The sequence below is a fragment of the Tamandua tetradactyla genome, chromosome 3 (assembly GCF_023851605.1).
Source record: "Tamandua tetradactyla isolate mTamTet1 chromosome 3, mTamTet1.pri, whole genome shotgun sequence".
In the NCBI taxonomy this organism is placed as follows: Eukaryota; Metazoa; Chordata; class Mammalia; order Pilosa; family Myrmecophagidae; genus Tamandua; species Tamandua tetradactyla.
Window position 1 is genome coordinate 214,849,745 of NC_135329.1, and position 59,719 is coordinate 214,909,463.

At 55.1% G+C, this 59,719-nt stretch overlaps 3 protein-coding genes and 1 long non-coding RNA gene across 4 annotated transcripts; 2 read left to right on the forward strand and 2 right to left on the reverse strand.

Annotated features, from left to right (window-relative positions):
- The first annotated feature begins 1,800 nt into the window (after positions 1 to 1,800).
- Positions 1,801 to 37,578, forward strand: PER2 (period circadian regulator 2). The gene is made up of 23 exons (XM_077155551.1): positions 1,801 to 1,900; positions 5,822 to 6,083; positions 6,574 to 6,636; positions 7,651 to 7,805; positions 11,777 to 11,898; positions 12,591 to 12,792; positions 13,732 to 13,783; positions 15,424 to 15,566; positions 17,124 to 17,202; positions 19,149 to 19,255; positions 19,778 to 19,931; positions 20,190 to 20,298; positions 20,762 to 20,893; positions 21,323 to 21,407; positions 22,735 to 22,897; positions 22,984 to 23,108; positions 23,841 to 24,029; positions 25,143 to 25,397; positions 27,936 to 28,564; positions 29,670 to 29,860; positions 30,277 to 30,465; positions 32,081 to 32,231; positions 35,187 to 37,578. The coding sequence occupies exons 2-23, from the start codon at positions 5,875 to 5,877 to the stop codon at positions 35,415 to 35,417; spliced, it is 3,735 nt and encodes a 1,244-aa protein (XP_077011666.1). The 5' UTR covers positions 1,801 to 1,900; positions 5,822 to 5,874; the 3' UTR covers positions 35,418 to 37,578.
- On the reverse strand, positions 21,131 to 33,485 carry LOC143678305 (uncharacterized). Its single transcript, XR_013173143.1, has 3 exons — positions 32,910 to 33,485; positions 22,424 to 22,487; positions 21,131 to 21,377 (listed from the first exon to the last, which is right to left on the reverse strand). It is a non-coding gene; the product is annotated as an uncharacterized LOC143678305 (long non-coding RNA).
- On the reverse strand, positions 35,472 to 40,455 carry LOC143678302 (uncharacterized). The gene is made up of 2 exons (XM_077155550.1): positions 40,046 to 40,455; positions 35,472 to 36,020 (listed from the first exon to the last, which is right to left on the reverse strand). The coding sequence occupies exons 1-2, from the start codon at positions 40,406 to 40,408 to the stop codon at positions 35,940 to 35,942; spliced, it is 444 nt and encodes a 147-aa protein (XP_077011665.1). The 5' UTR covers positions 40,409 to 40,455; the 3' UTR covers positions 35,472 to 35,939.
- Positions 40,456 to 41,171: 716 nt separating this feature from the next.
- HES6 (hes family bHLH transcription factor 6) lies at positions 41,172 to 42,857 on the forward strand. Its single transcript, XM_077155549.1, has 4 exons — positions 41,172 to 41,313; positions 41,389 to 41,475; positions 41,568 to 41,649; positions 41,889 to 42,857. Exons 1-4 carry the CDS (start codon positions 41,233 to 41,235, stop codon positions 42,314 to 42,316), a joined length of 678 nt encoding a protein of 225 aa, XP_077011664.1. The 5' UTR covers positions 41,172 to 41,232; the 3' UTR covers positions 42,317 to 42,857.
- Positions 42,858 to 59,719: the final 16,862 nt, after the last annotated feature.

Here is a 59,719-nt window from a genome sequence, read left to right on the forward strand (position 1 = left end):
GGCCTCCAAACCTGCCTTATCACCCCTCCCACATCACAAACTCCTTACAGGCGGGGATCCCAGGAGATGCTGATTTGCGTGCCCTGCCCCCCCCCAACACTCGCTCATCAACAAATATTTGTGGAGCAAAGGAAAGTTTCCAAAAACCAGAAAGAAGAAACTAGCTGTGTGTCCCTGCAAATAGATTAATTCTAAAGAGCCCTGGAACCCCATATGTTTGATAGTTTCCAAAATAAATGGTTTCACTAGCTTTCTACCAGATTTATTGGTGGAAAAAGAAAAGGCTAAATTTAGGAAAGAGGTATTTAGGAAATTATTAGGCCGCAGGCCAAAGAAGAGCAGGACCAAGGAAAAGCTGAGCATGCAGGCGAATCCGGGAACGTTCCAGCTGTCTCTTCTTCCCAGAACAACGGTCACCACCATTGACGTCAGTGCCTGTGCAGAGACAAAAGGGCCTTTGGGTGTGTGCAGGGTGCAGCTGGGCCTGGATTTGCTTGGCATTTGCCTGTGCGTGTGTGTGTTAGGGAGAGCGGGCGTGGAGAGTGTTGAGGTGTCAGTGTCAGAGAAACGGGGGAGGGGCCACTCTACTGCAGGGAGCCACAAAGCAGGCGTCTGGGGGTTTACCTTGGCAGGATGGACCTATGACCTACATCTCTACCCTGTTGTGCATCTGTGTCCAGAGAAGTTGCACACACACCTTGTCAAGGAGAGGAAGAGAAGTGGCTCACTCGGTTTCTGAATGTGGGTTAGTGAGCTTTGAGACTTGTAGCTCAGTTGCCTGCAGGTTACCGGGTCAGTTTCCTTCCCTGGTCCCCAGGAGGGGCAGGAACAGGAAGGGCGGAGGGAAGTTGCGGGGAGGCTCCTTGGCAATCCCCAGAAGCCTGGCCTCCCCCATCAGACCCCCGCTGCCACTGATTTCCCAGGTGCCTTGGAGCCTATAGGCTGTGCCTCATCCCACTCACCCTCAGAGCTGCCGCCTCCATCACGTCTCTGGGGATGAGGCTGGCTCGCCTTAAGATACAGCCCCTGCGCCCAGTTAATCGAGTATGTGTATAGAAGTGCCCTTTTCCAGAGCAGTCCCTGTCCCCCTGATGGTACTGTTTGGGGCAGGCAAGGGCATCCCCCTCTATTTCTCTCTCCAATAGGTAACAGCGGCCCTATTTCCTGAGCCAAAAATTGCGACATGTTTTCAAACACAAGGAGAGTCCTTGGAAGCAGAGTGGCCTGGGGCCTGGGGCCTGGGGTCAGCCCCAGGGCGTCCAGCGGGGCGTGCGGGGGCCCTGGCGCCTTCCCTGGGCGGTCTGCGCGCGGGTCCTGAACGAGTGAGAATATGAATGAGTGGGAAGGAGCGGCTGAAGGCTCTCGGTCCCCGAATGCGGTCGCGCCCCTGGGCTGGGCTCCCGCGCAGTATCCGCTTCCCGGGGAGAGGCGCGCAGACACCCGCCGCGGCGCAGCCCCGCGGCCATCAGCCCCCACCCCCGCCCCGCAGTGGTACGCGCCACTCCGCGCTCCCCGAGCCGGCCGACGCGCCGAGTCCTGAATGGAAAACGCCGAGGCCGGAAGTGGAGGGGACCACTCGAGAGGAGGCGGAGGGGGGCCGCGTTTTCATTGACAAACCGACGCGGTGAACATGGAGTTCCATGTGCAGCTTATGTAAAGAGAGCGACACGCGCCGTAGCCAATGCGCTAGCGCGGCTTGCCGGCCCGGCCCCCCAATATGCAAATGAGGCCGCGTGACGGCCAATGGTGGGCGTCGGGGGCGGGCCCGGCACGCGCCGTCACGTTTTCCACTATGTGACAGCCGCGGGCCCGCGAGTTGGCTGCGGAGGCGCGGGAAGGCGCGGGCCGGTGCGGGCAGGCGCTCGGGGGGGCGGCGGGCGGCGGACGACGCACCTGGGCGGTGAGTGGGGCCGCGGCCGCGCGCGGGCTCGGCGGGCGCTGGAGCCGGCTGGGCCGACGCTGTCTTGCAGCCAGCCCGGAGCTTACGTAACCGCGGCCGGAGCCGGGCGGGCCGGGCAAGTCTGGGGTCCGTGCTGTGGGCGGGGCGGGTCCGCGCCGGACGAAGATCTGGACTCCGGGCTCCGGCGGGTCTGGGGTCCGCTCTGGGTCCGGGCGGCCGGGGGCATCGGGCTCCTCCTGACCGCGGAGACGGGAACCTAGAGTTCTCTGACCCCTCTCGGTTTGAAATGGGGCGTGGGGGTCGGGGCGCACAGAAGCGGAATGTGTTATCAGCAGGCATGGGGGGAGACCCCTCGTTTGCAGATCAGGAAACTGAAGTCCAGAGAGTTGAGGCAGCCTGGCCGAGGGCACACAGCTACTGAGTCAGCACCATACTGGACTGTCCTTCTTTAGATGATTTTTTTAAGGAAGACCTCTCCCCTGTCCCTGTGGAGACATGCGTGGGCAGGCCAAGGCCTCTGAGGGCAGGTTCCCCTGTCCCTGGAGCATGGAGGGCCCGTGGGGGGCGGTTTCCTGCTCTGGGGCCAGAGAACCAAGTCTTGGACTGGGAAGGGCCCCCCGGGAGAAGAGCCAAGGCCACTGATGGGGGCTTTGGCTGTGCCCCAGGCACTGGCCTACGGGCTTGACCTGGACAGCCCCTGGGGCCCTAGAATTGGTGAGCGGAGTGAAGAAAGGCCCTGTGCCAAGTGCCAAGCCAGGCCTGGGGACTCTCAGGGCAGGGCCTCCGCTGATGTTCACCCCCGCTGCCCCCCCCCCCGGCTTTCCCCCTGTATTCGTTCCCTCTCCCCACAGTGAGCTGGCAGCAGGGCCTGTCCCCAGGAGGGGTCTCTACTTGATGGTGGAGCAGCACCCCTCTGGGAGGGATACAGAGCGGGGGCCACAGCCTCCCTCCGCTCCAGGGTGACAGGGTGACGGATGGTGACTTGGTTGCCAGGGTTTCTGTAACCCACACAGCCAGGCTGGGGAAAGCTGATTCATACTCCCCGAACGACGGAGCCAGGAGGGGGCTGAAAACCATCCAGGGCTTGACGGAAGGGGAAAACGAGAAAGACCCGATATGTGCTGACATCAGGCCCAGGGCCGTGTCTTCAGGGTCTTTCTCTCCTGAGGGTCTCCATGTGGGTCAGCATGGGCTTCAGAGCTCCCGTGAACCCCGGAAATTGGGTGCGGACTCCCAAGTGGACTGGCATTTGGGAGGAGGGGCCTCCGGGCCCCCCGATGTTGAAAGCCTGGCAGGGTGGCAGAGCCCTTGCTGTGAGCACCGCTCACCGCTGCATCCCGCGCGGCAGGGCTACTCGCTGCTCCCCGGTTCCTGGTCCAGCGCGGGGCTCGAGGACTGGACTCTGCCTGCTCTCCAGACGAAGGCTTTAATTGGAAACTGAGTTTTTAAATCCAGGGCTAATCACTTTGTGGAAGGTGAATGAGTGAAACAAGGAAAATAAATCCACTTGTTGTTTGTAGAGTGAAAGCTCTATGATGTGCCCTGGGGTGGGGCGGGGGTCTGCTGGGCTGTCCTGCAGGCCACCTGGTAACTGTCACCCCCACCTCCCAGCTGTTCCAGGGCGCAAGAGTGGAGGGGGGACGCATGGCCTGCTGCCAGCCTGCTGCATCGGCTCCCCCGCCCGCCCTCGGTTTCCTCGCAGGCCCCGTGGGTCCTGGGGTGGCGGCAGCAGCCCCAAAGAGCACCCCGCTTCCGAGCAAGCGTAACCCTTTCAAAAATACTATATTTGGCAGAACTAACTGGAAACACAGTGCTGCAGCTGTTCCGACACTCTGCCCTTGCCCTGGCGGAAGCTTGCCCGCCTTCGGACCCAACAGAAAACCAGAAGGTGTGGATGTGGCCTCTAGTGGGCCCTTTCAGGGTGCTGGGGCCACCCCCTGAGCGCCTGCGCTTTCCTCCAGGGACTTGGGCCCTCACTGCCACAATGTGTGCTCTTCTGTACATTTGCTGTCGGGTCTGCTATATTGTTTCCAAGTCTAGAGCAAATTAGAAGCAGGGCCGGGGGCAGGGTCAAGGCCACGGCGGGGCCATCTGAGCTCCTCCTGGGGGTGGCCACACAGGGAGATCTGGTTCGGGTCCACTGCGTTCAGAGATGCTCCTGAAGAAACAGCCCTTCCTAGAGCGGGTCAGGTCAGGAAGCCTTGGTTATGTAAGGCGCGAACCCCAGCTCCCTAGAAACGCCATTGCCAGAGCAACCTCTCCCTAAGCAAGCCAGGAAGCTGACTTCTCTGCATTTTTGCTGGTTTGCAGCCTTTGTGTTGTACAGGCTTACGGTTTTCAGGGGCAGAGCCCAGAGTGCTTGAAGGGGCCTCAGTGTGGCTGAGACACCGCCCCGCCCCCGCCCGGGGCGCTCCTTCCCTCCGCTGCTCCCCTCTCCCAGCTCCCGCCGTCACCATGGAAGCACCGTGTTGTGTCGCAGGACAAACATTTTCTCCAGATTCTGGCAGGCTGGCCTCAGGGAATTGGCCTTCCTACCAGGAAGCAGCAAACTGCTTTCAGGTTGGGGATCAGAAGATGCCCCTGGGCTGGCAGGTGGGGGACAAGCTGTCTGATTGTGCTTGAGGCAGGCCAGGCGGGGCTTCCTGGGGACAGGGTGACCGGGCGCAGGGCTGTGCTGAATGACGCGCGACATTTCCGCATGGATCCAGCTGGCGAGGCTGTGGGCCCTGCTCTCTGATCTCCTCCTTAGGCCCCGAAGTGCAGGAGCCTTTGCCAGACCCGGTGGACAGACATGGTGGAGGGAGGCGCTGGGGCCCAGAATGAGCTTTTATTCCTAAATGTTTCTTTTTGCTACTTATTTTGGGAAGCACTGACTTACATGAAAGTAGAGAGGCTAGTGTAATGGGCCCTGAACCCATCAGCCAGTGGCCGCTAGCGTTGGCCATCTGGCCGCCCTCTTTCCATGCCTCCCCCATATTCCCCGATGACGAGCTCACCAGGGGTGGCACTTTCTCAATGGCCCTCTGTCCAGTTGAGGTGTGGCCAGGTGGACGGCTCAGGGTATTGAGCTTCAGCCCCTTTCCTTGGGGCTGAGTGTTCTCCCCAAGCAGACAGAGTGGACGGGCCTCTGCGAGGGGCCACCAGGGGGACTCAGGAGGCACAGGAGGTACAGGCTCATGCCAGCGGCTTCCAGGCCACCCTTTCCCCTCTTGGGGCCCCCCGGGTGGTGGAAGCCCAGGTAAGCCTCTGCAGAGGCAGGGGGCAAAGTCCGCTCTGACTGGCCTCTTGGCTTTGCTGACTTGGCAAAAGGAGGTTGGTCCATTAGAGCTGCTGGTGCTAAGAGCCACCTTTTTCTAGAACCCTTGAAGTTCCTAATGAGTTTGGTTCCATTTGTGCTTGCCTGATGCCCTTTGCAAAAAGAGTTCTCTTTTACCTAAGGTAGCTTCGTGGCCCCGAGGAACCAGATTCCAGCAGGTGTCAGGGTGAGAACCAGGCAATCAGGGAACCCGAGGGCACATGTGAAGGCCGAGGGCCCTTTGGGGTGCTGCCCCCTTGATGAAGCAGTCTTTACTGCTGGAGTGGGGTTACTGTGCTGAGCTCTGAGCCCTCCAAATGCAGGCCAGTGACAGCTCCTGTGGTGATGGAACCTCTTCCCCTTTATTACCTCCCTTGTGCCCCGAGTTTTCCTGGAGTGGTTCGCAGTGACCCTGCACGACGCGCTGTGGCCGTCTGCTGGCCGGGCAGTGGGAACACACGGCTGCCGCGTCCCCCACCTTCCCCTCCTGCCACGTGAGGCTCAGTAACCGAGAACCAAGGAAGTGATGTCCTCACAACTGATCGCTGACCACTGCCTCTTTGTTTAGTGAAATGTGGAGGCGTATTCAGTGGGGTACCTTACTTGACCCCCCTGTAATCTTGCAGGAAGTGAGGCCTGAAGACCTTTCTCTCCCCGCCAGCCAAGTTGCACAGCCACCATGAAGGGCTTCGCAGACTTAGCTCCCCGCCCCGGTGGCCCCCCTCAGGAGCCTGGGGAGGCCCAGCCCGGCTGGATGCCGCTGCAGGGAGACGTCGATATGGGCAGCAGCGCGAGCAGGAGCGACACCCACGAAAGCGGCTCTGCAGGGCAGACCTCGCAGGGCAGTGACAGCGGTGAGAGCGCAAAGGAGCTGTGCGGCTGCCAGAGGTAGGGCCAGTGGGCATGACGGGGTCCACGGGCAGTTTGGGCTTTTTTGGTAGTTTGATTGCTTCTGTAACCTTTACATCATGAGTATCAAGTTTTTCAAGAGTTTTGAAAATCATATTAACTCAGGACAGCCAATTGGCTGGGCTTCGTGCTTCATCAGCGATGCCGCTGTCTGTCTGGAGTGACACATACACGCTCGGCCAGTGTAGAGAGGTGGGTCGGCTGACCCGGCGGACATCCACTCACACCCACCCCAGGTGGTTTATAGGGAAAGATTTTGTTCCTTCAGACTTGAGTTTCCAACTCCCTCTACTTAGGTTTTCTGATACATGAATGTTTTACCTTCCAGCTTTCTCTTAACCTTGTGTTTTTTATAAAAATTGTCCTAACCTGGTATGAACTTTCCTGTCATCTCTGTTGGGTAGAGGGGTGGGGAGAATAGGATGAGATGTGTCCTTCTGAGTTTTGCTGTTACATTTTATGCCTGCAGTCCAGATGCCTTCAGCCTGATGATGGGAAAGTCTGGACACAATCCATCTACAAGTGGCTGCAGGTAGGGCCCACCGGAGAGCTCCCTTAGATCTGTAGGGGAATGGGAGGTTTGTCATTGGAGGGGAGTTTGAGGGGCACTGTGACTCTCCTCAGGCGTCTACTGGAGCACGTTAGTCCACACAGCTGTCCCTTTCGGTCCCAGACCAGGTCCTCCACTGACCACATCCCACGTCCTGTGCAGTGGCCCCTGCTGTGGCTCCAGCCTCCAGCACCCCCCTGCCCAGCCCCTTTTCCCCCGGCTCAGCTCTCGGTAGACCTAGTTGAACTCTTAGACATGTCCATCAGGAGCACTCCTCACCCTTCGGGGGTCTGTAACAAACTTGCCCCACACCCACAGACATTTTCTGGAGCAAAACCCAGCTCTTGATCCTGGGTATCCGAGCACTCGGGTGTCGCCTCAGAGACCTCATTTCCCTTTCCTCTGCACCCGTCCACCCAGCGAGCCCCCTCCCCACCAGCACGCAACCACCCGCCCTGTCTTCCTTCAGCGCTCGCTATCCTTGAGCTGGAAGGTGCTTCCCAAACACCCCTTTGTTCTCTGAGGCCCCCCGGGCTCCCTGTTCCCTGATTGCCCCTGGCACTGGGCAGCCGGCTCGCTGTCCCTATCCGAGCTCACCCAGCCCTTTCCGTCCGGGCTGGGAAGGAAGGCCCAGCCCAGCCAGGCAGCCTGTGCAGCGGCCGCCACCAGCACGTGCCTGGCAGAGGCCCGCTCCGACTGCAGGGGAAGGACAGAGCCCTGTTGGTAGGATTTCTCCTCGGTTAGAGCTGTGGTTCACAACCAGGACCCTTTTGCCCCGCAGGAGACACTTGGCCGAGCGTGGAGACATTTTTGGTCGTTACAGCAGTGGGGGGGGCAGATAGGGACGTGGCCAGGCATCCACACTGCAGCACAAGGGTCCACCCAGCTCCCAGGGCCACTGTGCCGAGGACACGGCACCCAAATCAGGGACAGGCGCCTTCAGAAAAGGCCCTTCCTTAGCAAGCCGAGGTTTGACCACCTCTTTTTAACCCACAGCAGTGAGCAGTCTGCCAAAGCGGACACGCACAGAGAACTTGTCAAAACACTGAAGGAGCTGAAAGTCCACCTGCCTGCGGACAGGAAGGCCACGGGCAGAGTCAGCACGCTGGCGGCCTTGAAGTACGCCCTGAGGAGTGTGAGGCAGGTGAAAGGTAGGGGCGCTCTGCCCTTCCCTGGGCCGCGGAGCTGGGCCGCAGCCCCCCAACTGCGCCCTGATGGTGGTGACTTTTTAATGCTCAATCCAGAAAGAGCCAGAGGAAATTATAAGCCGCCATGGGTTGGAAACCCCAATTAATTAAAGTTTACCGTTGCCCTTGGTTTTTAGAGGAGGAGGAAAGAACAGGTAGAAGACAAGCTGCTGGAACCCATCTGTTGACAACCTAAAACGCGTCCTGGGGCTGGGGTTGGGTCCCATCAGGAGACGGCACATCTCCCAGGCTCTCTGCAGGAGAGGGGGCTTTGGGACGGCGACCCTGAGGCCGGTGTCACCACAAACTGCTCCGTTCCCTGCGGCGTGCCGAGCGGCCTGGACAGCACAGGTGGAACCAGAGCAAAATGTCCAGCATTTGGCTGAGGACTTGCCCCACATTTAAAAACAACAGAGGAAACGAGACTGAGAGCTGCAGCCATGACCGGGCTGCTGTCACCCCAAAAGCCTGTCCCCTCGCAGAGCCCACCTCACCAGTTCAGCAGTCATGTCACCACACGCAGCTTCATAAGGAGCCAGTGAGGCCCCCAAACCCTCATCAGGGGCATGTCTGAGTTCATTGTGAGGGCTGCAGGCGCTGAGCCCTGGGGGACATTCATCCTTTCCTAAGCGCCTGTGCGTCCAGGCAGGCCCTGGGGTGGGCCTGTGGGGTCCCAGGCCTGCACTGCTGCTGTCGCCATCAGAGAAGCACGTGGTGAAGCAGAGATCCGGTCCGCTGCGAGGCCCAGGGCAGGTCTGTGGTCGCTCTGCCACATGCTCCAGCTGGCCGCTCCCCTGGGAAGTCTGTCACACAGTGTTTTACTGGCATCCGGTGTTTCCAGCTACTTTCTACTGATACAAAGTGTGGTCCTGAATGGTTTCTAGATTGTTGGACTGTTTTTGTTTCACTTTACAGGATTTTTACTCTGCCCTCCCCAACCTTTTTATTCTCTCTTTTGAAAATGGGCCGGTACCCACTAGAAGCAGGAGCGCAGTGGCCACGTTCACAGGCAGGCAGAGCCAGGACAGAGCTCTGGTCCCAGCTGTCATCCTGACTCCTGGAGACCTGCTGTGTGCTAGCATACGAGAGGGCCTGGTGGCAGGAAACGCTGTCTGCTTTGTGTCTCTCTGCCTGGTGTGCAGAATTACTCCAGAATGTTAAAACAGTCAAGGGGTTTCCGTTGTGCTCTAGGGGATTTTGGCCGTTTGGAGAGGCAGCATGTGTCATGTGAGGTTCTTAGGTGTATGTCCAGGCATCGGTTACTAACAGCCCCGCTGTGGCTTCTAGTCATGCGATGTTATGTTCTCTCACCAACCCGTCGGGTGCCGTGGGGGTGGCGGTGCAGGAGAGTGCCACAGAGCTGCGCCATCAGATTCCTGTGGCAGTCTTGCGAGGGGGCAGCTGGCCTAGGCCTCGATGGAGCCAAGTGACAAAGGAGAGGAGGGTCAGCTGGCATTGGAACGAAGGATTCTGTGAAGGTCGTGGTGCCCCGGCTGGAGCACACAACAGATGTAACTGAGTTGGAGGCAGCATCCTGTCCTCGGCGGATGAGGAGGTCGTCAGTGGACACTGAAGCTCGGAGATCCCTCCCCTGCGCACTCCGCCGCCGTGTGGGGCAGGTGCATACTTGATCCCGTGAAAGGACAACGCTAATGTCTTCCTTCATTCCTGTGAGCCTTCTCATATTCTAATTAAAAGTAATAACAGAGGAGTCTATGAAGTCACTGAGGGCGTCACCGTCTCTTACCCTTAAAGCGTCATCATCTCACAGCTTCCCCAGCTGAGCCTGCAGGCAGTTCTTTTCTCATCACTCTGACCACGCATGAATTCCCGTCGTGGTCGTGGTGGACGTTGGAGGGGTAGGGGGGGCGCCTTCCTTCTCGGGGTGCAGTCGGGGGGCCGCCCCTGTTCAGACTCTGCCTCCCCACATGCAGGTGTTTGGGTTTTATCACGAGACGAGATGGCAAAGTAGGACGCGGCTGCTAGGGGTGGTCAGCAGATACGGTTGAGGCTTTGATGTGCAAATGCCCATGCAGAGTTCCCCACAGACACAGGGCAGGGGTCCCCGAACTCAGGCCTGATGGTCACGTCATGACGATCAGACACGGGACTTCCCAGCAAAGCACACAGCCCTCATACCCCGTCCCAGAGAAGCCCGGCTCCCCTGCATGGCTCCTGCGGCCGGGCCCCCCACCCTGGGCAGGCGCCGCCTCCTGGGCCTTGGGTACTGCCTGCCCGGCATCCAGGCCGGCCTGGGAGCCACTGAGCCGCTGCCAGGCCTGACACCCTGAAGGCGATGGGTGGCCCCTGCCTTCCCATCCATCTCTGGGAACAGAAACAGGAGCCCCAGTTTTCCAGGCAAATAGCAGAAATCCTGGAGGACATACAGGCACGAGTGTGGCCGCTGGCGCGCCCTCTCTTCATTGCAGTGAAACTGCAGCTGCCAAGCTCTGAACCAATCCACACGGTGCAGGGAAGCCGGGCGCCGTGGGCAGCAGCGGGTTTGCGTGTGTGTCCGTGTGCTGGGCCCCTATGGGCGGATGGATGGATAGACGGATGGATGGTGAACCAGTGGGCTGCACCCATCACACACGGGGAGGCCTGGCAGGCCCACCTGAAGACCACACAGTGGCCTCACCCTCGCCTTGTGGCTGCCATCTCGAGACCCAGTGTGTGCTCAGGCCGAGGTGCATCGCCAGCAGCCAGGGACGAAGTCCATTTCAATGTTTTTAAAAACGTTGGGACAGGGCAGGCCACCGTGGCTCAGTGGCAGAGTTCTCGCCTGTCACACCAGAGACCCAAGTTTGATTCCCGGTGCTTGCCCATGCAAAAAAGAAAACAAAAAATGTCTGGACAGCTCTGTGCTGGGGCAGCTGGGCCTGGGTCTGGCCCTCGGGGTCCACAGTGCCCGGGGCACCGCCACCCCCAGAGCCTCTCCAGCTGCGCCTTCTCTGCAGGCGCCGAGGGCAGCGATGCACAAGGGAAGGGTGGTAGAAACGGGACCCCCGCGTGTGGGCCACCCGCCCACCCTGCCCAGTGGACCGTGGGTTGTCTAAAGGCCGAGCGGGGGTCTGCCCGGTGGAGTGGCCCCCTGACACTTGCACAGGGGCAACGTCTCTAGCCCCTGCAGCCCAGGCGTGGGTACAGAGGTCTTGGCGGCGCAGGAGGGACGCGCTGGCAGGCTCCCAGGTCAGAGGCAGTGCTCGGCCCCGGCCTGCTCTGTTGAGGCCCTGCTGGACACGCACTGGGGGCAGCGTGCTCGTCGGGGGCCTGGAAGTGGCCCTCGGAGCCTGGCCCCACTGGGCACTGTCCCACCAGGCCCGGACTCAGGGGCTCTGACCCAGCGGGCCCGGCCGCAGCCTGTTCCACACCGTGTATCCTGAGTCCACTGGACAGGAGCGTGTCCGGGAGGCACTGAGCTGTCCTGGGTGATATCTTCACCCCTCCACCCTTAGGAGTCCTTTAGTGCAAGTCTGGGTCAGATGGAGCCCTGCGCTGCATCATTCCAAGTCCTTTGTCATTAAAAACAAAAAATCTGTCATCGGGGCTCGGGTAGTTCAATGGTGGAATCCTCACCTGGTGTGCAGGAGACCCGGCTTCCATTCATGGCTCGCGCACTCCACCCCCCCCCAAAAAAATTCAACAGATGGTGCTGCAGTACGGAATCCTCACATGGAAAAAGGATGGCAGGTGACCCCGCCATACAGCATACAAAAAAATATCTGCAGTAAAATCTCCTGACATTTCAGTGACGAACAGCCCTGCTTCCTGTCTGCCCTGCCTCCGCGCTTCTCTGCGCCCTGGCCGCGGTGTCCCGGGAGCAGAGGCTCTGTGCCCCACTTTTCATTTGAGAAGTGAATTACGCTTTACCACCATCAACAGTCTTGCGTCGTCCGCGGGCTCCGCGAGCTGAGTCTGCCCTGTCTCTCCTGCAGCCAGTGAGGAATATTATCAGCTGCTGCTGTCCAGCGAACCCTGCCCCTGCAGCCCGGACGTGCCCGCCTGCACGGTGGAGGACATGGAGAGGGCGGCCTCTGCGTACATCGTGAAGAATGGGGTGAGTGTCGCACGGCCCGCGTCTGCCCTCCCCACCCGCCCCTGCAGGCCGCTGCATCTGGGAATCGCGCCCCCGCCCTGGCGGGCTCTGTCCCAGGCCTGAGGTCAGGCCCAGGCTGGGGCTGTGGGGGCGGCATGTAGGCCCCGGGCTCGTGCATCTGTCACCCCTCCTGCTGGCCGAAGGTGCAGGCAGGGGGCAGGCGGCCTCGGGAGCACAGCTCTGAGCCTGAGCCCGGGGCTTCCGAGTCCTCTCCCGTCCCCTCCCCCCAGCACCCCACCGCCCTCAGAGGCCTTCCCCCGGGAACCTCTCAGCCCCCCACCCAGGGGATGGCCCGAGGCACCCGTCCCCAGCCCCCTGCAGCCCCGGGAGAGAGGCTGGCAGAGGTCAGGGGTAGGGGCCTGGGGAGTAGAGCGAGGTCTCCTCCCGCCTCCAGGGTTGCCCCAACCAGAAGCAGGGGGTTGCCCCGTGGCCAAGGAGCCAGGCCTCCGGGCTTTCATTTTGGCCGTGGGACAGTTTTTTCAAGTAATATTTCTCAGTTATCCCGGAGGCAGGTGAGGAGAGGGGCCCTCGGATCCCCAGGCCCCCTGTGACCCCCCTCCAGGGTGTGCCGCCCTGCGCCCGCCTGCCCCAGCCTGGCCTCAGGGGGGCCTGGGACAGTCCCGTCGCCTCCTGATCTCTGTCCTCGCCTCTAGGACATGTTCGCCGTGGCCGTGGCCGTGACCACCGGGAGGGTCCTGTACGTCTCCAGCCAAGGGGCGTCTGTCCTGCGCTGTAGGAGTGACGCCCTCAGCAACGCCAGGTTCGTGGAGCTCCTGGCGCCGCACGACGTGAGCGTGTTCCTCAGCTGCACCACCCCGGGCCGCCTGCCGCCCTGGAGCGCCCGCCCCGGCGTGGGTAAGGCCGGCCCCTGCCCTCCCGGCCCCCAGGGCACCTCCCGGGAACAGCGTCGAGAGGAAAGCAAAGCCTCTCTCAGAGGGGCGCGTGGCAGCGGCTTCGGGAGGTGTCAGAAGTAGAGTTTGTTCGAATGTCGGGCTTGTGGGAAGAGTGGGAAGGGGCGTGTCAGGGCGTGGCCGGGAGCCCTGCTCTCTGGCAGGCGGTGTCCCCTGCCATGGTCTTAGGCCGTTGTGAACAGCCCGCCGTGTTTCAGAGAGCCTTCTGGAAGGTTCTAGGCTTGGCCGAGGACTGCCTTTCAACTCCTGCGTCCTCCCAGGCTCCTCCAGTTAGGGACTGGCCACGTGCTGTCTGGCAGCAGGGGTTGGGCGCCCCACCCAGCCGAGCCCGTCCAGTGGGGCGGGCGCTCTCCTCTCTATGCCCAGCTTCTCCCCTGGCCCAGCCTTCCCTGCCCTGGGCCCCTTTGCTCGTGCCTCCCACTGAAGTCAAGTTGGGAGTTGACATTTGGGGACCAAAACCTGGCCCCCCCCCGTTCCCCATCCCAGCCATGGCCCCTCTCCCCCGCCCCCCCGCAGCAGGGCTCAGGCACCTTTGGCTCGTGCACTAACCACTGCACATCCCTGTCCTGCTTCTCCAGCTGGACAGGGAGGGTTTCAAGTCAAACACAGCCAGTGAGATAAGCAGTTGTAGGGAGCAGAAGAGGTGAGCGCCCAAACACGTCCCAGCCAAAACATGGCTGGGGTCCCTGCCCAAGGCACTGCAGCCACTCCTGCCCTCAGAGACCAGGGCCAGCCAGCACAGCCCCTTCCAGTGCGGCCACGTCATTAGGGGGTTCTCACCCGGGGCCGCCCTGTGCTTGAGAAACCTGCAGCTCACCCTCAGCCAAGTTTTGCTTCCCTTTGGCACGTTGGGAAGGAAATGATGTCAGTCTCTGTCCTTTAGGTTCCTTCACACAAGAGTGCATGCAGGAGAAATCTTTCTTTTGTCGTGTCAGGTAAGCTCTGGGATCAGTTTATCTGTTTCCCATCCAAGGCGCTGCTGCATGGGCCCAGGAAGCACATGTGGGTTCCTCTCCAGCTGCTCATACGAGGGATGGTGCACTGGGCCGGGGGCTGCCTGCTGCCTCAGCCCTGGTGGGGACAGGCCATGGGGGCGCAGGAGCACAGGTACCCCAGGTGCAGTCAGCAGGGCTTGGGCTCGCCTTGGGGAGGCCCTGGCTGGGTGGCCCATTACAGGGCACCCGCTGGGAACCCCTCTGGAAATCCCAGACCCCAGGCTGCGAGGGGGGCCCCAGAATTACACACAACCTTTTGTCTGCATGTGAGAGGCCCACAGCTTTTCAGCAGACCCTTGACCTGAGATGAGCTATGGGGTCAGGAGTGACTCCTGGCAGACGGGGCCTCAGCGGCCGGGCTTGAGTCCCACTATGGGAGAAGTGTCCCTCCTGCGTGGAGCTTCCCCAGGTGACATGCAGACCCCTCGGGGTGTGGGGGGGCTGGTGCCTCCCACGGCCAGGAAGGCTAGTGCCTCGGCGCAGGCTTTAATGTGGGTGAAAACCCACAGGATGCGGCTGCCGTGGAAATGCTCGGCCTGTTGTGCAGGGGACCTGCCTGTCCTAGTGCTGGGATGTGCCCAAAAGACCTGAAAGCAGGGGCTCAGGCAGATGTTTGTACCCCAGTGCTCCCAGCGGCCTTTTCACAATTGCAAAAGAAGGAAGCAGCCATGTGTCCTTGAGCAGACAAATGGATGAGCAAAGGGGGGTGCACCCTCTCGGAGAGCAGAGTGGGGTGCACACCCCTCCAGGAGAGCAGTGGGGTGCACACCCCGCCAGGAGAGCAGAGTGGGGTGCACCTGCCAGCAGAGAGGGGGGGTGCCCACCCTGCCGGGAGAGCAGTGCAGCCCGGGTGCATGCGGCTACGTGGTGAACTCATGTTGACTGAAATAAGCCCGACACTGAAGGATGATGTTAAGTGACCTCACGGATAGGAAGTCATCAGAACAAGAAAATGTGTAGAGTTGGGAACCGGAGTGCAGGCTCCCGGGGCCGGCGTGGGATGGACACCTCGTCGGTGCATTGCCTACCTGGGTGCTGGAAGGGTTTTGGTGGTGGTTGTGGTGGCAGCTGCACAAGCTGTCAGCGTCACTGACACCACCAGGCCGTCCATTTGGATGTGGCTAAGGGGAAGTTTAGGTTGCATGTAGTCTACTAGGATAAAAAGTTTAAAAACCCTAGAACTGTGCAACCACGCTGTGCGCCCTCAGGCGCGCCGCGGGCTATGGTTAATAGGGTAACCATGATACTGTTCTTTCATCAGCTGTGACAGTGGGGCCACACTTACGCAAAGTGTTAATACTAGGGAAATTATTAACACGGGCGCTCTACTTTCTGCATGAATTTTCTGTAAACCTACAACTTCTCTTAAAAAGAAATAAGAAGAGAAAACCTGAAGGAGAGGAGAGGCGGGGTGGTGGGTGCAGCTGGGAGGGCAAGGGAGGGGCTGCCCAGGCAGGGCCCTGGGGCCACACACCGAGGGAGTGCCAGGAGCACCCAGGTGCTGCCTGGGAGGCCGGGGAGCACTTAGAGGGCTGCTCCCTCTTTCCTAATCCCACACCCTCGTGTCGCCCCTTGCTCAGCATCGGCAGGAGCCCCGGGACCGAGGCCCGCTACCAGCCGTTCCGCATGACCCCCTTCCTGGTGCGTGTATGCGGCCCCCCCGGCGCCCAGAGTCAGCTGGGCTGCTTGCTGCTGGCCGAGCGGGTGCACTCAGGCTATGAAGGTAACAGCCACCACACCTAGGCTCTCCGTCCTCCCTATCCATCCTCCCCACGCCTGGGACAGGCCCTGTCCTCTCCACCCCATGCTCCCCTCCTGGGACAGGCCTCATCCACCCCACTCCATCCTCTGCTCCTGGAACAGGCTCCGTCCTCCCCATCCATCCTCCCCACGCCTGGGACAGGCTCCGTCCTCCCCATCCATCCTCCCCACGCCTGGGACAGGCCCTGTCCTCTCCACCCCATGCTCCCCTCCTGGGACAGGCCTCATCCACCCCACTCCATCCTCTGCTCCTGGATGGGCTCCGTCCTCTCCATTCTGTCCTCCCCTCCTGGAACAGGCTCCGTCCTCCCCATCCATCCTCCCCATGCCTGGGACAGGCCCTGTCCTCTCCACCCCATGCTCCCCTCCTGGGACAGGCCTCATCCACCCCACTCCATCCTCTGCTCCTGGATGGGCTCCGTCCTCCCCATCCATCCTCCCCACGCCTGGGACAGGCTCCGTCCTCCCCATCCATCCTCCCCATGCCTGGGACAGGCCCTGTCCTCTCCACCCCATGCTCCCCTCCTGGGACAGGCCTCATCCACCCCGCTCCATCCTCTGCTCCTGGATGGGCTCCGTCCTCCCCATTCTGTCCTCCCCTCCTGGAACAGGCTCTGTCCTCCCCATCCATCCTCCCCACTCCTGGGACAGGCCCTGTCCTCTCCACCCCATGCTCCCCTCCTGGGACAGGCCTCATCCACCCCACTCCATCCTCTGCTCCTGGAACAGGCTCCGTCCTCCCCATCCATCCTCCCCACGCCTGGGACAGGCTCTGTCCTCCCCATCCATCCTCCCCACTCCTGGGACAGGCCCTGTCCTCTCCACCCCATGCTCCCCTCCTGGGACAGGCCTCATCCACCCCACTCCATCCTCTGCTCCTGGATGGGCTCCGTCCTCCCCATCCATCCTCCCCACGCCTGGGACAGGCTCTGTCCTCCCCATCCATCCTCCCCACTCCTGGGACAGGCCTCATCCACCCCACTCCATCCTCTGCTCCTGGATGGGCTCCGTCCTCTCCATTCTGTCCTCCCCTCCTGGAACAAGCTCCGTCCTCCCCATCCATCCTCCCCATGCCTGGGACAGGCTCCATCCTCCCCCAGGGCTCAGTGGTCATGTCTGTCACCTGGGTCCCTGACCACCTGCCACCTGGGCTCTTCATCCACCATCTGCCACTGTTAGGGTCCCTTCCCCTCTCACTCGGGTGCAGCAACCCCACTGCCTACTCCAGAACCTCACACCCGGCCTCACCCCCAAGAAACAAAGTGGGGGCTCTCCGTCCTGACCTGCACCCAGGCTCCCACCCTCCCCCGCGGGGGCTGCCTCCTCCAGACAGAGCAGCCTGCTTAGGCCACGCCCCTGTCCCTGCTTGTCCCCTCCCCCGCCTCTGCCCACCCCTCCCCTCCTCGACCTCCCCACTACTGCCTGTGGGATTCTTCACGGTATTTCCTTGTTGTAACATAATGCCATTAAAAATGTATATCTTTAGACTCAGAAATTAGTGCAAAATTCTTTCTTTCAGCCCCCAGAATTCCACCTGAAAAGAGGATTTTTACCACCACACACACCCCCAATTGTTTGTTCCAGGACGTGGATGATAGGTAAGTGGGCCCCACTGCCCACTCCCCACTGTCACCGTCTCCCTCCAAGGACCCGTGTCCCATCCTTCCCCCTCAGTGGCATGGGCAGGTTCTGGTTACCTTGTGGCTAATCACAACAAAAAACAGCCCAGTGAATTTTCATGCTTTTACATTAAAGCGCTTGAGAGACAGCTGAGGCGGCATGTGGGTTTTGCGTATGTAATTGGCATCTGTGCTTAACGACAGAGAGGCAATATGATAAGTGTGGCATTATAAAAGGACAGCCCCTAAGACCTCAGCCCTGGTAAGTGGGCATCCTGGAGAGGTGGCCGCGGCCCTCACTGAACCTGGCTTTCCTGTCCCATCTGAGGTTCTTACAAAACTGAGCCGCAGACCCCGTGGAAACGGTGATTACAGGACGCTGGACCCGGCCATGCCACGGGGAAGGGCCCAGCAGAGGCGCCTTCCCACCCTGGGGGCACCTGCCCACCGCTTGGCTCGGACCCCTCCCCAGCACCCCGCCACCCCCAGGTGCTGTGGCAGTACAGGCGGCCCCCAGGGGATTCTGAGCACTTGGCATCCCTAGTGGTCTTCAGGTTGGCTGGTGTGGCCACCCCTTTTGCTGTCCCCAGCTGCTCCCCAGCAGGTGCAGGGAGGTATCAATGGGAAATGCGACAGGCTATGCTGCTGCATGGTCAGAGACAGCGCTCCCGGGGAGCCCTCTAAGCCCCAAGAGCTGGTTCAAGATGCAGTTTCCCGCCCGCATAAAAACAGCAGCCCTGGGTTTTTATGCACCCAAAAAGCTAAGAACTCCTGCACTGCAACCTTCCACCCCACCCAGGTGTCTGTTACGCTTGTGCAGGAGGATTAGTGGACAGCTGCATGTGGCGTTCTGGAACCTTCCTTAATAAAGCCCAAGCTCACAAAGCTGGAAGACCAGCTCTGCCAGGCAGGGCTCCTCCCCTTCCTCCTCCTCTCTTATCCTCCTCTTCCACCCCACCCTCTTTCTCCTCCTCCTCCTCCTCCCCCCTTCCCCTCCTCTTTTCCCTCCTCCTCCCTTCTCCTTTTCCCCTCCTGCCCTGGCCAGACCTTGCTTGATCTGGAAGTATGCCAGGGACATTCTGTGCCTTCTGTCTAAAGTAAACAGAGAGGCCAGAGAGGGTGTGCCTCAAACAAGGAGAGAACCAGAGATCAGCGCCAGGCCCGCGAGAAGGTTCCAGACCTCAGGCAGGGACAGGCTTGACTGGGGAGACAGTGTCCTTCCACATGATCCGTCCTTCTGAAAAGCTCCGGTGTAAGGAGACCGGACCTCCAAGAGGAGGCTGAGAGCCTGCTCAGAAGACCAGGAGGCCCGGCTGACAGCCAACACGGACGTGCTCCCAGGAGGCAGAATTAAAGCTCCCGGAGCAGATGGAGCAGTGATGAGCTACGCAGCACACGCTGGGGACAGAGTCACCGCCCCTCCCAGCCAGTAACAGCGATTCCTAAAGAGAAGGCCACAGTCAACGGACTGGACGCCACGGCCAAGGTCATGAGAGAAGGAAAGCCTCCTGAGCCACAGGGAGCTCCGAGGCTGTGGTCCGAAGGGGCTTCCCATAGTCCAGGGAAAACGTTTTGTAAAAGCCCTCACCTGGACACACCTGGGCAAACTCACACCATAAGAAAAAGAGCCAAGCTCTGAAAAGCACCCAAGAAGGAGAAACAAAAACATGTTTCTTACTTGTATGAAAGAGACAACCCAGAAGCAATGATAAGAGCCATGTTGGGTAATTTTGTTTCAGGGCCCAGCCTCAAGGGGAATCTGTCACTGTAACGTCCTAACTCATGCACAGCCCTGCGGTCTCTTCGCTAGGCTGACTCAGATTTGTCTGTCTCTTTGACAAGGAGTGTGATGCTCTCGGAGGTGAGCGGCCCCGCCATCCGGGCTGTGTTCTAGAACGTGCCCCGTGTGTCTGCTCCCCTTCCAGGGCCGTGCCCCTCCTGGGCTATCTGCCGCAGGACCTGAGGGAGACCCCCATGCTCATGCAGCTGCACCCCAGCGACAGGCCCCTGATGCTCACCATCCACAGAAAGAGTAGGTCCCCTCGGTCCCGAGGCACCCCAGAAACCCGCGCTGTACCCGAGCTCTCAGGTCACACTGCTAATGGAGGTGCTGTCTGGCCATTCCCAGAGTCCAGGAGTGGTGGCCTCGCCTGAGTTCCTTTGTGCCTGGTTGTCCCTTGGCCTGGCGTCTGCGTCCTCGGCATCTCCTTTCACTGTTGGCTTCTGCTGGGGTTGGGGGGGGGGGGTGGGCATCTGTGTGCAGTGCCTTCCAGGTTCCACTCTGGCCAGCTGCCTGGACTGGGTGGCCCTGTCCCCTCCCGGATAAGCCCAGGGGTTCCTCAGTTAAATCCAGCCTAGGACGTGTGCACCTTGAAATGTATCTGACCCCAGAAAGCAATCTCCATGTCATAATCGGGAGCAAAAGGAGCCTTGGGAGCTGTGGGTCTGAGAGGGGTTAAGAGCTCTACTTTTCAAGTGGCGGGGACAGCATGCAGGTGGCCGTGTCCTCTGGCCGCTGCCAACCTGTCCTCCTCCTGCCCTACCTGTCTCCTAGTCCTGCAGTCGGGCGGGCAGCCTTTCGACTCCTCACCCCTTCGCTTCCGTGCCCACAACGGCGAGTATGTCACGTTGGACACCAGCTGGTCCAGCTTCACCAACCCCTGGAGCCGGAGGGTCTCCTTCATCATCGGGCGGCACCGAGTCAGGGTGTGAGTGCTGCGGGGTGTCCGCGGCCGCCCCCCACCCGCCAGCGGGCCAGCCCAAGGGGGCATGGAGCCGGGTCACCTCCTGCCCGCACCGCTGCCCAAGGGGCCTCATTTTCCGAAATTCCCTGGCGGGGGGTCCTGGGGAAGGTGGGGAGCAGGCGGCCCGGGGCCTGGGGGGGTGGAGAGAGGCGCCGGGGCCGCAGTGTGGGGCTCGCTGGAGCCGCGTGGGTGACCTAATGTCCAGGAAACTCCCGCGTGCAGGGGCCCTTTAAATGAAGACGTGTTCGCGGCTCCCAGGGGCGCGGAAGAGACGGCCCCGCAGCCCGGCGTTCAGGAGCTCACCGAGCAGATCTACAGGCTGCTGCTGCAGGTGGGGTTACCTGCACCACGGCCCTGGCGGCTCATCCCTTCCCCGAGTGCTCCTGTTCCATCCCCTCAGGCTCTCCCCGAGACGCCACGCGCGCCCCGCTCTGGGTGGCCCGGCCTGGCACTCTTGGGGCGACCGTAGCTGGGCGTCCCCGGAGTGGGCGGCTGTGGGCCCCGCCCAGACCCCATGCTCAGACTCGTCTCCCCAACCCTGGGGGCCCCCGGCCTCGTGCACGGTCTGCGCGCAGGGTGTGCGCCCCGTCCAGGGAGGGTCCAGAAGTGGCCCAAGAAAGCGCGTCCTGTCCTTGGGGCAGAACGCCCGAGAGACCAGCGTCACCAGCCTGGTGCCCGGCTTGGGGGGGTCAGTAGCGTGGGGGGCGGCAGGGCCTCGGCAGCTCCATCGAGCTGGGTCCCGTCCCCCCCGCGGCCCCCACCCGTCCCCTGAGCGCCCCCTCCTCCCTCCACAGCCCGTCCCGCACAGCGGCTCCAGCGGCTACGGGAGCCTGGGCAGCAACGGGTCCCACGAGCACCTCATGAGCCAGACCTCGTCCAGCGACAGCACCGGCCATGGCCGCAAGGACACGCGCCGCCGGAGACCCGTACGTGCCCGCGCGCCCCTCCCGCCCCACGCCCCGGCTTCCCCTGCCGGGGAAAGGGCCCCGAGCCTCGGCCCTCCTCGCTGCTGCTTAACAGTTGTCCACTTGGGACTGACTTTTAAACCTCCTAAGAGCTGAAGCAGCCAAAAGCCATAGAGGTTTGGATGAAGATTCTTTAAAGCTGGTAAATCCAGTAAAATCAAAGCTTTAACTATAGGACAGAAGGAAGGAAATGCAACGTGTCATTTCGTTTTATTTTTATTCTTTAGGGTTATCCTAAAGAATAAGCTTTACGTAGCTCTGCATCTCTCGGATTTCTTATTCAGAATTTACTTCTAGGTGGCTGGAATTGTTTCAGCTTTTCTCTAGGATCTATTAGTATGTAGAGCATGTCTTAAGGTGAATAATGTATTGATTTTGTTTTTCTTCAAGGAAATGTGTAAAAATGGTAACAAGGCCAAAAGCAAAAGTCATTATTCTCGTGAATCTGGAGAACAAAAGAAAAAAATTGTTACAGGTAAAAAAAAATACATTCAACATTTACTTAATAAAATGTAGGGCAAGGTGGAAAGAGGGGCCAGGGACAGTTTTGCTCTGGATGGTGCAGGATCTGCTTGCTGATTTTTAAACAGTGCACACTGCTTTCCTCTTCCATCTTCCTTGGCGATGGAAGGCTACATGGACATTTGTTTGTTTGGTGCTGTAGGCATCCATTATGGCACAGTGGGCACCTGAGCCCTGCAGGCTGGTAAAGGGGGATTTGGGGGTGCATTTCTGCCAGGGTCCCAGCTTGCTGCTGGGCCTCCCAGCTGTGGCCCAGGCTCCTCGCTCTCCTGGAACATTCACCACGGACACACATGTGCATGCATATACATGTATACGCGTGCACAGCCATGCTCACATACATTCACACACACACACGTGCACACAACCTTCTCCAGGAGAGTTCTGCCCCGCCGTCCTGCATCCCAGCTAACGGGGAAAAGGCCAGCTTTGCTATTAGGCCATCCTCTCATCCCCTCTTGGGGACCCCAGCAGCACAGGGAGATTGTCCACAAGAAGCCACGGCCCACCCCTCCCTTCTAGCCTCACCCACCTCACCCTGTTGCTGGCACTTCCCATGCAGCTTCACACCATGCTTTGCCTTGCGTGGGCCCTCCATATACTTGTGCACATGCACACACACATGTATACACACACTTTCCAGCTCTCTTTCCCTGGTGAGCTCTTACTCATCCTTGGGCTCAGGCCTGACCTCCTCCAGAAAGTTCTGGGGCTTGTTGAGGAAGAGGGACTCATTGGCCACTCGGCATCTCCTCCTGCCCAGATGTGGCTGAAACTTTTGGCCTTGGGGGTATGCGGGTGTGCGTGTGCCCTCGGCGGGCGTGCTGCATGCTCAGCTTTGTGCTGGGTGCTGGGGACACACAGGTGAGCTGGACTTGGGGAGGCAGGCCTGGGGAGCTGGTCATGTGGACAGGAATAGAAGGCTGCATGGTGAGACACGGAGGACATAATTGTCACCACTGTCCTCACCTCGGGGTCCTGTTGGAAGCAGCTCATCCTTTATTGAAAATAAAGCACCAGGATCTTCTGAGTCCTAAAATATTAAGGGGCTCAAGTAAGACCTGCCCCAGCTCCTGCTTCCTCCTAGCTCCCCAGGTGACCACCCACCAGGCTGGCCACCTGGGGATCAGGCTGTCACTGGGTCTCTATGTCTGCAAAGCACATGCTGGATCCCCGGTCTTATCTTTACGTGCAGTTAAAATACTTTGTAAAGATAGATTGTGCCCTTTGCGGGGAGAAGGGGAGGATTAAATGAAGGAACGATTTGGTCATTCTTCCAGAAATGCTCAGCAGTTCCCCCGTTCAGCTGACAGCCGCCTTAGCTGCAGAAAGGGACAGTGGCAGTGCCAGCCCGTCCAAGGCTGGCTTTACAGAGGAGCTGGCCTGCAGAGAGCAGCCTGCCTGCTCCTACCAGCAGATCAGCTGCCTGGACGGAGTCCTCAGGTATGCCCGCCTTCCCGGCCCCCCTCGCCCCTGCCCCCTACGTCCCAGCCTGTGGCGCTGGATAAAGCTTTGCCCGCACCCTGCAGGTACCTGGAGAGCTGCAGTGAGGTGGCCCCACTGAAGAGGAAGTGCGAGTCCCCGGCGCCCACCCCACCGCTGAGCTCCAGCGACAAACGCCAGGCAACGGGTGGCGTGGGGCTGCGGCCCGCAGGTAGCTTATTGTTTCCAGCTGTTTGATGGGGAACCCCTCATTCCCGGTGCGTGGCACCAGGTGTCATTTTGAGAACAGAAGTGCCCCTTCTCTGGGCACTCCAGAGTATGGCTCCAGCCGGTAAAAGTGGGTGTCAGCTGCTTTAAAGGGGCTCCAGGGAGTTCAGATCAGCACCCTTACTCCAAACTAGAGGTACAGGGGTCCCAGAGGACAGGGACCCGGGAGGGCCATGGGAGGCCTGGGGACATCCCTGAGTTCCTGCCTGTCTCACACCGTCTTTCCAGGACAGGCCCATTTCAGGCACGTCCCAGAGGGGCAGTGCCCCGGGAATACCAGCCACCCCGCACCTCAGATTAGGCTTTGGGCTGGCTGGACACCATGAGTGTCGCTGTCTGCCTGGCGGGGATGGAGAATGGGGTGTCCCCTTGTTGAATAAGGCAGAAGGTCAGTGGGCCTCACTGCGCCAGTCCCTGCCCCCGGCCCAGGAATGCGGGCGCCCTCCGCTCAGGCCTGGGGGCTGCGGAGGGGACCCCCCTGTAGGGCTGCACCAGCGCTGCCGGCCCTAGGCCGGGACCCGCCCAGAAAGGTCAGAGGGGTGGGGATTTCAGAGCCCTGCCTGCCCCCTTTTCCCCTGGAGGGGCTTCCGACACCCCCTGGGCCGCCTTCGGGGCCGGCGGGCTCCGCGGTGAGGGCTCCGCGTCTTCACGCCCGCCCCCCTTTCCTCCCGCGCAGCGGCGGCGTCGCTGGTGCCCGCGGCCCTGCTGCAGCGCCCCGAGGCGGAGAGGCGCGCGGAGGCCGGCGCCCGCTTCGCGCCCCTGGCGCTGCCGGGCAAAGCCGAGAGCGTGGCGTCGCTCACCAGCCAGTGCAGCTACAGCAGCACCATCGTCCACGTTGGCGACAAGAAGCCGCAGCCCGACCTAGGTGCGCGCGCCTCGGGGACGCGAGGGGGCAGCAGCGGGATCTCGGCCCGGACGCGGCGGGCGGGCAATCCCCAGCTCCCGGGGCCTCCAGCCCCCTCCTGGCCTCTGCCCGTTGCGCGCCGGCGCCGCCTCCTGGTGGTGGGCAGGGGCGCCGCCGGAAGGGGTGGGAGGGTCCTGGGGCACTAGGGCTCCCCCCACTTCCCTAAATGGGTTGCTTTTCCCTGCCCAGTCTTGCACTCCCAGCAGAAGCGAAGGCCTTCAGCCACTCTGTTCCAGGTCAGGCGTGCGTCCCACTTCCCCGTTCCAGGATAGGTGTGAGCCCCCTCCTCCATTCTAGGTCAGGTGTGCATCTCCCTCCCCCATTCCAGGACAGGTGTGTGCCCCTCCCCCATCCCAGGACAGGTGTGTGCCCCCCTACCCCATTCCAGGACAGGTGTGTGCCCCCCTCCCCCATTCTAGGACAGGTGAACCAGTACAGGTTGTAACAAGAGCTCCAACCAAGGGCATTTGTTGCTGGGTTTTCTCCTTCAGTGATGATTCCTAGGAAGAAGGAAATGAGGGGTGGAAGAGTCCATCAGAGATTCAGCCCCAAGCCCTCCCATTCCCAAGAGTCTGGGCGCCCCTCCCACGGCCTCCTGTCCTGTGTGGTCACAGCTACATGAAGCCCACCTCGGGGTCTTGAGCCAGGAGAGACATATCCTGTCAAGCCTGTTGTGTCTTGAAAGCTAAGGACGCCTTGGAAATATCTTGAGCAAGAGAGGTTGAAACCCCAGGGTACCCCACATTTCTGCTTGCTTAGAACACTGATTCCTGAGCCCACCGGGTTATCTGGGCTCCTGATGACACGTTGTCTTTCACTGGTAACTTTGTCAGAAAGCTGATAGAATTCGTCCATCTCTCCCCCAAGAGCATCATGCAGTAATTTATATGTAGATGATGTCTCTTGTTCATAGACGTAGTGCTTGCTTTTTAATTTTAAAATGAAAGGGGTAGACTCGCCTGCCATGCCAGAGACCCAGGTTCGATGCCTGGAACCTCCCCATGCCAAAAAAAAAAAAAAAACAGAAGGAAAGGGATGTGCACAGCTCAATCGGTCTTTGATCTTCTGTTCCAGAAGCGGTGGACGACTTGGCGAGTGGGGCTGAGTCCCTGGATGGCCGGGAAGGCCCCGCCCTGGGTTGCAGCCTCGGGCCGACACAGGAGCCCTTTAAGAAGCTGGGCCTCACCAAGGAGGTGCTGGCCGCACACACCCTGAAGCAGGAGCAGGGCTTCCTGCACCAGTTTAAAGAAATAAGGAAGCTCGACGTCTTCCAGTCTCGTTGCCACTATTACTTACAAGAAAGATCCAAGGGGCACCTGAGCGAGCGAAGTGAGTGACTATTAACTCCTGGATTACATGTGGATTTTCAAAAAACTCCTCTCAATGGCAGTGGACCCAGTGCTACTTTCGAAATGTGCGTGTCCCCACTTTAGGATACGCTGACTGGTCAGGGAGCTATTTGAGCCTCACTGACCATGTGGTCCAGTGCTGTGGAGTGTCCCAGCTTAGGGGACACTCTCAGGGACACCCTCTCGTGCTCCCGAGCATAGCCCTCCACTCGTCCCTGAGGAAGGACCCTGTCCCCATGGAGTACGGGTTGCGGCAGGTGGAACGGGAAGGCCATTCCTTGCCTGGTGACTGCCCAGGGCGGAGACCCCTCCCCCAGGCCTGTCTGCCCAGGCAGGGCCCTCGGAGGACACGTCAGGCCACAGACTAGTTCACCCCAGGAGATGGAGCACTGCTGTGAGCAGTTGGTACCAGGCTCCTGGGGCAGGGGGGGGCGGATATCCCAGGCTGGCGCTGCTGGGGGTCCTGCATGGCTCCCCAGGGCACACCCTCCTGACTGGGCTGTCCACAGGGCCTGGCTATGGCCTCCAAAGCCAGGCAGTGCCCCGGGCACATTAAGCTGCCCTTTAGGCCAAGTGCCACCAGGAAGTCAAAGGTCAAGAATGCAGAGGAACAGACTAGCTGCTTTGCCCCCTTTCCTGGGCCAGGTCCTGACCCCAGCTGCCTCCCGGGCCCTGCACACACCGCCCTGCTGGGCCCTGGCAGGGGGGTCCCCAGAGACCCAGAGACGTCCACACCACCAAGGACCCAGCTCCTCCTGGGCACTGGGTAGACGCCCACAGGGAATGTCTGAGAAATGGAAGAGGCCATCAGCCCCTGAAGGAGGGGTCATGTTGCCCTTTCCTTTTCTGCATCTTCCCAGACTCAGAGTTCCTGCCAGCACATAGGGAGCCTCTGCGGAAGTTAGAAAATGCTGCCCTTCCGCGGCCTGGGGAGACCACCCCCCCACCTGCCCCCGTCCACAGCAGCCCAGCCCACATCTGCTGGGTATCCCAAGGGCCCAGGGCCTCAGCCACGGGAGTCCCCAGGGGACAGCTTTCCTGTGGGAAGAGGACCAGAAAACAAAACTTCCACCCGCTTCGGCAGTTTTTCAGGACTGGCTTCTGCGCCTGCAGCTTGTCGTGGAGCCGCAGGGACGCACGGTACCTGGCAGTTCCCGGGATGCTTCGTGTTGTCCCGAGGTCCCCACCCAGGAAGGCGTGACTGAGCGCCAGCCTGTCCCCACCAAGGGCGCCAGGGACGTGCCGTGGCATCCGGTCCAGTGTGGGCAGAGTGCCCGCTGGGGAAGAATTTAGTTCCGAGCATAGAGCAGGTGTTCCTTCCCCTTTGGCCCTTTCACTCCCACTCCGGGTAGAATCACTGCCTTTTTACGTAACAGTTGTGCCAGGAAGCATCTCTTTTTAGGGTATATGTTAAGTTTGCAAGCTGCCAGAATGCAATATACCAAAACTGGAACGGCTTTTAAAAAGGGGAATTTAATGAGTTACAGGTTTACAGTTCTAAGGAAGTAAAAGTGTCCAAATTAAGGCACCAGCAAGAGGTTACTTTCATTTAAGGAAGGCCAATGGGTCAAGGACCCTCTGCCCACTGGGTAGTCACGTGGCTGGTATCTACTGGTCCCTTGCTCCTGGGCTCCATCGCTTTCACTGTCTGTTCTTGTGGGATTCCTCACTTTGCTTCTCCAGGGCTGGCTTTCCTCTCTTGGCTTCACTTGGCTCTCTCCAGGCTCTGGCTTGCTTAACATCTCATGGTGACATCGCTGGGTTCCAGGCATCTCCAGACATCCATGTCTCTGTTCTCCACGTGTCAGCATCTATGTCAGCTCAGCTATGAAGTTTCTGTCGGCTCTTTCTGTGTTAGCTCTGTTGCTTGATTCTCTCCAAAATGTTTCCTTTTTTAAAAGATTCGAGTAAACTCATCAAGACCAACCTGAAAATGATGAAGTCACCTGTCCATCTAATCAAATAACCACACCCACAGTTGGGCATGCCGCATCTCCGTGGAGATATTCTAATCAAACGTTTCTAACCCATGGTATTGAATCAAGCCATTTAAAACATGGCTTTTCTGGGGTCTATAATACTTTCAAACAGGCACAGGGTACAATAGTGAAAAAGATCAAAACAGCACTCCACCTTGGCTTGTAACATTGGAAGAGAAGGTTGGTTGAAATCAGTGGTTCTTTTGGATTTCACAAACCAATATTTCCCCCAAATATTGGGGAACAACATCCCCGGAGCTGCCAGCTTTCTACTTAGACAAATAAAACCTTTTTACTGCCACTATTATCACTGTCATTCCAGCCTTTTAAATGCAATGAATTTAATTGTTTGAAAACTGCCGGGTTTTTTGCCCTGACTTCTGCCCTCGCAGAAGAGCAGAGAAAAGCTTTTGGTGGACCCATGGAGACGGCAGGGCTGGAGCTCAAACGAGCCTTCAGGCTTCTGAAATTCCACAAGACATAATAGGAACCGCATCCACCTTTCTGCCCTAACTCTGGTTCTTTTCTCATGGTTGTAGCTGCTCCTGGAGGAAGAAATACTTTCAGCATTGAATCATCGTCTTGGAAAAAAACTGGAAAGAACAGAAAGTCAAAGTCCAAACGGGCGAGGCCGAGCGAGTCCTTCGAGAGCTCCGCGTCTGGGGGGCCTGCGTCCCCGCTCGCTGGCCCCCACGCCACGGCCTGGTCCCCCCCCGCCGCGCCCCTCCCCATGCCAGCGTTCCCGGAGCGCGTCCCCGTGGCGCCGGTGCGCGCGGACGACCTGGCGGTGCCCTGGGCCCCGGTCATGGCCTTCGTGGTCCCGGGCTACCCCTTCGCCGCTGCGCCCCCGAGCCTGCCCCCGCCGTTCTTCCCCGGCACGGCCCCCCTCGCCCCCGAGATGCCCCCGGCCGCCCAGCCCGGGGACCGGACCTCGCTCCTCACGCCACCATGCACCTCTCCCTGGGCGGAGCGCGGGCCGCCGCCCGCCACGCCGCAGTCCGCCGGGGCAGCTGGCCGGGCCTCACCGCTCTTCCAGTCCCGCGGCAGCTCGCCCCTGCAGCTCAACCTGCTGCAGCTCGAGGAGGCCCCCGACAGCGGCGCGGGGACCGCGGGGACCGGCGATGGCAAAGCCGGCGTGTCCCGGGGCCACCGGCCTCAGGTGCCGCCCGTGGTAAGGACCTCAGGCACACACCCTCTGGGGCAGGGGGCAGGGATCCCAGGCCGCGAGGTTTAAAATGCCCACATGAGTCCACGTGACAGACATGACCCTTTTCCAGTTGTGGAGTCTGAGTAGACTGTGAGGAGCTCCTCATTTTTGGGGTTTCTGGACAAAGCACAAGGAGACCTCAGTGGCCATGATGCCCGGGAGAAGTGAGGGGGCCCAGAGGTGGGAACTGAGGTCCACCCCTTTCTGCAGCCCAGGGTCAGCCCGGTACCACCTTAGGAAGCCCTGGGGGACACTGGCATGTACTCACATTGAGCTACTGGGATTGTCACTTTGCCTGCAGCTAAACCCTCTGTTTCCCAGCGAGTTCTGTTGGAGAGGGGCAGCTGGTAGGCTCTCAGAAGGAGGGGTCCAGTGCCTTTGGGGTCCTCTGCCTTTGCTGCGGGGATGCCCCCAGGCAGAGCTGCCCCCAACCCCTCCCTCCCGTCTGCAGTCTGGCACTGCTGAGTGCTGGGAACCTCCACCCCGGTTGGAGGTGGCCTTTGAGTGTGAATGAAGGCATTTTACTGATTCTGTGTGAAGAAGGGGGCACAGCAGCAGATTCCCTGCTCGAATCCAAGAACTGATCCTGCGGTGTGACCCCTCTGGCATCAGATTTCATTGGATGGACTTTGTAGACCATCAGCAAAACTTCTTTCATCCCCATGACCGATCTCTTGGTCTTCTGTTTGATCTTCTTGGTTGGCAGAGGAGGCGGTTAGCGTCCTCGCGTGGATGCACTTGACTGTGCCTCTAAGGGCATGGTTTCTGGAGGGAAGTCCCTCAAACTGTAGAGCTGTGTTCCAGTAGCCTTGATTCTTAAGAATGATTGCATAAAGGCATAGCTTTTACAGTATGACCACAGGATTGTGAAAACGTTGTGTCTGATGGTCCTTTTATCAAAGGACGTGGCTTGGATCAGCTGCCTGCACACATACATACACATGTGCACATGCCGCCACACCTACACACTCGTATGCATGCCCATCCCGTCCTCTGTGGCCTGCCCTATGCTATCACTCAGGCTGTCTCCCATGATAACCGCAACTTCTCCTCCCTCTGCCTGCAGCTGAGCCAGCCCGCCGATGCCCATCACAGCGATGCCCTCTCCACGTCCAGCGACCTGCTTGACCTCTTGCTGAATGAAGACCTCTGCTCAGCTGCAGGGTCAGCCCTGTCCGGAAGTGGGGCCTCCGCCGCCTCTGATTCTGTGGGCTCTGGGTCGCTGGGCTGTGATGCAACCAGAAGTGGGACAGGCAGGTCTCGGGGTCCACGTCCGAGTCCCAGGGGAGGGCCGGCAGGCTGCAGATCTACAGCTGGGTGAGGCCACTGCTAAGCTCTGCGGCCTTCACTTATTCAAAGCTATTGTTTTGTATTTTGGGTAAAAAACCACAAGATTTTCAAGGCGTGTATGCACTTGAACTCACTTAACCTGCCCTGGTTTTTCAATGCCTTCTCAGTGGAGAACTCACTTATAGCACTAGCTGAAGTTCTGTGTTTTAACTACACAGATCATCCCAGAATTGGCAAAGGAAGGGAAAGATCCACCCACACACCCATCACCTAAGAAAACCCTTCAGCTTCCTGGAGTTGTAATTGCTTTTCCTAACCATATGATGTAAAGTTTAATTGAGTGTCACAGTTTTGACCTGCATGTTTTGTGCTTCTAAAGGCAGCAGTGATACAAGCCGCAGCAGCCGGTATTTTGGCAGCATCGACTCCTCCGAGAATAACCAAGAGGCGAGGATGAGCCCTGCCCTGGAAGAAAGCCAGCGGTTCCTGAAGTGCGCGGTGCAGGACCCCTCCTGGCTGCTGATGGCCGAAGCGGACGGCAGCGTCATGATGACCTACCAGCTGCCCTCCCGGTAACCCTGCACTTTGACCCCCGAGTCCACCTAGGGCCACACTTAAGGGTTTTCCAGGTGCGAGGATGAGACTTCCCCTGGAGGCTTGATCTTAGTCTAGGGGAAGGAACGTTGCAGGTGGAGAGGCGGGGCCCTGCCTTGCAGCCCAGGACAGCTCCCCCCAACCCCCCCAACCCCCATCCGGGACCCACAGAGGTCTTCGGGCTGCGAGGGAGCTGGCACTTCCAGGGGGCGGCCTCGGCATTTACAGTTTGTTCCTGTGCTTTGTTGCCTAGTAAACCCATTCGATAAACAGGGAGGGTGCGTGTAGAGGGGTGTGAGTGCATGTGCGTGTGCATATGTTGGTGTGTGTGTGTGCATATGGGGTGTGGGCATGTGTGCATGCATGTGTGTGTACAGGCATGGGTGTGCATGTGTGTGTGTGTGCATGGGGGGAGTGCATGCATGTGTACATGGGTGTGAGTGTGCCTGTGTGTATGGGGTGCAAATGTGGACATACAGGTGTGCATGGGGTGGGTGTGCATGTGTGTGGGCATGTGAGTGTTTTAGAGATGGAGAAGCCAAGGGTCACAGTAGGTGACAGCCCAAGGTACCAGCCTGTCCCTGCCCCTGACTGCACATCCATCCCCTTTAACAGACGTGGTCCGTCTGTAGGGGAAGCTGGGGGGAAAGGCGGGAGGGAGGGTTCCGCCCTGCAGCTGAGGACAGTCCACTGTGCCCACAGCAGCCCTGCGGCGGGGAAGGCTGATCTACCTGCCGTGTCCGGGGGAAGCTTCTCCCAGCTTAGACACCTGCGCTGGGCCAGGGGTGCAGGCGGCATCTATACGTGCCCCATTCACACGACTAAAAGAAAAGCTAAAAGCATGACAGTTATGTTAGTAGAAAAGGTATGGGTGATTTATCAAGGAGATTAAGTTTCCTTAAGTAGGTATTACTATGTAAATAAAATCATTTATTTTAAAGGAAAAGGAGCAAAATCATCTAAAACTACATGATTAACATATTTTTAATTATTTAATTTATTTTGTATTATCAGACCAAAACAACATACAAACAAGGACATTCTTAACATACTAACATTCCATGTATGGTATACAATCAGTAGCTCACATTATCATCATATAGTTGGGTATTCATTACCATGATCATTTTTTAGAACATCTGCATCACTCCAGAAAAAGAAAGAAAAAGAAAAAAGAAAGAACTCACACATACCATACCTCTCACCCCTCCCTCTCATTGACCGCTAGTACTTCCATCTACCCAGTAGATTTTAACCTTTGTTCCCGTTTTTTTTTTCTATACCCCTTACCACTCCCTTTCATTGCTCACTGGCATTTCAATCTACTCAATTTGTTCCCCCTCTTATTTATTTAGTTTTAGTTATTTAGTTTTACTCATCTATCCATACCATAGATAAAAGGAGCATCAGACAGAAGGTTTTCACAGTCACACGGTCACATTGTGACAGCTGTATCATTATACGAGAAACATGGCTACTGGAACACAGCCCTACAGTAAAACCATATGATTAATATTGATACAGTAGAAAATGAATTCTAAAACAAAATCCTCCTACATCCTGAAAATTACCTATTTCTAAATTTTTTTTAAGAAACGTAGAAACAGTTCTGAAGGAGGACAGAGAGAAGCTGAAACTACTGCAGAAGTTCCAGCCCCGCTTCACAGAGAGCCAAAAGCAGGAGCTCCGAGACGCCCACCCGTGGGTGCGGGTGGGTGGGCTGCCCGCGGCTGTGGACGTGGCGGTGAGTTCACCTGCACCCTTTGCTGCCCTGGATGGAAAGGCCCTGCGACAGGCACACCCAGTACTGTCTCTGCACCTCTGCTGTACATCTGAACTATTCTAAATTTTAAAATGCATTAGAAGAGAAAGCCCTGTGGCCTGACCTGCCTGCCAGACTCTCTTCCAACGGCTTTTCAGTCGTGTTTGCGAAGAGGTCCTCTAAATATCTGCAGTCTCAATGGCGTGCTGAATGTTGGATTTTTTTTCTTTCTTCCAATTCTATTCTCTATTAAAAACAACAACAAACACCTACAAACACACATAACTTTTATCACAAAACCTCAGAACGCAGGCAGACAATTAAGTAATGGTGAGAATAGTAAATGATAGCTCTTCGGTCCTCACACGTGCCCAGGGATGCTGCTCCCCCCTCCCCAGCTCCCACCCCCACCCCCCACTCCAGCCTTCCCCCCAGCTCCCCCCCCAACCCCCACTCCAGCCTTCCCCCCAGCTCCCACCCCCACCCCCCACTCCAGCCTTCCCCCCAGCTCCCCCCCCCAACCCCCACTCCAGCCTTCCCCCCAGCTCCCCCCCCAACCCCCACTCCAGCCTTCCCCCCGCCCCCAGCTCCCCCTCTTTCTCTGTTCCCTCCTGCCTGTTTGGGTGACTTCCTCTCCTGAGCCCGACCCGGCAGCCTTACCCCCGCCATGCCATGGAAACTTCTGGTCAAGGCCCGGGTGTCTTCCCGTAGCTGAATCCGACACGGTTTCTTAGTCCTTGCTCTGGAGGACCTGTTAGCAGCGTTTTCTGCTCGCTCCATGGAGTTCCGCCTCACTTGGCCTCCGCAGCCGCTCCCCTGGCCCGCTCCCCTGCCCGGTGCCACCCCTCTGGCCTCAGGCCTCAGGCCTGGGCCCCTTGCTGGCACTGCCTCTCCTCCCCACCCTCGAGGGTGGAAGAGCCCACTCCGTGCGCTGAGATTCCCTAACGGTGCCTCCAGCCCAGACCCCTCTGAGCTGCATGTGTCCAGAGCTGAACTCTTGGTTGCTTCGGAGAAAACCTGCTCCACCTCCTCGCCCCGCCTCAGTTAAGGGTGACTCCACTCTGGTCTCTCAGGCCAAAAGCCTGGCCGTGTCCTGGCTCTCCTCCTCTCCTGCCCCGTCCAGTCTGTTAGCAGACCTACCTGCCCAACCTTCCAGGTGATGGGAGCCAGCGCTTCCCCTCCCACTCCGTGTGCCCGCCCTGGACAGGCACCACGAAAGGGGCCCCGCCCGGTTCATTGCAGTCACCTCCCGGCTGCACTTTTCCCCCTTGTCCCTGGTGCAACGGATCATGTTCCCCTGGCCCCAGACCCCTCATGAGGGCTGCGAAGCCATAACACCTACCCCTTAGAGCTCCCCTCTCACCTCCTATCGCTCTGCCCCTCTCTCTCCACCGGCACCAGCCTTTTGGCTGTTCTTGGAACTCACCAGGCAGGCTCCTGCCCCAGTACTTTTGCACTGGCCTTTCCCTCTGCTTGGAATCCCCTTCCCTCAGATACACACGCACACTCCAAGCCTTTTTTCACACCCCACTGTGTTAGCTACCTACCACTGCATAGCAAATTCTCCCACCACTTTGCGGGTAAAAACAATAGGCATTTGCTAGTGCAGTTTCTCTGGGTCAGGAGTTGGAGAACAGCTTAGCTGGGTGGTTCTGGCTCAGGGCCTCTTCCGGGGTGGAAATCAAGGTGCCGGCCAGGGCTTCTGTCACCTGGAGGCTTGGAAGGTCAGCTGACAAGACAGCTTGCTCACGCAGCCGCAAATTCGTGCCAGCTGTTTGCAGGAGGCCTCGAGCCACACTGAGGGAGGGGGAATGAGGTGTCACCTTCTGAAGGAGGAATGGCAAAGAATTTGTGGACATCTTCTGAGACCACACAGTTACCTCCTCTGTGGCCTTTTCTCAAGGTCCACTTTAAAATTGCACATGCCCTCCCCGCACCCTCCGAATGCCCTGCGCCATGCCCTGCCTTATCTACCGGCATGGCACTCACCTTTTCATGCACCGTGCCTTTGCTTATCCCTCGCCCCTCTTCCCCACTAGAATGTCAGCTCCTCTTTCAGGGAGTTTTGTCTGTTTTGTTCACTGAGAATCCCTGGTGCTTAGAATGTGCCTGGAGCATGGATGGAAGATGAACAGACGTGGCAGCGCCCCTGTAGTTAGCCCAGTTCACAGATTAGAAAACTGAGGTTAGGAGCAGTAGGCAGGCTCCTCCAATGCCCCAGGCAGAAAGAGGCGCCCTGGCCTGAGAGCCTGGGCCTGCGGCTTCCAGCCTTCCCCTGGCCGTGCAGCGCCTCTCAGGTCCGCCCAGCTCTGTCTGGCCTGGGGGAGCCCAGTGAGCGGCCCCTGGGGAGCCTCCGGCCTTGTGTGCGAGAGCTGCTGGGTCGGGACCCCCCACCCAGGAGCTTCAAACACAAGTGTGTCCTCCCGCAGCCCTGGAGGCCACGCACCCGAAACCCGGGTGCAGGCAGGGCCCAGCTCCCTCCAATACCTGCAGGGTCTCAGCCTCCTTCCTTGCCTCCCGCAGCTCCTGCTGCCCACCGGGCGCTCCTGGGCAGCCACGGCGCCTGAGCCCTGCGGCCTCGCCTCCGGGACGCGCTCCACACTCCCCTCTCCGCAGAAGGACCCCGGTCGCCCACCCCACCCAGTCTGCCCTCTTCTTAGCTAGTTCCGTCCACCGTGGCCCGACTTCCTAACAAGGTGGCCTTCTGAGGCCCCGGGTACCTTTTGGGGGGCACCCAGTTCTGCCCAGAGAGGGCCCCTTTGCAGGCAGACAGTGGCTGCCCCCGCACATCCCTCACCACCCAGGAGCTCCACCGAAGCCCGATGCCCCCCCCCCAGCCTCCTGCTGCCCCAAACCCCCCACTCACGCCCAGCCGCTCCCCCCTTCTCGTGTAGCAGAGATCTTACTTTTGTTACATTTTCACATTCTTCTTTCAAGGAATGTGTTTACTGTGAAAACGAAAAAGGCAGCATCTGTGAACTGGGGGAGCAAGATGTTCCTCCTCGGGGACTCAGCGAAGTGACGGATGCCAAAGAGGAGAGCAGGTGCCCCCCGAGCCCCAGGGCCCGGGAGCTAGCATCGAGTCACCCCGCTCGGCCCGCAGGCAGCACCGCCCAGCCGGCACCCCGAGAGGCAGAAGAGGCCCCCCGTTTGCTCCCAAGGAAATGAACATGTGCATTCAGGTTGCTTTTTTGTTTTAGAAAAAATATATATATGGTTATCTGAAGGGGTAATTTAAAGCACTGTGGAGGCAGGGGTTGGGAAGAAATGCGTTTTATATCTAAAATATGAATGTGGGGCTTTGCCAAACCCAGGAAGACATTCACGTGTTCTGTGGGAACTTGAGAAAGGCATAGAAACCTCTCTGCCTCGGCTCGTCTCCCGCTGGTCCTTCCCGGGCCAGCGCCCAGCGTCCGTGACACCAGGTGTGACAGACGGCCAGACGCCACCTGTGACTCAGCTGAGGGCACTGGCTTTCCAGAACCTTCCCAGGGGGTGTCGGGATTGGGGTCTTGTCAGTATCATGAAAACGTTCAGATGAAATTCTGTCCTTCTGCTGGGGCTGCTTTCTATCCGAATTATCATTTAGTCAAGCTAGAGTTTTTTTAACACATCGAATGGAGATAACAGCCTCCTCTAATTTTATTTCACAATGCTTCGCATTAAATGGTCGTGAAGCGTAGCTTGGCTTCAGGTGCAGGAGTGGTGAGCCTTCGTGAAATCCACCTGGACCCTTCTGTGTGTTTCTCCATCAATCTTTTTTATTTTTCCCTGGTAAAGCAAGAAAACTTTTATTTACGTTTGGTATAAAAACTGAAGATGTGGGCAAGAAAATTGAGGTTTTGAATTTGTTTTAAATGTACTATGTTTATGTTGGAAATACTGAATTTAATTTTGAAATTTGCTTTAGAAGTACTTTAAATTATAAAGGTGGTATGTTGATGTTGGGAAAAATTTTAAATAGTGCAGAAGTTTATTAAGTAAAAATTGAAAATCTTCCCCCGGACTTCCAAAGGGAAGCCATTCATAATAGGTAGGTGTCCTTCCAGATGTTTTCTCCTTCATCATTCGTGTATCCATTTTAGACCCTGACAACCAACCTGAAGATAGAAGTCTATAGTCTCTCGTCTCTAGGCTGACTTCCCTCTGCAAACCAGGCATATAAATAAGGTCGTAACTGGCCTGAGCACCACATTTGGGACCCACTCGTGTTTCTTTTTCTGTTGGAGCCTCTGAGCATTGACTCTGGCCCAGCCAAGAGCGAGCTGCCCACTGACCCTGTGCCCATCTGTGTTGCCAGAGGTGCAGTGAGTGCCCTGTCCCCCCACGCCCCTCCAGCTTCCGGTCTCTGCCAGCGGCTGTCATGGTCAGGGTGTGCCGACACTCAGGGGACAGGGAGGCCAGGCTGCCTGAGATTCTGCAAAACCTTGTGTGGCATCATATGCCCCAAAGACCGTTTGCAGACATTTAGTCATGGTCCCCGGTGTGGATACGTTGCCGCTGATGGGCCAGTGAACTTAAACTTGGACCAAGACTGTAGAGGCTTGAACGAAAGCTAAGCTCCCACCACGCTGATGATGGCAAAGCTGCCACTGGGGCAAGTGAAGCCTCCTTGCACTCAATTGGTTTTCATAATGAAACCATCGTCTGGCTGAATCTTAGCCCCAGTTTTTCATAAACTCAAGCACAAGAATCCTGGGTTGTTGTTGCTTTTTAATTTCCAAATGAACATCACCTTCAGATGCCCACGAAATTGTAGTGTGTGCCTGAGTGGGCCATCTGATGCACTAAACTGCCCCCCGCCCCCCCCCAGTTCACGTAGTCGAGGGTATCGGTTATCTCTAAAATCACATTCACATCACCTGAACACAAAAGTTGCATTCTCATTACATTCACGAACACTTTCTCTCTCTGCTGTGATGAAGTTTGCCATCAGCATTACTTCCCTATTTAATTTGTCCCTGCCCATCGCCGCGCTGCCTGCTTCACTGCGTGCAGAGAAGGAGCGCGTAGGAGCATTCCGTGAAGATGTTTACATGCAGCCGTGCATCCAGTGTGTTTTCTGTAGTATGTGTGTACAGGGGTGTTAGGAAAACCTTTTCTCGATTTTAAACTGAGCCTTCTTTTTAATGTTTCTAAAGAGATTTGTAAATAAGTTCCCAGACTTTGTAAAGTGGCTTGCTGAGCTTCGCCGGACAAGTGTTTGTTCGTGTGCAGAGCGAGTGTCCCTCGCCCAGTGCAATATGTTTGTTTGGCTGCTTGTGTCTTTTTATGACTTTTTTGCCTTTTAGAAAATTGGTAAATAAAACAAGTATATTTTTATTTTTAACTATTTGTATTTTAGTGTAGCACAGAGGATTATCAAGAGATTAAAAAAAAAAAAAAACAACTCTAGAAATATTGCATTCATCACAAAGGCCCCCCCTCCTCTTGCCCAGACTTGTACAGCTGGAATCTTGCTGGTCACCTGCTGCTGTTTGTGTCTTACCCTCCCTTACCCCCTTCCCTGTGCAGCCAGAGCAGACTTTCTAAAATACAAATATAATTATGCAATCATGACCATGGATGGGCTTTTCACTTGCAAACGGAGGGTGCAGTTGCCTGGGGCAGCCCTAGGCCCTGGCAGCTCTTTGCAGTAAGCCAGCAACTCTTGCCTTTGTCCTGCCTGAGGTTGTCAGGCTGGCAGGATGAGCTGCTCACAAGCTGACCAAGAGCTGAAGGCAGGGAGGTTTGAAGGGCCGGGGGCAGAAAGGACCCTTGTCCCCATCAGGGATGATCCGGGCAGGGATGGAGCCGCATGGGGCGTGGCCTGACCCCCCGCCCCACTCCCACACACACTTTCAACCCAAGACACTGGCTCGGGACAGAAGCTGGCCCTTCCAGAAGGGCCCGGCGTGAGGAGTGGCAGGAGGGTCCCACCTCCTAGCCACAGTGCAGTCTGTCCTCCAGGCACCGGGCTCTGCAAACCTCCCCAAATGGCCAGATGGGGCTGCTTCACTGAACTTCTGTGTGCCTTTGGGGCATCCTTTTAACTGCATTTTTATTTACCATATAACCCCAAAGACAGCCCCCTTCCTTTATTTCCAAACCAAAAGGAGCTTCTCTGAACCTCTGGGGTAGACTGCCCACAAGGGGCCTGGTTATCGGCCGGCTGCTGCTTTTGTTTTCCCCAGGGATTTATGGCCTGCTGTCCCTGCCACAGCCCTGCCCAGCCTCTGCTGGCCTCTGCTGTCAAAGGGTCCAAATGCTCAGGAAGTCTGTGTTTGAGCAACCTCTGGAAGAAGGCTCAGTCCAAGGGGCAAGTGGCAGGAAGTGGGTCTGCCAGGGGACACTGCGAGTGGGAGGGAGGCAGGGCTTGATGGCCCTGAGATGGGGTGTCCAGACTTTGGGGAGGAAAAAGCCAAGCCAGCCAGTCAGCCAGCGGGTCCACTAAGGGAAACTGAGGCTAATGTTACATGCCAATTCCTGTCCAGGCTGCAACCAAGGATTTTCCTAACTTGCACATTCTGCTTTATCCCTAGGTTTCTTTTATCTCAAGCACTCGGCTACACTGAGGCATAGCCCAGCCCTTAATTTCTTCTCCCTTCAGTTCTAACACCATGTCTCTACAACCCCCGCCCTCATCCCCACTTTGTGAGACAAGGCTCTTGAGTTCTCTTGCCCTCCCTTCAGCCTCTTCCCCTCTTCCAAATCCTGCCACCTGTCCTTTTGTTTTTGCAAAATCAACTTCATAGCACGTTTTGTAACCATAATTAAGCCATCCTTGGTTTCTCTCTAGAATGATACCGAATAGTGAAACACTATGAACAGTGTTACATGGTTGAGACTGTGAAAAACTGTCTGTTGCTGTGCAAAGCAGTGGCTATGTTTCTTTCCTTATGCAGCTTTTAGTTTTCCCTGGAGTTCGTAATTGCCTTTCATTTTCTGGTTACACCATTTGCCTCTCTCCTGCCCTCCTCCTCCCCCGACACCCAGTTCCCCTCCAACCAGGTGTTCTGCTCTTTGCCCAGACACCTCCCTGCGGCCCTGATCATGCCTTCCAGAATGAACTGCGCCTTTTGTGCTGAGTGGCCTAAAACACATGTTTGGCCTTGTTCACATGGGTAAGGAGGGGTATGGCTAAAATTTATTTTCCCACATCTCAGTTTCTCAGAATGATGGGAACTTAGTCACTTGGGGGACTTCTTCCCTGGGGAAGGGGAGCAAAGCTGCAGGCCAGGCACAGGCTCCTTCACAGCTGCCACTCCAGCTGCCCACCCTGTCAGCAACCCCCAGCTCCAGAAGCAAGGGGCAGCTGGTCTCTGAACATCCCATGGAGAGCGGGAGGGATGGCCCTGGGCCTTCTGGCTTGTGGGGGAGACTGAGGATAGCAGGGGGTGAGTGCCAGAAGGGAGGAGACTGGCAAGGAGGTGAGTGGTGCTGGGCTTGGGGGCGGGCTGTCTCAGGGGTGGCCTCAGAGAGGTAGAAGAGGGACAGGGGAGAGCCACTGGCACAGGGGAGCAGGCAGAAGTCAGTGAGAAGCAGTCTTCACACCTCCAGCCAAATCCCAGTGTGCCCCATCTGGCTGTGCCACAGTGAAAGGGCCACCGGAGGCCCGCCAGGCCCATGGACAGGGTACTGGGGCCCCTTTGCTGTACCCACCACGGCACACACCCCAGCCACGGCCCTTCCCCACTCACCAGAGCATTGCCAGGCCAGGTTCTCAGCTCATGGAAGGCACAGGCCACAGCCAACAATCTGGGCCATTACTGACTGCACTGGGAAGGGCACGGGGCTGGCGCGAGGTAGGCACATACCTGCCCAGCTGCCGGGAGGGAAGCCGAGACCTGAACGGTGAGGAGGGACGATCCGAGGGGCTTCCCGGTGAGAGGCGGGTAACACCCGACCCGAGGGGAGGGGACTGGGGACCCCAGGGCGCTTCCAGTCCTACGGCGTCCCCGCTGGCCCCCACCGCCCGCGTCCCCCACGGCGGGGAGCGCGGCAGATGGGCGGCCCGCGGGAGGGGATCGCGGGTGTCTGGCGGACACAAACGCGCCCGCCGCCCGCCAGCGCGGGACAAAGCGGGCCCGAGACAAAGGCGCGGCCGACACCTGTCGCTGTTGGCGCGGCCACTGCTTTTCTCCGCCGTAGCCGCTGCAGCTGCCAACTGTCACCGGCATCAAGTTACCGCGGGGGAGGAGACGGCGGCTCCCGGGCGGCCGGGGCCCGGGAGGGAGGGCGGGGGACCGAGGGGGCCGGGGGCACCCGGAGGGAAGCGCGGGGTGGGGGGTGGCGCGGGATGGGAGGGGCGCCGGGAGGGAGAGCGCGGCGGTGGGGGGAGTCTGCAAGGGGGTCGTCGGGGGAAGGGGGCTTCGGCGTTGGGGTCGGCCCGAAGGCTGAGTCCGCGAGAAACTGAGTGACCCGCAAGGCCGCCCCACCCTGGCGGCCGGTTGTCCCCACGCCCTGGGGACTGCACGGCCCCCCGAGCCCCGCCCCGAAGCCCCTTCCAGGTGCGGAGGCCGCGGACCTCTCAGGGGCTCTGCACACCAGGACCCTGGCGCCCCGGGACCCCGGGCCAGAGCACTCCCTTGGGAGCCTCCGGGGCCGCGGTCGGGGCCGCCCCCTCCGTGGGTCGCGTGGGGACGGGGGAGGGACCCATCCGCCGACCTCGCCCTCGGTCCCCGCCCTGCCAGCTGCCGGCCGCCCGGGTGGCGGGGCCAGACAAAGAGCTCGACTCCCATTGGCCGTGGCGCTCCTCGCGGCCGGCCACTCCCGAGCCAGTGCGGCCAATCGGCGCATTGAGATGCAAATAAGCTGCTATAAAAGGGGCGGGGCGGCGGGGCTGGAGGCCGCGCACGGGTGGGGAGCGGGCGTGGTCTGGGCTGGATTGGGCTGGGTTGGGCTGGGCTGGGCTGGGCTGGGCTGGGCTGGGCTTCGCTGCGCTGGGGCCGCAGGCCGGGCAGTCCGCTCGTCGCCCCTGCGCGCCTGGAGCGGGGTGCCGGCCATGTCTCCGCCCCTGGGACCCGGCCGGGATCGCGCGGGCCGCGAGGACGAGGACGGCTGGGAGGCCCGGGGGGACCGCAAGGTGTGGGCCGGGACCCGTGCTGGGGGGCCGAGGGCGGAGGCCGGGCGGGGATTCACGCCGCACGCTCCCCCGCAGGCCCGGAAGCCCCTAGTGGAGAAGAAGCGGCGTGCCCGGATTAACGAGAGCCTGCAGGAGCTGCGGCTGCTGCTGGCCGGCGCCGAGGTGCGGGCAGGCGGGCGGTGGGGGCTGCGGCGGGTGGGGAGCGGCGGGGCCCGGCCTCACCACCCTCCCCTACCGGCGCCGCGCCGGGGCAGGTGCAGGCCAAGCTGGAGAACGCGGAGGTGCTGGAGCTGACGGTGCGGCGCGTACAGGGCGCGCTGCGGGGCCGGGCGCGCGGTGAGTGGCGTTGGGGCACGGGCGGGGGCGCCTGCCACCTGGGCGTGAGGCGCGTTCGCCCAGCCCGCCCCAGCCTCGGAAGGAGGACCCCTCTCAGGGCGCCCCCGTCCCGTCGGCGGCGCGGGTTCCCCCCCGCGTCTCCCGGGTAAGGCCCTTCCCGCGCGCTGGGCTGGCCAGGCGCCCGCAGTGGCCGCTCACGGTGCCGGGCGCGGCTCTCTCCCTCCCATCCCCGGGCGCAGAACGCGAGCAATTGCAGGCGGAAGCGAGCGAGCGCTTCGCCGCAGGCTACATCCAGTGCATGCACGAGGTGCACACGTTCGTGTCCACGTGCCAGGCCATCGACGCCACCGTTGCCGCCGAGCTCCTCAACCACCTGCTCGAGTCCATGCCCCTGCGTGAGGGCAGCAACTTTCGGGACCTGCTGGGGAATGCCCTGGCTGGGCCGCCCGGAGCCCCCGGGCACAGCGGCTGGCCGGTGGTAGCGGCCCCGGGGTCCCCTGTGCCCGGCCCCCCCGGCTCGGTGGACGACCTGTGTTCTGACGTGGACGAGGCCCGGGAGGCTGAATTAAGTCGGGCATCTGCGGAGGAGGCCGACTTGGTGCCTGCAGCCCTGGGCAGCAGCCTGACCGCCACCCGTATAGTCCAGAGCGTCTGGAGACCCTGGTGACTGGCGCCTGCCCAGACTGGGCGGGGTGGGCACGGAGTCCCCACGCTCTACTCCCTCCACTCCCTGAGATGGGATCGGGGTGGCGCAGCCCCTGGCTGCCTCCTCCAGTGGGCAGCCCACCAGGCAGCCCTCAGTGACCAGCCAGCTCAGGTCCCTCTCGAAACCTGTTCCTAGAAGGACTAACTTTAGGGACCCCACAGCTCAAGGGTGGGCTAGGGTGGTGCAGGAGAGAGGATCTCATAGAGCTCCCTGGACAGACAGGATTCACCCATCCCAGCCCTCTTCTCAGGCCCTGGGGGTGAAGGTGGGGGGCCGCTGGAACGAGGCCACTGGTTATGCTGAGCCATGCTGGGAGGACATCAGGCCCTGGCTGCCCCCACTGCCCAGGCCAGTTCCTGGCCAACCAAGAGGAGCAGGTGTATTCTGCAACCTCCCCCAGGGCTGCTGGAGAGAAGTCTGTACATCTAGCACCCTTGAGTTTGCCTATTCATTGTTGCCATCAAACAATAAATTTTACTGAATAAAGGATTTTGCAGAGTTAGATGCTACTTTGAAGGATTACTAAATGATGTGTCACAGGTGTAACTGCCAAACTAAGCCCTCTTTTCCAACATCTGACTTTTTTTTTAAATCAGCAAAGCGAGCAGGGTGGTGGCAGTGGAGGCATGTCAGCCGTGGGCACTGCTTGTCCTTCCCTGATGCTGAGCAGTTCCAGGTGGGCATTCAGGCCTGGCCTGCTCTTCCTGGGAATGATGTGAGTCCTGGAGGGATGGGGAAGCAGGCTGTCCCTGTACCCCTGCCTTGTTTGGAAACTTCTATTATCAAACTAACACCTGATGTTAGCCTCTTGGTTTGGAAACTCCTTTGAAATACCTGTTTAAGGACCCTGGCCCACTTGCGCTAGGCTGACACTCTTCTCAATGAAAAGGGAGCTTAGCTCTGGTGCTGCTTACTTCAAAGACCAGATGACCCAGTTCATGTCTTGAAGTTTTTTAGCCCTGGGCAGCTTGGGCTCGAGGTCAGAAGCTTCAGGGAAGGAGGGTGAAGGCCTGGGTAGCGGGGGTGGAGGGCGTAAGGAGCCTGGGCAGCTGCCTGTCGGCTCCTTCCTGCTCCGGGGCTCACAAGCCTTGTTCTCCCTTTGTGTGGGCAGAACACACTTGCCAGTCACGGCTGGCAAGTGACTCCCTGTGAGTCAAGGTTAGACCGAGTCACAGGGCTAGAACCACTGCAGCCTAATTTTAGTGATGGGCTGAGCAGGTGGGGGACAGGTCCATAAGAGGGCTCAAGAGAAATGGAAACATTATTCCTGGGGTGATTCTAATCGCCCCAGGAGACGGATATAGGGTGTGCCCACAGAACACGGGCAGCAGGCCCACCTGTGAGGCCTCCTTTGTCACGTTTGGCTCCCACAAGCCTGTGTGGTAGGTGCAGACACCATTTGGGGTGCATCAATCAAAGCTTTGAAGGAACAGCTTTTTCCTTCCACATCCAAAGACCCTGGGAGGGGCCCAGGACTCAGTCGGCTTGTGGGGGGAGGAGTGACTCTGCTCCCCAGAGCTCTTGACCTGCACCTGCCCACCTGTAAAGCATTTTCACTCCCATTCCTCCAAGTGGCCTCTTTTCTTTCTCAGAAATGTAAGCGGCTCTGGAGGTCAGCGACCACTACTGGCTTCTGGGTGGGAGCTGCCGAGGTGCTCGCCAGGGGCGCAGCCCAGGACCCCCAATTTCCTGTCCACACGCCCGAGAAAGCTTGGTCCCACTCTCCAAGAGACTATTTCACACCACCTCTCTAACTCTACAAACCCCAGACTCCCTTGCTGCGTTGAGTTTGGCGTTTGATGACTTTCCTGATTCCTTCCCTGAGAACTGCCTCTGTCCCGTCCCAAATCCCTGGCCAGCTATGTTGGTTTTCTATGGCTGCCATGATAGATTACCAGGAATTCAGTGGCTTCAAATAACACAAATTTATTATCTTCCAGTCTTCAACGTTACGAGTTGAACCAGGGTCTCACTGAGCTAAAATCTACGTGTGGGCAGGGCTGGGTTCCCTTATGGAGGCTTGAGGGTGACTCCATTTCCTTTCCTTTTTCAGCATCAGAGGTCACATACATTCCTTGGCCGGTGGTCCCTCCCTCCATCTTTAAAGCCAGCAGCGTTGTGTCGACCTGACCCTCCTTCCAATGTGGGCTCACATTCTGCACCCATCTTCCTTCCACTTGTAACCACCCTTGCAACTGCACTGGGCCCACCTGGACAACCCAGAGCAGCCTCCCCAACTCCAGGTCCTTAACGTAATCTTAATCCTTCACCACATCTGTAGAATCAGGTGCAGCACCATATTCACAGGCTCTGGACACTCCGACTGGACATCTCGGGGAGGCCCCTTCTCTGCGCAGCCCACCCGCCTGGGCCTGCCATGCACTTGGCCCTCCCTCACGGACTCGCAGCCAACCCGTGTGCAACTCAAGGGACTCAACCTCCCAGCCTAGAGTTCCTCTTTTTGAAATAGTCTCTTCTTTCAACCCAACACGGCACTCCCGGGTGGGGGGACTACTCTCCCTCACCAGATAATCCTCTCTTCAGGCCTCAGCTCTCCCGAGACCCTGCCCCAGCTTCCCCGGGCGCCCCATGCCGTCCAGGCCATGCGCTCGTTCAAAGCCCATCTCCAGCCCACCCTCACCCCCCCACCTTCTCAGCCGCTGCACTCCGATGTCACACGGGCACCCCAGACTTGCCACCGCCCAACACAACCGAGTCTCACCCGCAGGCACACTGTCCCTCTCCCAGTCGTTGCCACTTCATGGCATCCCGTGGATGAGGCCAAAAGACCCTAGCGGTCACCCTCCAGTTCTTTTCCCGTTAGCCCGTTTCCAAACCCAGGGCAGGAGCTCTGCCCCTAACCCCTTGTCCACGGGTCACCTTCGCCGCCACCTCTCCAGCCTGGCCTGGCCCCTCCGCGCCCGCACCCAGCACCGGCCTTGGGGCCTCCCGCGGCTCCTCCCGCCCTCGCGGTCTCAGCGGGCTCCGCCCGGGGCCTGAGACTGTCCTATCCGGGCTTGGGGACTCCACGTGCGTCCTGGGCTTGGGGGGGCCGCCCGGGGCTGCGGGCATCCGCGGGCATCCCTGGGCAGGGGTCCGGCCGGCCGCGCAGCCCCTCCGCGCGCCCCGGGAACTACTCCGGGAATTGGGAAAGAGTCAACTCATGCTCGGCTGTGGTCTGCGGGTGAGGTTCGCGCGGCGTCCTGAGCTCGGGGACGCTCGGAGCCGTTCGGAAAAACTCGGCAACGCTCGCCGGCCCGGGGCCACGGCCACTGCCACGGCCCTACCTGCTCCGCCCGAGCCGAGCCCCGGTGCCTCCTGGGAGATGTAGTTCTCGCTCTTCCACTTTCAGTTTCGCGAGGCCCCCCGCAGGCCGAGCGGGGACTGCGAGTCCCGGGGCCCACGGTGGCTGCTGGTGCCCGCCGCTGCCCTGCGCCGAGCGTGCCCATCTGCGGGGCCGAGAGGAGGGGGCGAGGCTCGGGTCCTCTGCAGCTCAGGCGGCGCGTGAGCGATGGCGAGAAGCCTCCGGGCCGGGCTGCCGTCGCCTGGGCCGCGCCCACCCTGGAACGCCGGGCGTGGACGTCGGGTGTGGCCGGGACTTCGGGAATATTAAATGACCCCCGGGTGATTCGAAAGCGCCGCCCAAGGCGACAGCCGGAGGTCCCGGAAGAGGCCATTTCCGTGTGGGGAACGGCCGGCGGGGCAGCGAGCGAGCTGCAGCGCCTCAGCGCTCGTGTGCAGGCGCTCTGAGCGCCTCGCGCTGCGTAGGGGCCGGGGCCGAGACGCGCAGGCCCGCGGTCGCGGAGCTTGCCTTCCCCGGAGATCCGCGGGCCCGCGGTCGCGGAGCTTGCCTTCCCCGGAGATCCGCGGGCCCGCGGTCGCGGAGCTTGCCTTCCCCTGAGATCAGCAGGCGGCGCGCGGAGAACCGCCTGCCGGTGCAGACTGCCCCGAGGCAGCCAGTCCGGGAAGCGCAGCTCTTAGCAAACTGGTAGGGCCAGTCCTTGGTTAAATGTGCCTGGAAAGAAGAGGCCTTCCCCTGCTGGGACTTCCCCGGGTTTTTGCTCTGATTTTCTTACGTAAAACGTCGCCCTCCTTTGAGGACCACGCCCTCTGGCTTCACCCGGACTTCTCCAGATGTCCCCATGCTGTCGTTGGCCTGGCACTGCGTGCTCCTTGGGAGCTTGGCTTCCTCTCCCCTCCATGTCCTAGACCACCGTAGCCTCACAAAATCTCGCATGTAGACCTCCGAGTCAGTGAGCACGCTGTGGACCTTGTCATCTCTCGTGGGTGGACTAGCTCCAAGACCCTAAACTCCAACCTTCTGTCTATCCACTCTTTCTTAGGAAACTTGTCCCCAGGCCTCATGGAGGTCTTTTAGTTATTGTCCGATGGTTTCTTTCACAGTCAAGTTTCTAGAAAGTATTCACTGTTTCTATCCTCACCTCCTGCTTGCATCTCACCAAATTTCAAGCTGGCGGTGGTTCCCACCACTCTCCAGAAAACGTCAGGCAAATATCTAGTGAACCGTTCATTGCCAAGTATACACGTCTCATTTTACATGTTTGCAGCAGTGGGCGCTGCCCACCACCTCACGCTTCCTAAAACATGCTCTCAGTCTAGTTTTCTGGCTTCCTCTTTGGCCCATCCTGCTCAGGCTCTACTCAGCCCAGCCTTTAAATATTGCTGTGCCCACCTTCCTTTCTTTGGCTCTGTTCTCATCTCTTGAGTCCAGAGTCCAGACTACAATCTGTAACACCCCGGTGGCTTTGCCTACGATGTTGCTGTCTCCAAAAGCTCTTGCCAACCCAGACTAACTCTAGTCAAGTTCGTCCAGATGCCTCCTGATTGTCACGTCTCAGGTGTCCAACAGGTTCTTCCAATTCAGCAAGTTCAACCCTGAACTGAGTGTTCCTGCAAAACCTGGGATTTCCTACAGGTTCTGGATCACTGAGAGCCGCAGCCTCTTCACTCAGCCCTGGCATTCAGGCAGTGTCCGGAAACTGTCCACTCTACTTCAAAAGGCGGGCTGAGTGAATGGATTGAGTTTGTTTCTTGTACCTGTTCCTTTCCCTCTATCCTATTGGTGCATCCCGAGCTCAGGCTCTGTTTTCTCGCCTGGAGAAGGGCACGTGTCATTCAGAAGGCGCCCTACATTATCACCTCCTGAGCTTCAGTCCTCCCAGAGCCCAACACTGGGCATGTGAGCCAAGTGCAGGAGACCCACGACTCCTGCAGGTCAAGTCAGGGCTTCTGAGCTTTGCGTGGAGCCCCCCCACTTTCTGTTCCCACCCCCTTGCTGCATTGTCAGCAGCTGCTCTCCTCTTCCTGCCTTTTGGGGAATAGAACCCGCCAAACTTAAGCCCCTTTTTGCTCTTGCTGCTGTCTCTGCCTGGAGCTCCCTTTCCAGGACCAACCACAGCATCCACTTGGCTTTCAGGGTGAGCTGGTATCTCACCTTCTAAGGGAAGTTTTCCTTGTTTTATGGAGTTTCCAAGGTTTCTTTCATTTCTTGATGACATATTTCAGATAATGTTTATTTATTCATTCCACAAATATTGGATGCCTGCTCTTCGTCAGGTACCGTCCTATGTGCTCGAGATAAACAGATGGTTCCTCTCCACTTTATACTTTTATGGGAAGAAACCAACAATATATAGTATGACAGATGGTATTTACATGCGAAGAAGAAAAATATATCAGAATAAGGTTACGAAGTGATGTATGGATACAGGGTACAGTTTTAGATAAACTGACCAGGGACGGCCTCTCTGATAGGTTCTGTTTGAGCAGAGAACTGCAAGAAGTGTAGGAACAAGCCAAGCAGCTGTCCTAGGAAGGAATATTCTGAGTAAATGGCAAGTGCAAAAGACTTAAGGTGGTATTAGCCTGTTCAGAGGGCCATGGTGTGGCTGCAGCTGAATATCTAAAAATTTATTTACATTTCCTGCAGTCTATACTTTAAATCCTCGTTCTTTTTCCTCTATTTTAATAATAGAAAGCTGTATGTAAAGCACAGTACACAAATGACCGTATGTCTTTAGATGCCACAGCCCTCTTCATTTCATCCTTTGTTTCACGGTTGAAGAAACTGAGGCTCAAATAGGTTAAGTGATCTTTTTTGAAACAAAGCTTGTATATAAAAGCAGTGCATACTCATTTGAAAAAGACAACCGTGACAAGGCATGCAGTAAAGCATACAGGCCTTCCTTCCCTCCTCTTTGTCCACACCTCCTTTCTAAATTAACCACGGGTAACAATTCCATGGATATCCTTTTTGCTGACCCAAATGGATATGGTGGGATCAATAGCCTGCTGAATTTTATTTGTATCTAATTTTCAAAAGATCAAAATTCCTAAGGGACATTGTCCTATAGTTTTCTTTTATTTTCTTGTCTGGTTTTGGTGTTGGAGTTTTGCTATGCTTATGAAAAGACTGAGAGCCTTGCTTCTTTTAAGCTGTGATAATATAGTCCTTAAAGTGCCAAAAGGACTGATCAAACTGCAGTCATCTGGACTGGCTCTGTCGTGTTCTAGAATGTCCTCGCAGCCCCACGGGGCTAGGGGTGCTTGTGTGCTTGTTTGTGGCCTCTTTATTTCTTTGTTCTTTATTTTTAATTGGGGTAAAATATACATAACATAAAAACATTTTGACCATTTTACATGGACAATTATTTGACATTAGTTGGAAAATACTGTGTAACATTCACCACTATTTCCAGATTATTTTCATCATAATGAACCAAACCTCGTACTTATTTAATGATAAGTATTTATTTAACAATAACTCCCCATTTCCCCTCTCCCCCCACCACTGCTAAGCATTACTTTGCTTTCTGTCTCTATAGAATTTGCTTATTCTAAGTATTTCATATCAGAGAAATCCTACAATATTTGTCCTTTTGTGTCTGGTTTATTTCATTCAACCTGATGTCTTCAAGGTCCATCCAAGGCTGTAGCAAGTTCCAGCACTTAAATCCTTTGTATGGCTGGATATGTTCCATCATGTGTATATGCCACGTTTTGTTTGTCCACTTGTCTCTTGATGGATATTTGGGTTTCTTCTATATTTCGGCTATTCTGAATAATGCTACAATGAACACTGGTATATAAGTATCTGTTTGAATCCCTGTTTCAGTAGTTTTTGGTGTATCCCTAGGTGTGGTGTTGCAGGGTTATATGGTAATTCTATGTCTCTCTGAGGACCCACCACTCTGTTTTCCACAGCGGTTGCATCGTGTTACATTCCCACCAGCAGTGTACGAGGGTCCGTATTTCTCCATATCCTGGCCAACACTTCTTATTTCCAGTTTTTAAAATAATAACCACCCTGGTATATGTGAAGTAATAGCTCTTTGTAGTTTTTTTTTTTGCATGGGCAGGCACTGGGAATCAAACCTGGGTCTCCGGCATGGCAGGTGAGGACTCTGCCTGCTGAGCCACTGTGTGCCGCCCTGTAGTTTTAATTTACAATTCTCTAATGGCTAAAAATGTTGAGCATCTTTCCATAGGCCTATTGTCCACTTGAATATCTTCTTCGGAGAACTGTCTATTCAAATCTTTGGCCTTTTTAAAAATTGGGCTATTTGTCTTTTGTTGTTGAGTTGTAGAAGTGCCTTGTATATTCTGGGAATTAAACCCTTGTTAGATATATGGTTTCCAGATATTTTCTCCCATTTTGTGGGTCATCTTTTTACTTTTTTGCTAATGTCCTTTATGTACAAAAGTTTTAAATTTTGATGAAGCCCAGTTTATCCATATTTTTCTTTTGTTGTTTGGACTTTTGGTGTAAAATCTGAAAATTCATTACCTACTACAAGGTTCTGAAGGTATTTCCCTGTTATTTTGTAAGAGTTCTGTAGTATTCACTCTTATTTTTAGATCATTGATCCATCTTAAATTAAGTTTTGAATATGATGAGAGATAGGTGTCCACAGTTATTCTTTTGCCTGTGGATTCTCAGTCATCCCAGCACCATTTGTTAAAGAGGCTATTCTTTCCCCATTGAATGAACTTGAGATCCTTGTTGAAAATCAACTGGCCATAGAAAATGCAGATTTATCTCTCGATGCTTTTCTATCCCAGTGGTCCATGTGCTTATCCTTATGTCAGTACCACACTGTTTTAATTACTGTAGCTTTGCAGTAAGTTTTGAAATCAGAGAGTATGAGGCCTCCAACTTTGTTCTACTCTTTCAAGGTGGTTTCGACTATTTGAGGCCCCTTCAAATTCCTTATGAATTTGAGGATCACCATTTACATTTCTGGAAAAAAAAAAGCTCCTGGAATCTTGATAGGGATTACATGAATTTGTAGATCACTTTAAGCAGTTTTAATATCATTAACAATGTTAAGTCTTCCAATCCTGAACACAGTATGTCTTTCTATTTAGTTAGGTCTTCTTTAATTTCTTCCATGAACGTTTTGTAGTTTCCAGTGTTCAGCCTTTTACCTCCTTGATTAAATTTATCCCTAGGTATTTTTTCTTTTAGATGCTATCATAAATGAATTGTTTTCATGATTTCCTTTTCACAATGTTTATTGCTAATGTTTAGAAGCCCAACTGACTTCTGCATGTTTTCCTTGTATCCTGCAACTTTGTTGAATTCATTTATTAGTTCCAGTAACTTTCTTGTGGATTATTTGAGATTTTCTATTTATAGAATCATGCCATATGCAAATAGAGATAATTTTACTTCTGCCTTTCCAATTTGGATGCCTTTTATTTCTTTTTCTTGCCAGATTGCTCTGGCTAGAACTTCCAGTGCAATGTTGAATTAACAGTAGTAACAGTGGGCATCCTTTGTCTTGTTCCTGATCTTAAGGGTAAGCTTTAGTCTTTAACCATTGAACATGATATTTGCTGTTGGTTTTTCATCAAAGCCTTTATAATGTGAGAAAGTTCCCTTCTATTCCTAGTTTTATGAGTGTTTTTTTTTTACCATGAAATTATGTTGGATTGTGTCAACTGCCTTTTCTGCATCCATTGAGAAAATTGTCTACTTTTTTTTGTCATGCCTTCTATTAATGGGGTATATTGCATTGATTGAACCATCCTTATATTCTTGGAATAAATCCCACTTGGTCATGTTTTATAATCCTTTCAATATACTCTTGGATTCTGTTAGCCAGTATTTTGGATTTTTTTGCATCTTTATTTGTAAGGGATGGTGGTCTGTAATTTTCTTTTCTTGGACTGTCTTTAATCTGGCTCTGGACTTTTCTTTGTTGGGAAGTTTTAAATTACTGATTCACTCTCTTTACTTGCTCTATTTCTATTTGATTTTCTGTTATTTCCTGTGTCAGATTAGGTAGTTTGTATGTCTCAAGGAATTTATCCATTGCCTCTAGATTTTTTAATTTGCTTGCATATGGTTGTTCATAGTTTCCTCTTTTTTATAGTCCTTTTTATTTCAGCTGAGTTGGTAGTAATGTCCCCACTTTCATTCCTGATTTTGGTTATTTGTGTTCTCATTCTCTTTTTCAGTCTGGCTAAAGATTTTTCTATTTTATTGATCTTTAAAAAAAAAAACACAAACATTTGGTTTTATTGATTCTCTCTTATTTTTTTACTCACTATTTCATTTACCTCCACTCTAACCTTTACTGTTTCCTACCTTCTATTAAGTTTCAGCTCCATTTGCTCTTCTTGTTCTAGTTTCGTAGGTGTGATTTACATTGATTTGTGATCTTTTTTTTTGTCATCTTTTTTAATGTTGCCATTTAGAGCTGTAATTTTCCCTCTGAATGTTGCTTTCACTGAATCCCTTTAAGTTTTGCTATGTTGTGTTTTTCTTTTCATTCATCTCAAGATATTTCCTAATTTCCCTTGGGATCTCTTCTATGACCCATTGGTTATTAAATAGTGTATTGTTTAATTTCCATACACTTGTAAATTTTCCAGGTTTCCTTTTGTTATTGATGCCTAGCTTGTTTCCATTGTAGTTCGAGAAGATACTTTGTATGATTTAAATATTTTTATATTTATTAAAATAGGTTTGAGACCTGACATATGATCTCGCCTAGAAAACGTCCTGTGTGCACTTGAGAAGATCGTGTCCTCTGCTGTTGTTGGGTGGCGTGTTCTATAGGTGTCCGTTAGGTCTAATTGGTTAATAGTGTTGTCCAAGTCTTCTGTTTCCTGTACACCTTCTGTTTAGATGTTCTATCAATTATCGAAAGTGGTGTATTGAATTTTCTAACCATTGTTGTGGAACTATTTCTCCCTTCAATTTTGTCAATTTAAAAAAAAATTTTTTTTTATTGTATAATATAGCATATATACAAAGCAAAGAAAGAAAAAAGCAATAATTTTCAAAGCACTCTTCAGCAAGTAGTTACAGAACAGATCCCAGAGTTTGTCATGGGCTACCATTCCATTATCTCAGATTTTTCCTTCTAGCTACTCCAGAACACTGGAGGCTAGAAGGAATATATGTATTTAATAATCACAATTGACTTTTTTATTTTTTGTGAAAAATAGCATATATATAAAAAAGCGATAAATTTCAAAGTACAGCATGACAATTAGTTGTAGAACAGATTTTAGAGTTTGGTATGGGTTACAGTTTTACAATTTTAGGTTTTTACTTCTAGCTGCTCTAAGATACTGGTAACTAAAAGAAGTATCAATATAATGATTCAGCAATCATACTCGTTTGTTAAACCGTACCTTCTCTATATAACTCTACCATCATCTTTAATTTTTCTCCCACTCTTTAGGGTATTTGGGTTATGCCCATTTTAATTTTTTCATGTTGGAAAAGGCTGCCAATAATATGGGGTAGGGGGGTGGAACTAGTTGATGTTCTGGAGAGGCTGGTCCCTCTGCATTTCAGGATGTACCTGGCCCAGGGACCCATCTGGAGGTTGTAGGTTTCTGGAAAGTTACTCTAATGCAAGGAACCTTTGTAGAATCTTATATATCACCCTAAGTGTTCTTTAGGATTGGCTGGAGTGGTTTTGTTTGGGGTTTGGCAAATTATGATAGGTAGCGACGTCCAACTGAAGTTTGTGTAAGAGGGACCTCCAGAGTAGCCTCTCAAATTTATTTGAACTCTCTCAGCCACTGATACCTTATTTGTTCAATTTCTTTTCCCCTTTTTGGTCAGGATGGAATTGTTGATCCCACGGTGCCAGGGCCAGACTCATCCCTGGGAGTCCTCACCCACGCCACCAAGGAAACTTTCTGCCCTGGATGTCATGTCCCATGTAGTGGGGAGGATAATGATTTCACTTGCAGAGTTGAGCTTAGAGAGTGTGAGACCACATCTGAGCAACAAAAGAGGTCCTCCAGAAGTAGCTCTTAGACATGCTTATAGGTAGGCTAAGCTTTTCCACTACCTACATAAGTTTCACAAGAGTAAGCCTCAAGACCCAGGGCCTTGGGCCTGGCCTATTGATTTGAGTGTCCCTAATTTTTGACACAGTATCAGGGGATTCTGGGGTGGTAAAGATTAATAGTTCTATATTTTTTTCTCCTGTCCCTCAAGGGACTTTGCCAATACATTTTTATTATCAGCTCAATATACTCTGTGATATATCTGGGTATTACATTAAGCTATACAGAATTACAAGCCCTCATGCCCATTCTGGGCTCCATATATCTGGGTTGCTTTAAATGATCTATCCAGACAGGTTGAGTTAGATTATGTGCTACAGAAAATTTAGGTTTGGGACAAAATAAATGTCTCTTCTTTAGTCTAATAGAGTAGGTGAAGTTCTCAAGTGTAGACACTATCCTCCTCACCCCGTATTCTGATTTATCTTAGTCCTGACCCAATCAATTTCATTCTTATCTCTGTTGAAGCCTGATCTCTTTTTCGATTTCTTTAACAGTTGTATGTGGTAATACTGACTTTCAGACCTGAAGAACTCCTACTCTGAGTCTTAGTTGCTGCACAGGTCCACAAAGTTCCAGGGAAAAACCAGTTTATACATTTATATAGCACAGCCCCTCAAAATCTAGAAATAACTATTACAGTTCCAGACTAAATGTGCCTGCCCTAAGAGCTTACAATTTAGGCCCTAATTTTCTTATAAGTATTTTCTAAATAAGAGCATTAAATATTTGATCTTTTGTTTCTGGCTTATTTTGCATCACATGGTGTCCCCCAGGTTCATTCCATTGTTGCATGCCTCACGACTTCATTCCTTTCTGTGGCACCACAATATTCGATCATATGTATGCAGCAGAGTTTGCCATTCTCCTTCTCAGTCAGTGCATCCTTCAGCCACCTCCATCCATTGGGCGTCATAGATAATGTCCAAAGTCAACAGTCCATGTCTCACATTATCCTCACTTAGTTGTACAATCATCAACACTCTCAAATTTAGACAAGTTTCCTTGCTCCCAAGAGAAAAATAACTGATACACACCCTCAGCAAATAGAAAATCCAAACCTCCCTTTAACTCTTGTCCTGCCCTCCCCACATGATTTACCCCTGGTGTTGCTGTGGTGATATCTTCCTGTTAAACATAGACCATAGCATGTAATAGTGGTTTTCCCCCATACCCCGATATTATTTCTTCTTTGTACAAGACTCATACTTTTGAGGCAGTTCATGTAAGAACTTTAGTTATATCTGTAGTGTTAATTGGTGGGACACATAGGTCTATACAACCTCTTTCAATCATGTTGACCTTCAATATGGTAATATTACTTATAGACCCATTAAAGCGCTGCCTTCACTCCTATCTGTTCCTTTACATTGGAGTTCAACCTCAGTAGCTGACCGTTCACCCATCTCTAGCTTCCGTGTATCTCTGGGTCCCCTATGCTCTGTATTAGGAGTCTCTGCGTTTACCTTTACCAGGGTCCTTTAGCATTCTTATAGGGCAGGTAGGTTTTCTGGTAATGTTTATCTGTAAATATCTTCATTTCTCCTTCATTTTTGAAGGATAATTTTGCCATATATAGAACACGTGGTTGACAGTTTTTTCCTTCAAGGACATGAAATATGCACCCCACTGTCTTGGGGCCTGTGCCCACTCTAAGGAGACGTGCAGTCTTCATCTGACGGGGATCCCCTGTATGTGACAAGTTGCTTCTCTCTGGCTGCTTTCGAAATTCTCTCTTTGTCATATCTTTCATCAGATTTAGGAAGTTTTTGGTCTAAATTTGTTCAAAGGCTTCCTCTGCCCCTTCCTTCTCTTGCCTTCTCTTGCCCTCCTGGTGCCAGCGATGTGGATGTGGGTCCACTCCGTTGTTCCCACGGGGGCTTCAGGGGCTTTTGTTCTCCATCATCATTTTCCTTCCTTTTCCTCACATGAGGTAATTTCAATAATCTTGTCTTCAAGTTGACTCCTCCTTTCTTCTGCCTGTTCACATCTGCTGTTTGAGGCTAATGGGTTTTTCATTTTAGTTCCTGTACAGGGCAGCTCCAAAAATTATTTGGTTCTTTTTTATAATTTCTATCTCCTTACCATGTTCAGATAATATTTCCTAATTTTTTTAGTTCTTGGTATATGAATCCCTTTAACTCACTGAACATATAAGACAGTTGATTTGAACTCTTTGACTAGTAGTTCCAATATATGAGCTCCCTCAGGGAGGGTTGTAGGCGAAATCTTTTTTTCCTGTGAATGGACCACACTTTCCTATTTCCTTGTGTTTTTTAGTAATTTTTTGTTGAGAATTGTACATTCTGAGCATTTTATTGTTGTAACTCTGGAGAGCTGGTTCTCCCCTCCTCTGGGGTGGCTTCTTTTTGTTGTTGATGTTTTTCAGTCCTGGAGCCATCAGTCTGTGTCTTTTCCAAACTATTTTTGCTCCCAAATAGGGAGTGGAAATAAGTACTGCTTCTTTCCGACTCCTTTACCACTTTTGCCTGTTGGGGGCTGGCCCGGTAGCCACCCTCAGAGCTGGCCCCAGTGGTCTGCTGTAGCTAATCAACGGCAGTGATCAGTCACAGGCCACACACACCTGGATTTGGGGGCCTAGGTCCTTTCAGCCCACCCTGGCACCAGCAATCTGCACCAGGAGGCTGGACTGTAGCCCCCACTGCTGCCCACCACATGACTGGTGGGTGGCATGTGGTAGCTGCTGCCTAGAGAGTAGAATTGACTGGCATTTACCTCGATTTACCAGCCTCTTCCTCCAGCTCTCCAGTGTCCCACTGGACTCCAGACAGGTCCTGCCAGCCCAGCTGTTGTGTTGCGGAAATGATTCCTGGACTTTGCTACTCCACCATCTTCCCCAGCCCTCCCTCTAGATTCTTGAAGAACCCTTTTCTGTCCCTTTTCTACCCTATCTCCTGTTTCCTCTTTCCTCCTTTTACCTTCTTGCTCTCTTTTCTCTGCCTCCTCTTCTGTCCCCCCAAACCTCTGCCCCATCTGCCAAGTGGGTGTCATATTAGTGCCTGCCTCGTTGTAGGGTTACTTCCCAGTGCCTTGTCTTGGTTAGAAGTTCTTTCTCCTTCTGTCTCTACCTTCATCTCTCTCCATCTTCACAGTCAGTTGGCTTCACCTGATCGAGAAGCAAGAAGCGAAGTCACTCTCCTCTCATTTCAGAAGTGACATTCATCAGTTTTGCTGTTGTTTTAGTTTGCTAGCTGCCAGAGTGCGATATACCAGAAATAGAACGGCTTTTAAAAGGGGGGATTTATTAAGCTGCAGTTTACAGTTCTCAGGCCATGAAAATGTCCCAATTAAAGCAAGTCTATAAAAAATGTCCAAATTAAGGCACCAACAGTTACCTTCGTTCAAGAAGGCCAATGACTTTTAGGGTTTCTCTATCAACTGGAAAGGCCCATGGTGAATATGGTGATGTCTACTGGCTTTCTCTCCAGGCCTCTTGTTTCATGAAACTCCCCCAGGGGCATTTGCCTTCTTCATCTCCAAAGGTCTTTGGTGGCATGGGCTGTCAGGGTTCTATGGCTCTCAAAAGGGCTTTCTTCAAAATGGTTCCCACTTAAAGGATTCCAGTAAACTAATCAAGACCCACGTGGAATGGGTGGAGTCACATCTCCCTCTAAACAAAGGTTACTACCCCAATTGTGTGCACCACATCACCACGGAGATAATCTAATCAACTTTCCAACTACAGTATTGAATAGAGATTAAAATAAATGGCTGCCTCTACAAGATAGATCTTTAAATTTAGCACACGCTCGAGGGGTGGAGATTGCACAGGGTGTAATACCAGGGAACAGTATATATATATGTGTGTGTGTGTGTGTGTGTGTGTGTGTGTGTATCCCCACTTTGGACCCTTAGGGGACTCTACTAATACTTTTTAATTATCAGCCCACCATAGTCTGAGATGTATCCTGATATTACAATAACTATACAGAATCTCAAGGCCTTGTTCCTGTTCTGGACTCCAGGAGTTCGTATTTTTGAAAAGAGCTATCCAGACAATTTGATCTAGATTATGTGTTACAGAAAACATACGTTTAGACATAATCAACCTCTCTGCCTTTGGTCTCCTATAGTAGCTGAAGGTCTAGAGTGCATATGCTATCATCTTTTACCCTGCGTTCTTATTTACCTTAGACCCCGCCAGATTGGCTTCATTTTTAACTCTGCGGCCTGATCTCTTTTTCCGCTCTCTTTAGCTGTTATTATATATAGCTATGCTAAATTTCAGGACTGCAGTGCTCCATTTCTGGGTCTCAGGTGTCACAGAGTTACACAAAGTGGACAATACCAACTGATACACATATAGCTCAGTGTCTCAGAATCTAGAAATACACTTGCAACTTCACTTAGTGTGGCTGCTAAAAGGGCTCACAATCTAGGCTCTAGTTTTCTTGTAAGTATTTTCTGAAAAGAGACTTTAACATATCTGTTCATTTGCTCTGGCTTATTTTGCACAACACATTGTCCCCAGGGTTTATTCAGCTCATTGCTTGCCTCCCGGCACCCTTCCTTTATGTAGCTGCACCATATTCCATCATAGAAACTACCACAGTTCACCATCCTGCTTCTCAGTCATTGTACCCATCGGCTGCCTCCATCCATTGGGCATCATGGACAATGTCCAAAATAAACAATCCATGGCCTACAGTACCTTTATTTGGTTATACAATCAACAATGCTCTCAATTTTAGACAATTTTCATTGGCCCATAATGACAAAAAACCGCAAACACAGTGTCACCAACTATCGAATCAGAACTACCCATTATCACCTGTCCCTCACCCCTCCCAATTAGTTGCCCCGGGTAGTGCTGTGGTGCTGCTGTTTTCCTGCTGCCTGTGGCACATTGCTTGCATTTTTAGTTTTCTGTCATCTCCTTCTACCATTGACTCTTTTTCCACTATTGAACCATTGAAATATTCATGGAGAGCTTATTTATCATTGCAGATCTAGTCAGTGGGAGACATGGCACTATACAGCCCCTTTCAGTCACTTTGTTCAATACACCAATGTTACTTATAAACCCACTGATTCATTACCATCACTTCTAGGTGTTCCCTTCCATTTAGGTTCAACCTCTTAGGGTAGCCTTTCCTCCTCCTCCAGCTTCTGTATACCTCCAGGTCTGCTATATTTTGTAGTGTAACACCTGAGATTACCTTTACCAGGGTCATAATAGCGAAATCATACAGTGTCTGTCTTTTTGTGTCTGACTTATTTCACTCAGCATTATGTCCTCAAGGTTCATTTATGTTGTCATTGCTTCAGGATGTCATTTCATCTTAGTGCTGCATAATATTCCATATGTACCACATTTTGTTTATCCACTCGTCTGTTGATGGGCACCTGGATTGTTCCCATCTCTTGGCAGTTATGAATAGTGTTGCTATGAACATCGATGTGCAAATGTCTGTTTGTGTCGCTGCTCTCAGCTCTTCTGGGTATATGCTGAGTATTAGTATTGCCGGGTCATAGGGCAACTCAATATTTAGTTTTCTGAGGCACCACCAAACTGTTTTCTATAACAGCTGTACTGTTATACATTACCACCAACAGTAAATAAATGTTCCAATTTTTCCACATCCTCTCCAACATTGTTGTTTTCTGTTTGTTTAATAGCTACCATTCTTATAGGTGTGAGGTGGTGTCTCACTGTCATCTTGATCTGCATTTCCCTTATAGCCAATGAAAATGAGCATCTCTTCATGTGCTTTGAAGCCATCTGTATTTGCTTATCAGAAAAGTGTCTATTCATATTGTCTGCCTATTTTATAATTGTATTGTTTGTTCTTTTATTGTTGAGCTGTATAATTTCTATATGTACACAGGATGTCAAGCCTTTATCCTATATGTGGTTTCCAAATATTTTCTCCCATTGAGTTAGTTGGCTGCCTCTTCAACTTTTGTCAAAGTCCTTTCAGGCACAGAAGTTCTTGATCTTAAGGAGTTCCCATTTGTCTATTTTTTTCTTTTGCTGCTTGTGCTTCAGGTATAGAGTTAAGAAGC

Excerpts from the sequence above, each read along its gene's own strand:
- PER2 (XM_077155551.1), top strand. The coding sequence starts at position 5,875 with ATGAAGGGCTTCGCAGACTTAGCTCCCCGCCCCGGTGGCCCCCCTCAG. Across the intron at positions 6,637-7,650 it reads CCATCTACAAGTGGCTGCAG|CAGTGAGCAGTCTGCCAAAG; the intron begins GTAGGGCCCACC and ends TTTAACCCACAG. Across the intron at positions 11,899-12,590 it reads CGTACATCGTGAAGAATGGG|GACATGTTCGCCGTGGCCGT; the intron begins GTGAGTGTCGCA and ends CCTCGCCTCTAG.
- LOC143678302 (XM_077155550.1), bottom strand. The coding sequence starts at position 40,408 with ATGCCGGTGACAGTTGGCAGCTGCAGCGGCTACGGCGGAGAAAAGCAG. Across the intron at positions 36,021-40,045 it reads CCCTCCCGGCAGCTGGGCAG|GGAAAAATAAAAAAGATTGA; the intron begins GTATGTGCCTAC and ends TTGCTTTACCAG.
- HES6 (XM_077155549.1), top strand. The coding sequence starts at position 41,233 with ATGTCTCCGCCCCTGGGACCCGGCCGGGATCGCGCGGGCCGCGAGGAC. Across the intron at positions 41,476-41,567 it reads TGCTGCTGGCCGGCGCCGAG|GTGCAGGCCAAGCTGGAGAA; the intron begins GTGCGGGCAGGC and ends GCGCCGGGGCAG. Across the intron at positions 41,650-41,888 it reads GCTGCGGGGCCGGGCGCGCG|AACGCGAGCAATTGCAGGCG; the intron begins GTGAGTGGCGTT and ends CCCCGGGCGCAG.